At 35.5% G+C, this 56,619-nt stretch overlaps 8 protein-coding genes and 2 long non-coding RNA genes across 17 annotated transcripts; 5 read left to right on the top strand and 5 right to left on the bottom strand.

Annotated features, from left to right (window-relative positions):
• Positions 1-5,878: 5,878 nt before the first annotated feature.
• On the bottom strand, positions 5,879-8,970 carry LOC130500260 (meiosis-specific protein ASY2-like). Its single transcript, XM_056995037.1, has 3 exons — positions 8,166-8,970; positions 7,962-8,096; positions 5,879-7,890 (listed from the first exon to the last, which is right to left on the bottom strand). The coding sequence occupies exons 1-3, from the start codon at positions 8,968-8,970 to the stop codon at positions 5,879-5,881; spliced, it is 2,952 nt and encodes a 983-aa protein (XP_056851017.1).
• A 4,147-nt stretch (positions 8,971-13,117) lies between these two features.
• Positions 13,118-17,610, top strand: LOC108826644 (agamous-like MADS-box protein AGL66). 4 transcript variants are annotated; one of them, XM_018600027.2, is made up of 11 exons: positions 13,118-13,199; positions 13,291-13,487; positions 16,045-16,098; positions 16,195-16,227; positions 16,386-16,404; positions 16,556-16,623; positions 16,750-16,777; positions 16,851-16,912; positions 17,024-17,123; positions 17,210-17,346; positions 17,424-17,610. In XM_018600027.2, the coding sequence occupies exons 2-11, from the start codon at positions 13,303-13,305 to the stop codon at positions 17,476-17,478; spliced, it is 741 nt and encodes a 246-aa protein (XP_018455529.1). In that variant the 5' UTR covers positions 13,118-13,199; positions 13,291-13,302; the 3' UTR covers positions 17,479-17,610. The 4 variants fall into 4 exon arrangements, with proteins under 4 accessions (XP_018455529.1, XP_056850415.1, XP_056850414.1 ...); XM_056994435.1 differs by lacking the exon at positions 16,195-16,227; XM_056994434.1 differs by lacking the exons at positions 13,118-13,199; positions 13,291-13,487 and adding an exon at positions 15,545-15,905.
• A 264-nt stretch (positions 17,611-17,874) lies between these two features.
• Positions 17,875-20,735, bottom strand: LOC108826751 (uncharacterized). The gene is made up of 12 exons (XM_018600114.2): positions 20,640-20,735; positions 20,218-20,319; positions 20,031-20,125; positions 19,836-19,953; positions 19,669-19,706; positions 19,484-19,594; positions 19,261-19,401; positions 19,004-19,124; positions 18,730-18,810; positions 18,586-18,644; positions 18,340-18,427; positions 17,875-18,178 (listed from the first exon to the last, which is right to left on the bottom strand). The coding sequence occupies exons 1-11, from the start codon at positions 20,733-20,735 to the stop codon at positions 18,343-18,345; spliced, it is 1,047 nt and encodes a 348-aa protein (XP_018455616.2). The 3' UTR covers positions 17,875-18,178; positions 18,340-18,342.
• Positions 20,736-21,546: 811 nt separating this feature from the next.
• On the bottom strand, positions 21,547-23,789 carry LOC108826364 (agamous-like MADS-box protein AGL66). Its single transcript, XM_018599752.2, has 10 exons — positions 23,547-23,789; positions 23,399-23,452; positions 23,260-23,292; positions 23,132-23,150; positions 22,856-22,917; positions 22,694-22,721; positions 22,517-22,578; positions 22,324-22,423; positions 21,920-22,246; positions 21,547-21,825 (listed from the first exon to the last, which is right to left on the bottom strand). The coding sequence occupies exons 1-10, from the start codon at positions 23,729-23,731 to the stop codon at positions 21,706-21,708; spliced, it is 990 nt and encodes a 329-aa protein (XP_018455254.1). The 5' UTR covers positions 23,732-23,789; the 3' UTR covers positions 21,547-21,705.
• A 723-nt stretch (positions 23,790-24,512) lies between these two features.
• Positions 24,513-28,934, bottom strand: LOC108823444 (sulfate transporter 2.2). The gene is made up of 12 exons (XM_018596646.2): positions 28,586-28,934; positions 28,444-28,492; positions 28,152-28,359; positions 27,835-28,009; positions 27,684-27,749; positions 27,336-27,566; positions 26,756-26,882; positions 26,305-26,591; positions 25,295-25,488; positions 25,080-25,177; positions 24,862-24,938; positions 24,513-24,739 (listed from the first exon to the last, which is right to left on the bottom strand). Exons 1-12 carry the CDS (start codon positions 28,880-28,882, stop codon positions 24,587-24,589), a joined length of 1,962 nt encoding a protein of 653 aa, XP_018452148.1. The 5' UTR covers positions 28,883-28,934; the 3' UTR covers positions 24,513-24,586.
• Positions 28,935-34,633: 5,699 nt separating this feature from the next.
• LOC108823828 (sulfate transporter 1.2) lies at positions 34,634-40,605 on the top strand. Of its 4 annotated transcripts, XM_056993377.1 has the most exons (13): positions 34,634-35,302; positions 35,396-35,472; positions 36,951-37,287; positions 37,376-37,424; positions 37,511-37,893; positions 37,974-38,039; positions 38,386-38,499; positions 38,590-38,706; positions 38,904-39,317; positions 39,423-39,613; positions 39,702-39,787; positions 40,034-40,110; positions 40,215-40,605. In XM_056993377.1, exons 3-13 carry the CDS (start codon positions 36,961-36,963, stop codon positions 40,356-40,358), a joined length of 1,968 nt encoding a protein of 655 aa, XP_056849357.1. In that variant the 5' UTR covers positions 34,634-35,302; positions 35,396-35,472; positions 36,951-36,960; the 3' UTR covers positions 40,359-40,605. The 4 variants fall into 4 exon arrangements, with proteins under 4 accessions (XP_056849357.1, XP_056849356.1, XP_018452612.2 ...); XM_056993376.1 differs by having other exon boundaries at positions 34,634-35,472; XM_018597110.2 differs by lacking the exons at positions 34,634-35,302; positions 35,396-35,472 and adding an exon at positions 36,446-36,860.
• Positions 40,606-42,469: 1,864 nt separating this feature from the next.
• Positions 42,470-43,424, top strand: LOC130499405 (uncharacterized). The gene is made up of 2 exons (XR_008938260.1): positions 42,470-42,694; positions 42,844-43,424. It is a non-coding gene; the product is annotated as an uncharacterized LOC130499405 (long non-coding RNA).
• A 722-nt stretch (positions 43,425-44,146) lies between these two features.
• LOC130499453 (uncharacterized) lies at positions 44,147-47,638 on the top strand. The gene is given in 11 exon segments (XM_056993534.1): positions 44,147-44,393; positions 44,486-44,739; positions 44,741-44,815; positions 45,177-45,315; positions 45,395-45,516; positions 45,611-45,814; positions 45,878-45,937; positions 46,046-46,184; positions 46,759-46,877; positions 46,963-47,160; positions 47,250-47,638. Coding segments are annotated over 11 exon segments (1,683 nt in total). The 5' UTR covers positions 44,147-44,215; the 3' UTR covers positions 47,445-47,638.
• Positions 47,639-50,674: 3,036 nt separating this feature from the next.
• Positions 50,675-52,054, bottom strand: LOC130499526 (uncharacterized). Of its 2 annotated transcripts, XR_008938383.1 has the most exons (5): positions 51,677-52,049; positions 51,535-51,559; positions 51,352-51,448; positions 51,164-51,247; positions 50,675-51,073 (listed from the first exon to the last, which is right to left on the bottom strand). It is a non-coding gene; the product is annotated as an uncharacterized LOC130499526 (long non-coding RNA). The 2 variants fall into 2 exon arrangements; XR_008938382.1 differs by having other exon boundaries at positions 51,164-51,448; positions 51,677-52,054.
• Positions 52,055-53,755: 1,701 nt separating this feature from the next.
• Positions 53,756-54,838, top strand: LOC108823859 (FCS-Like Zinc finger 6). The gene is made up of 2 exons (XM_018597151.2): positions 53,756-54,157; positions 54,482-54,838. The coding sequence occupies exons 1-2, from the start codon at positions 53,838-53,840 to the stop codon at positions 54,624-54,626; spliced, it is 465 nt and encodes a 154-aa protein (XP_018452653.1). The 5' UTR covers positions 53,756-53,837; the 3' UTR covers positions 54,627-54,838.
• The last annotated feature ends 1,781 nt before the right edge of the window (positions 54,839-56,619 follow it).

The following is a 56,619-nucleotide window of genomic DNA, read 5'->3' as shown; positions in this document are numbered from 1 at the left end:
TTCCTCGTTAATTCCTCGTAAAAGGAAGTTTACGAGGAATTAACGAGGAAATGGGTTTCGTCGTTTATCGTCCGTCGTAACACACATTTCGTCGCCATTTCCTCGTAAAGTAGCGAGACAACCATCTTCCTCGTAAAAACGAAGTAAAGATTTCGTCGTAAGTTCCTCGCCGCATTTCCTCGTAAAATCCTCGCGGGCTTTCCTCGTAGAAACCACGCGATGCATTCGTCGTTACTTACACGTAATTCTTCCTTGAAAAGAAATCCTCGTAAATTTGATGTAACTTCCTTGAATATATTCCTCGTAAACTCCACGTAGATTCCTTGAAGCTTTTCTCGTAATACCTCGTAAAATATCCTCGTAAATTCCTCGGTTAGCTTTCGACGTAAATAACTCGTATAATGCGAATTTTTGAATTAATAAATAATATGATAAATTTAATAATTATTAATTTAATTTAGTAAAAATATTTATATATATGGGTTTATAAATAAATTTTAAATAAAATCAAATGCAACAAAATATTTTATATATAAATAAGTTTGGATTTTATAATACATAAATCGAAAAAAAAACTAAGCCCGTCATCGCCTCGTAGAATTCCTTGCTTCCTCCTCATAACATCCTCCTCTCTATGTGTGCCCGATGACTCGCCTGGAATGGGATTTTGTTGTTTTCATTTCCTCAACAAAGTTTCTCATTCCGGATTTGTGGCCGCTATTAACGTCGATGAAAGGCCTCGAGTCACTCACACGGAACCGCCGGCACCTGAAGAAGAACCTGGAGGGTCTAACTGACTACCAGGCTCACCGAACATGTCTCTGTAGTGAGCAGTAAGCATGTTCTTGCGAACCTGCAAAAATATTTTTTGAGTTTATGATCATCATAATAAAAAATCTATCATCAATAATTTAAAAATCTATCTAACGAACATAAATTCCATAAACCTATCTAAATTCCCTAAACTAACCACCTAATATACTAAACTAATTATGGGGCGAGAGGAAATTACCATTTCGAAGGAGAGAGGAATGGGAGAGGAGTTGGAGAGGAAATGGGAGGAATTGGAGAGAAGTTGGGACGAAGGAGAGTGTGAGGTTTGGTTGTATATATAACTTACGAAGGCGTCGCAATTTCCTTGTAGCTTTACGAGAATTAATGAGGCCCGTCTTTTATTTCCTCGTAAAATCCTCGTAAACTTACGAGAAAATTGCGAGGCCCGTCCAAATCCAACGACGAATAAGCGAGGCCCGTCTTTCTGGTCCTCGTAAATGCCTCGTAAATTACGTTTTTAACGAGGTAATTTCTAAACCTCTAAATCAGAAACCCCAAACCCCAAACCCTAAACCCATATCTTTCTTATAATTCTACTTCATAATACAAACATATCTTCCTTTTAACCTCAATATCTTCTTAACATTTCAAAACTCAAAATTTAAAACCACAATTCTTTAACTTCTAATATCAATCTCTTCTTTCTAATATAACTTTATACAAAATCAAATTATTTATTTAAATTTCTATTTTGCAACAAAAAATATAATCTTTTGAAGATTGAAAAATAATCTTCTTAACATTTCAAAACTCAAATTTTAAAACCAAAATTCTTTAACTTCTAATATCAATCTCTTCTTTCTAATATAAACTTATACAAAATCAAATTATTTATTTGCAACAAAAATATTAATCTTTTAATATTTGAAAATATAATCTTTTCAAAATTATAAATTATTAATGGGTTTGGAGTTTGGGATTTAGACAAATAGAAGAAAGATGGGGTTTGGGTTTATGGTTTAGGGGTTTAGACAAAATATCTCGTTAAAACCTCGTAAACCCACGAGGAAATTACGAGGAAATAAAAGACGGGCCTCGGTAATTCCACGTAAGCTTACGAGGCATTTACGACGATTTCGTCTTACGTGGAATTAACGAGGCTCACATTTTTTTTTCGTCGTTATTTCCTCGTTAACTACGAGGAATTAACGAGGTATGCTTTCTAAACGCCTAAAATCTAAAACCCCAAACCACAAACACCATCTTTCTTATCTTCTACTCTTCATTCCAAATTTCAAAACTCAAATTTAAAACCACAATTCTTTAACTTCTAATATCAATCTCTTCTTTCTAATATAAACTTATACAAAATCAAATTATTTATTTTGCAAAAAAAATATAATCTTTGAAGATTTGAAAATATAATCTTTTGAGAATTATAAAATTATTAATGGGGTTTGGAGTTTAGGATTTAGACAAAATAGAAGAAAGATGGGGTTTGGGGTTTAGGGTTTAGGGTTTAGACAAAATATCTCGTTAAAACCTCGTAAACCTACGAGGAAATTACGAGGAAATAAAAGACGGGTCTCGGTAAATTCCACGTAAGCTTACGAGGCCTTTACGACGATTTCGTCTTACGTGGAATTAACGAGGCTCACATTTTTTTTCGTCGTTATTTCCTCGTTAACTACGAGGAATCAACAAGGTATGATTTCTAAACGCCTAAAATCTAAAACCCAAACCACAAACACCATCTTTCTTATCTTCTACTCTTCATTCCAAATTTCAAAACTCAAAATTTAAAACCACAATTCTTTAACTTCTAATATCAATCTCTTCTTCTAATATAAACTTATACAAAATCAAATTATTTATTTTGCAACAAAAATATAATCTTTTGAAGATTTGAAAATATAATCTTTTGAAAATGATAAAATATAATCTTTTGAAAATTATAAAATTATTAATGGGTTTGGAGTTTGGGCTTTAGACAAAATAGAAGAAAGATGGGGTTTGGGGTTTAGGGTTTAGGGGTTTAGACAAAATATCTCGTTAAAACCTCGTAAACCAACGAGGAAATTACGAAGAAATAAACGACGGGCCTCGGTAATTCCACGTAAGCTTACGAGGTCTTTACGACGATTTCATCTTACGTGAATTAACGAGGCTCGCATTTGCTTTTTTTTTATTTTCGTCGTTATTTCCTCGTTAACTACGAGGATTAACGAGGTATGCTTTCTAAACGCCTAAAATCTAAAACCCCAAACCACAAACACCATCTTTCTTATCTTCTACTCTTCATTCCAAATTTCAAAACTCAAAATTTAAAACCACAATTCTTTAACTTCTAATATCAATCTCTTCTTTCTAATATAAACTTATACAAAATCAAATTATTTATTTTGCAACAAAAATACAATCTTTTGAAGATTTGAAAATATAATATTTTGAAAATTATAAAATTATTAATGGGTGTTGGAGTTTGGGATTTAGACAAAATAGAAGAAAGATGGGATTTGGGGTTTAGGGGTTAGGGGTTTAGACAAAATATCTCGTTAAAACCTCGTAAACCCACGAAGAAATTACGAGGAAATAAACGATGTTGGTGTGTTTTAAAATCTAAAACCCCAAACCACAAATACCATATTTCTTATCTTCTACTCTTCATTCCAAACCTCAAACCTCAATATTGGTGTGTTTAAAATGATGTTGAAACTTCCATATTTATATTGAACTTTTGCGAGGAATTTGCGAGGAACAGGTAGGTAGCAAAAACAAATGTGCTTTAGTATTCCTCGTTAAAATCACGTAAAACATTTCCTCGTAAAGAAGACGCGAATTTACGTTGTGTTTACGAGAAAACTCTATTTCCTCATTTCCTCGTAAAGATGATGCAAGCTTTACGTGATTTTAACGAGGAAAGAGAATTTCCTCGTTAAAAACCACGTAACTTTACGTTGTTTTAACGAGGAAATGTTTTCTTCGTTACTTTACGAGGAAATAACGACGTTTTGTTCTTTTCTTTGTAATTTCCTCGTAAAGTCGACGTAATTTTACGAGGATTTTATTTCCTCGTTAATTTTCCTCGCCAAAGTGTTGTTTTCTTGTAGTGGAATAAGGTTCTCTTAAAGTGCATCCAGGGCGATGAAGTACGCCGAGTAATGGCTGAAACTCACGACGGAGCAGGAGGAAACCACTCGGGAGGCCGAGCACTCGCCCTTAAGGTTCGAAGCTTGGATTCTTTTGGCCGTCTATGAACACTGACTGCGAGGCATACGCTCGTCGGTGCGACAAATGCCAGCGTCACGCTCCGAGCATCCACAGTCCCACTGAGCTGTTGCGGACATCTGCTGCCCCTTATCCGTTCATGAGGTGGGGGATGGACATCATCGGGCCAATGCCGACCTCCGCGCCAACGTCGTTTCATCCTGGTCCTCACTGATTACTTCACCAAATGGATTGAAGCCGAAGCGTTCTCTCAGGTGACGGACAAGGAAGTCCGCACCTTCGTCTGGAAGAACATCATTTGCCGTCACGGTTTGCCGTACGAGATCATAACGGACAATGGCTCTCAGTTCATGTCCGGAAACTTCAAAGAGTTCTGCAACAAGTGGAATATCCGTCTAAGCCCTTCGACTCCTCGTTACCCGCAAGGAAACGGACAGGCGGAATCTTCCAACAAGATTATCATCGATGGTATCAAGAAGCGACTCGACCTAAAGAAAGGCCATTGGGCCGACGAGCTGGACGGCGTCCTCTGGTCGCACCGAACGACTCCTCGCGGTGCGACCAAATCCACCCCTTTCTCTCTTGCTTACGGGATGGAAGCAATGGCCCCCGCCGAAGTTAACGTGACAAGTCTTCGGCGCGCCAAGATGCCGCAGTTCGTCGAGCTTAATCAAGATATGCTCCTCGATGCCCTCGATGAACTCGAGGAAAAACGAGATCAAGCGCTTCTTCGGATCCAAAATTACCAGAACCAGATCGAGAGCTACTATAATAAGAAGGTAAAAGCGCGCCCTCTCGAGCTCGGCGATCTCGTCCTCCGAAAAGTCTTCGACAACACAAAGGAGCTCAACGCTGGCAAGCTAGGGACCAATTGGGAAGGACCTTACAAGATCACCCGAGTCGTTCGACCAGGCGTCTACCGACTCGAGACTTCCCGCGGAGAGGCAGTTCCACGAGCCTGGAACTCTATGCATCTTCGCCTCTTCTACCAATAGATTCGTCTCATCTTTTTCTCCGAGCGAATGACCAACAGGTCACTGTTCGCAAAAAAAAAAAAAAAAAAAAAAAAAAAAAAAAAAAAAAAAAAAAAAAAAACCGAGTAGATGCACCTAACCGTCACTTCTACTCGTCCGAGTGAATGCGCTACTGCAGCCACTTTCACTCGGTCAAACGAACTACGAAAGGCTTGATCCTCATCCGAGGTACGTAGGCATCCCTTCACAGGGTCCAGCCCCAACCAAAACAAAGTCCAAACTTTTTCGCGAAAGAATGACGAACAGTCACTTTCTAGTAAACGATGCCAACCCCTTTTTCAAGCGGCGTACGAGCACTCGCCCAAAATCAATCGATTGGGTCTTGATCAGACGTCAGTCGAAGGGAATAACAGCCTTGCGTCACCTGTGCGTCACGCATTGACCGGCTACCCGATGGAAATTCTAGACCAAGTCTAACCGAAGAACGACGGTTTGGCCGACCAACAGTTCTCTCGGTTACTGCAATGCGTCTCGGAACCTTTTCCTCGGTAATTCAATAGAACGATTAGAGATTCTCTTTGTAATCGCTTGATCAACCACTTGTAAAAGTTTAGTTGAATAAAGAAGATTCGAACGAGCAACCGCCTCTAATTTCCTGTTCTATCTGAAAAATTGGGAACTCGCTGGCAAACGCGAGTAGCCGCTCGAATGAATCCTTTCTCGGTTAAAAACAAAAACGATTTACATATTTCTAAGTGGAAACGACTTACTGAAATATATAATAAAAATTCATAAAAGGTCTGAAGAAAAAGCAAGGCAGTAGTTCATACAACAAAAGGCCTTAGCCGAGAAAAGGAAATAGTTTTAAAGGCACAAGCGCCAAAAGTCAGATACAACAAACATCAAATACTAATCCAAGGCAGGAAGATCCTCCTCGGGATGTTCTTCGCTCGCGCCAGAGTCCGCCCCCTCGAGATGTCCTTCACTCGCGCCAGAATCCGCATCCTCGAATGACGGCGAGTCGGAGATATTGACCGGCGTGTTGGAGATCGGTTCGTCGGGAGCTGACTTGTTCGTCTCCTCAGCCACGGAAGGGTCCTTAAGGGCAACTTCTTGACCCGGGAGAACAGCATCAGGGCGAGCTGGCGACTGAACGGTGTCGAGAAGGCTCTTCGACGGCTCTTCGGATCGATCCCCTGGTGCTCTGAGGGAGTGCGAAGCGTCTTGGCGGCCTCGGAGTCGAGCAAGTCCATGTTCGACCCAAATTTGTCGATTTTATCCATCATCTCCTGGATAACGAACCTCGACTCGAGCACGAGAGGAGATAAAGAAAGGTCCTTCTCGAGAAGATCATCTACGATCAAACGCTTCACCTCCGCATCATAATGCCTCTCTTGCCCGGCGTAGATATCAATATCTCCCTGAGAGATGTTTTTACCTGCCGCTTTCATCCCTTCAAGGCAACGTCTCATCCCCCGAGCCTGGCCGAGCATGCATCTCGCATCCTCAAAGTTATCACGACGGGACTCCCGATCCTGGATCCTCTGGAAGCGAGCGGCGGCTTTCCCATGCATCGCCGCCATTACTCGGATCCGTTCGTGAGTAACCTCATAGCGGCGCGACTCTCGGAGACGATCCATCTCCTTGGAATGCTCTAAGGCAGCAGCCGCCTTCTCTTCCTCGAGGGTCTTCTTCTCGTTTGCCAGCTTGGTTTTCTCTTTCTCGAGCGCTTTAACCAACTCCCGGGCTCGCTTCAGCTCCTTGTTCATAGCCGCCTCTTTCTGGGAGAGTTCATCCCTCATGGCCGCTTCTGCAATAACCGCTTCGTCCTTCTTCTTCAGCATGACCTCTAAGGCGACAGTCGCCTCCTTGGTGTTGCGCCGTTGCCTATCAATCACACCATAGGTCCTCTTCAGCTCTTTGTCGTATATGCGGACGACCTCGTTCCAGTCACCTTGGCTCTGCAACACATCAAAGAAAGAGTTGGGATAGGACGACCAAATGAGAAGAAAGACGAGAAACGAATGCGATGCAGAAACTATACTTACCTTAACCGAGGAACCGGCAGCAGCGGTGTACTCGTCTTGGAAAACTAAGTCCTTGACGAGTGGGAGATGCTCCCTACTTCCCCGGACTTGGCGGACGAAACGAGCGCAATCTCTCTCGTTACAAACGAGAGGAGTGTCCCGCTTGAAAATGAAGTCCACTTTATCCGGGCAAAACCCCTGCAGGTTCTTCGGCACAGCCTTACCCTCCTGAGCCTTCGGAGAGGACCTGTTCGATCCCCGGGCATCTTCACGAACCGCCGCCTTGGGGAGGGAAACGGCAGTAGTCGGAGCCTCCACGGTCTCCTTCTCCGTATTGGGCGCTATCTCGTGCCCCGAGGATTCGCCGGCACTCTTCTTATTATTCTTTTTCGACTTCTTCTTCACCTTAGAAGAAGTCCCCTGAAGACCACCATCGAGAGACGGATCCGGGAGAACGTCATCTCGAGAATTGTTGCTAGGCTCCAAGGCCTGGAGCTCACCTCTCTCCACAGAGGAAGGCCGAACCTCAACGGGATCCTTGCGCGCCCGCTTCTTCTCCGATCCGGCGCCCCCACCGGTGGAAGTCTCCTCGGCTTGCTTCTCCTCGGAAGAAACGCCTTCCCTCTCCTTCCTCTTGCTCCCCGACTTTCTCACGAGCTGAGCCCCGTCCGACTCAGTCGCTCTCGGCTCCCCGGGATCAGAGGAGTTTGCGTTAGAGCTTTGGTCCGGTTCCACGAACCCGAGTTGCTTCCCAACCACCAAACTTAGATCCGGCAATTCCCTCATAGCTCTGGCTCGGTTAATTTCAATCTGCTCGGCTTTGGTGAACAAGTTGATTCTCTTCGACTTTTTGGTGATGAGAGGAACGGTGTCCGAACGCCAAACCTCTGCAAAGACAAAAGAAAGCGACTTAGGATCCTTGAGGAAACCGAGCAAAAGAAGAGAAAGAGAAACTTACGCCGCTTGATCCGATCAATCGACCTACGAATCCTCCTGTACGAGAAGTTCTCCCAAAAATCCTGTTTCTGGGACGCGATAATCCGAGCACTCTCCAAGAAATCTTCCTCGTACTCCGCGGTATTCGAGTGAGGAACTGTCAAAACAAGAGAAAAAGAGATGGTCAGGAGTCTGAAACAGTAAAAGATTAAAGAACATTCAATACCAAATTCATTGTTCCAAAGAACACGGTAACCGGTCTTCAGCGGCTCCTCGAAAGCCGAGCGATCGGACTTAACATAGAAGTACGATCGCTGCCAGTCGTTCGTCTTGGTCGGATAGCCCGTTACCACATTATAGTTCGGGCGTATCTTCAGTGATAACAGGCCTCGATTAATCTTCACCGAGACCAGCTCCTCAAATGCTCGGACGCTGAGAGCAGCGCCAGCTTCCGCCCCAATCACCATTAGCGCAACTGCTAGACGCCAAGCGCCATTCAAGAATTGGCTCAAAGCGACTCCTCGGCGCATCGTGTAGGCGGTGACGAGTCGAGGAATCGGAAACCATAGTTTCGTGTCCTTTTCGAAGTACGACTCGTATACGCACTGATACCCCTTCGGGGGGGACCACGGCCTTTGGGTCTTTGACGGGATTATGAATGTAACCCCGGTCGCCTTGCCTCTCTTCAGCAGCTTCGTCACCGACTCGAATGTGGATCGCGTCGGTAAAACGTTCCTCCAGTCTTGCCCCTCAACTACAGGGGGACGAGCTCGCGACGGATCGAGTCGGCGCTGCTCCTCGAAAATATTTCCCGGGTAGAAGCAGTAGGGAGTCATCCCGTCGTCAGGAGAGCCATCGCCTCCGTCATCGTCTGCGCGAGATTGAACCATCGCTACCGAGACGAGCATACGCTGCTCTCGGGTCATGTTCTCGGTATCCATCATCGCCTCGCGATGAGCCTCCTCTACGCTATCGCCGGATCCGCGAACCCTCTCCAGATCACTATCGGGACCAGTGGTGCTCGAAATCATCTTTCCCTTTTGTTCTCGAGAAAGTTGTTTGCTCGTCGACATATCGAGTAGAGGAACTAAAACAGAGAGCAAAAGCTAGAGAGATAAGGAGTAGAGAGAGAAAGTACCTGATAAACTGAGAGAAGAATGAGAGAGATCTCGAGAGAGACCTCTTATTTATAGAGAGAGTGAAGGCGCCTCCCACGAGGTGCCATCATTAGCCCTAAGCGGGCCTAATTGGGCCTGTCGGCGGGCTCGCGCGTCACACTCAGACGCGACCTTTCGGATTCCCGACAAAAAACCCTAGCGACGTTTCAGCTTCTCGATCGAAAACCGGTGATGGTTCGCTGTCACATCAAAAACCGGCACAGTCGATTCATCGGTTTAGAGGAGTTCATCTGAGGCATCGAGCGTACGATAGGTCGGTTGTTCGTTCGGGAACATCCGGAACTCTTTCCGCCGGCGGTTCCTCGGTTAAATCAAAGGAACCGACTATCAAACCTCCTATTCTTCGAGCCCTAACTCACTAATTCGCTGCAACCAGCTGCTCGACAACGAACTAGGGGGGGACTTACTGTTGGGGATGGATTGGCACCATCCACAAGGCCCAGCGAATAGGAGGCCCATTACTACCATTCAAAGGATGACCGGCTCGGAGACGGCTTCTGACGAGCCGCGACTCGGCTCGAGACCTCTATAGCTGAACGACGAGAAGCCGATGGAAACGATCAGGCGGCTCGGGCCGAGCAGTCTTCTCGACTGGGCCTTTAAGCCAAAAGGCCCATAACGAAGGGGACGGATTAGGTCAAAGCCAACCGACCTAGGAGACTATATAAGGAGTTGAGGACAGGAAAGAAGGGCATCACCACATAGACAGACAGACTTGCGGCAAGATTAGGGTTTCCTTTATTCTCTTTGTATCTCGCCGCTCTCTTGTACTTCCGGCTAGGATCTCACCGAGCATCGATTAGCCGGCTTTCTTACTCTTGTACCCTCGTTATTCCGACTCTAATAAAACGTCTCTGTTCATCCCACTCTTGAGTTCTTCTACTTTTTGTTGACCAAACTCACCTTAAACAATATCCCTATTAAACAAAATAGTGGAGTTGTAGAAGTGGAATACAAGAGCCTTATTTGTGGACTTTCCATTATCTGTGGCTCATGTGGTTATAAACTAATAATATACGTCATGCACTCAAAGATCATAGTCTCTAATCTCCAGATCCGTCCCTGGTATAAAGCAAGTAAAACACTTGCTTTAAGCCACAAAAGATATTGAACATTTTAGGGCCACAACATAACAAGTTAGTTAGCCTAAGATTATTTTTCTTGAAAAAACTTTGATTTAACATACACTCTTGTTTGATCCCTCCTTTGTCCAAAATATTTTCTATTCTAACTATATTCAATGATTTTATATTTTTGTATCATTAGTACTACTATTTATCATTAGTACTATATAAAAGGCCTCGTAATTTAATTGCGCTTTAGGCCACTCTAAACTTTGGGACGGCACTGCTAATCTCTATACTTACTCGTGTTTCTGACATCGTGTAGCAAACTTTGTCTCGAGGATCTCTCTCTACCCTTTCACAGTCGGCAAGTAACAACAACCGAGAAAACTCCCAAAAAAAAAATCTGCACGTGTCCTAAACTGAGACCAGGCGGTCGTGATGCGCACGACTAAAACATAGTATCATTTCATTAACCAAAGAATAACATAACAAGATTGGATAGTAGTCCCACTGAAACACACGTAGCCTTTCCTTTCCTTTGAAGCTCCTTCATCACAGGCGGGTTTGTAATGAGCTTTTAGTTTCACTCGCTAATCGCTATATTGTTTCTTCGCGGCTGATATTGTTTCTTCATGACCTACACTTGGGTGGTTTTTTTAATTTATTTTTCGATAACCAGGCTTGGGTCTTTTATCTAATATGGTCTATAACGCATATACAATGCCACATGTGACAGGCTATGAAAGAGATACCTTGGTGTACCTAGTATTATTATTATTATTTCTCTATGCAAATACTTATCCCCACCCACGTACCCACGTAAGTGAGCTTTTGAGCAAGAGAGCAAATGCCATGAAGACCCATCGATGTTAAAAATACAAGTATAATAAAGTATTTTCTTGGTATTGGTTAAAATTTTAACACTTGCTTTTATAGTAAGACCAAGTTAACTTTTACGACTATTATATAAAACGAGTGTAAATGATATGTACCTAGGCCCTGTTCGTTTCGTGAACTGGATGAGAATTCCAGACGCAGCATCTGTACGCAGTAATTGGATGCAGCAATCAGATATCGTTCGTTCGCGATTCTGTAAATTTTGGATCATGCGTCTGGAAACTGTATTTAGATGCAGTTTTGTTCGTTTTGTATTCTATATTTTTGAATATAGATGAGTTTTATGTCAAATGACCAAAAACTCCTTATCTTTTCTTTTGGTCTAAACATATATATAACTATATCTAAAAGTGAAACTAACTTGTAGAAAAAATATATTTAACTACAAATAAAATTGAGATAAATAAAAATGAACATTAAATTCAATTTTTCATTTAAAAAAAAAATAAAAAACAACTAAATTTTCATATATTAACCTGTAAAAAGTTTTGTTTAACTGCAAATAAAATAAACATAAATAAAAATAAATATCAAATTCAATTTTTCATGATTTATAACATTATAAAGTAACAATAATAAACACTAAAGTCTATTTTCATGTTTTACAACAATGATAACATCAAACTCAAATGACTTTTACACAAAATATTTAACTAAGTCTCGGAAAATTTGATTCTCGGATTTTGGCAAGAAAAACTCGATTTTCGGGTTTTGGCCAGAAAACTCGGTTTTTGGGTTTTGGCGAAAAACTTGGTTTTTGGGTTTTGGCCGGAAAACCGGATTTTTCGGTTTTGGCGGGAAAACTCGATTTTCTGGTTTTGGCGGGAAAACTTAATTTTTTGGTTTTGGCGGGAAAACTCGGTTTTCGGGTTTTGGCCAGAAACTCAGTTTTCGGGTTTTGGCGGGAAAATTCGGTTTTCGGATTTTGGCCGGGAACTCGATTTTCCGGTTTTGGCCGAAAAACTTGGTTTTCCGATTTTTGTGGGAAAATTCGATTTTCGGGTTTTGGCCGGAAAACTCGGTTTTTGGGTTTTGGTGGGGAAACTCGGTTTTCGGGTTTTGGCTGAAAACTCAGTTTTCGAGTTTTGGCCGAAAACTCGATTTTCGGATTTTGGCCGAGAAACTCAGATTTTCCGGTTTTGGCCGAAAAACTCGATTTTCTAATTTTGGTGGGAAAATTCGGTTTTCGGGTTTTGGAGGGAAAACTTAGTTTTTTAGTTATGGCGAGAAAAATCGTTTTTCGGGTTTTGGCGGGAAAACTCGATTTCCCGGTTTTGGCGGGAAAACTCGATTTTCCGGTTTTGGCGGGAAAACTCAATTTTTTTTGTTTTAGCGGGAAAATGCAATTTTTTGGTTTTGGCGGGAAAACTCGGTTTTCGGGTTTTGGCCGAAAAACTCGATTTTCCGATTTTGACGAAAAAAACTCGATTTTCCGATTTTGGTGGAAAAAATCGATTTTCTGATTTTGGCGGAAAAACTCGATTTTCTGGTTTTGGCCGAAAAACTCGGTTTTCCGGTTTTGGTCGAAAAACTTGATTTTCCGATTTTGGTGGGAAAACTCGTTTTCCGGTTTTGGCCAAAAAATTCAGTTTTCCAATTTTGGTGGAAAAACTCGGTTTTCGGTTTTGGTGGGAAAACTCGATTTTTTTGGTTTTTCGGTTTTGGGGGAAAATTTGGTTATCTGAGAGAGAGAGAGAGATTTGCTTTGACGGGGAGAAAAAAAATTAGGTTTAGAAATCAGGTAAAACTTTATAATTCATAGGATAAATTAAGGGTATTATTGACTTTTAACACTTTTGGATGAGTTTACTGTTTCTGGAAACGTTTGAAAACTGCATCCAGAAATCCTGAAAAATCTGGATGAGTTATGAATATACATCTGGATGCTGCGTCCAACTTAACCTCCTATTTCGTATCAAACGAACATCGGTCCGCGTCTGCATCTGGATGCCGCGTCCAGATCACGAAACGAACAGGGCCCTAGTCATATACTAGTATATTACACCGATTCGTCCAAATTATGAGCTAACAACACTCCTCTCACCTATTAGTAGCTCTCCTTCTATATCTCCCAACAAACACAAACATAAAACTCTACTTCTCGTCGGTTCATTATCTGTATATACACTTTATACACCCTTTATTTTCTACTCATATCTCAGTCAGTCTCTAGCTCGTACCAATTATTACAAGTTCTGATTATTTGCAGTGATCATTGGATATGGGTCGGGCCAAATTGGAGATAAAGGCTATACAGAACAGTACGAACAGGCAAATTACGTACTCGAAACGTAAAAAGGGTTTAATAAAAAAGGCCTATGAGTTGTCAACACTTTGTGATATTGATCTTGCCTTACTCATGTTCTCCCCATCTAATCGCCTTTGTCTCTTTTCCAGTCAGACCAGGTATATACTTCTCATTTCTTCTTCTAGAACATTCCATGCCTTTCAAGAATGTTTTCGCAGCAGTTTTTCAGCTTGGAAGTAGCTGTAACTACGTATGTAGTTAGTTGATGATTAGTTGTAATTTTCGAATCTGTTGGAGGTGAACTGCACCTTGACACGTTTTTTGGTAAGCCGTACGTTTTTACATGGTACTAAGCTTGGGCCAACAGTTATTTTTGTCAAAGAGCTTTGTCAGTTAGGTATAAATATTTTCGGTTTGTAACAGATAATACTTTGTCTACCGCGCATGTATTAATCAACCAAACTTGCAAAATACTAAATAAAGCTTGAAGAGGTTTATTGTTTTTTTTTGTATAAGAATAGAAATAGTATTAGTTCTGAAACGAAAATAATTTAATGAGATGGGGATTTTTTGGTTAAAAATATAAAGTTCTACTTCTAACCATACATGTGGTTGTGTAAACTATATTATCGTTGTTCATTTTCCCTTATATGAAAGTTTCAACTACGTACTTAGTTTTTCTCTTCCGTGAATACACATGTGTATGTGTAAACACCTTTTCTAAGAATGATCCGGTTGAAAATAGATTATAAGTCAATTCATATTTGTTGATTGGGCAATTCTCCTAGACTATTTTCAAATTTTTGTTACAAAAAAAAAAACTTAGCAAAAAAATGACCAAACTATTTCATTTTATAGTTAAAACATTTTTATACTGTAGATATATAAATACAAATATATAAATAAAATTTTATAGTTTCTGATTATATGTTTTTAATTCGAGTTTTAAAAAAAAAATTGTTTTGTGAAATTTTGTTTTTTGATTTTTTTTTCCAAATTGTCTTTGAAATTCGAGAATGTATTTTGAAACTCTTTTAAAATTTTTCATTTCAAAATTTTAATAATTATTTTTTATTTTATAAAACTTTAAACTTCAATTCCAAATCCTCACCACTTAACTTTAGGTTTAGATTAGTTAACACAAGATATACAAATGTATATTTACCTCTTTAATGGAACAGTTTTGGTCATTTTAATCTTTTGAGTCTATATTTATGAAAAAAAATATTTTTGTGCTATCATAGAGTATATCTCCACACTTAAATATCTACTATTTATGAACACAAACACACACACTTGAGTCTATATTTATGGGAAAAAAATATTTTTAGTGCTATCATAGAGTATATCTCCACACTTAAATATCTACTATTTATGAACACAAACACACACACAATATTGTGTGTTCTCTCTAGTAGACTAGTATTACATCAATACCAATAATTAAGAGCACTTTCATTGCTTAAAAACTTAGAAGAACTGTCAAACAAAAAAGAATATTAATATTTAAATACAAATCAATTATACATTTAAAATCTAATTTTAATATAAAATTACACAAGTGTCTACGAATTTCTTGTAAAATTCTATATGATAATATCTTTTTTATTAAAAAAAATATTTTGATTTTTATTCAGAATAACTCCATGTGAAATATTTGTAAAGACGTTATCTGATACGAAGGAGGTACGCGTGACACTCTAGATAATAAACACATCATGTTTCCTGACATCCATGGACATAATGCATGCAATGACTCATGGAGGGTCCTACCAATCAAACTATTAGCGTTTTTAACAGTATACTAGATTTTGATCCGCGCTTTTGAAGCGCGGAATATTTTACGATAAAAAATTTCACTAATAACTTAACAAATATTTTGGTAATTTTTAAAGAGTGTGTATTTAAAATATTTTTGCATTCATATCAGTGTTTTTAAATTCAACCCGATTGTGACAATACCGGTTAATCCGGAGATCTGACAATTTAATTTATGTTTTTAAAATATTCATATTAAAAAATCACTAAAACCTGAGACTAACCGATTGAACTGATGGATGACCGATATGTAATCTAATTGGATTTAAATTGTAATAGTTTCATAATTTGTAATCTTATAATCCAAATTTTAAAGTTCATTATTTGGCAATTTATGAAATTATGACGTTTCTATAAAATTTTAAAGAGAAAATGATAGATATAAAATAACTAAGATTACTTATTATATTGTTTGGAAACATTGATAGTAGTATAAAAATATATTGTTTGGAAACATTGATAGTAGTATAAAGAAATAAATATATTGTTTGGAAACATGGATAGTAGTATAAAGAAAGAAACATTAGTGATTTAATGTATGTTTAACTATAAAGTATAAAAGTGTATTTAAATTAAAAACTTACAAAATAAATGTTAGGTCCAACAGAACATTTCTGTTTTAATAAGATAGATTCGTTTAGTTTAAAAATAAATACTATATTAACTGTCTATGATAAGCACAAAACCTATGTGATATATGTTACCGTGCTGTGTCTCTGTTCTACAGGCGTCCCACCGTTAACCCTGAAATTAGTCAGGTTCTGTCTTCAAAAGTTCAAAAATTAATACGAAGCATCTATAAAAGCATCTATAAAAATAATGCAAAAATAATACAGTCGTGATACACCCATGCATGGTGTTGTATCTCTATTATCTTGATTTTGAATTAAATTTCAGGATTGAAGACGTTCTTGAGAAGTACATCAATCTCCCTGATCAAGAAAGAGATAAGTATGTATCATATATCACATATATATACTTCGTATTAATCTATTTGGTTTATATTCATATATGTAATAATTTCGAGGTATACTTATACATTTTCAGTGCTATAGTTTTCCCTGATCAAAGCAAACGCCAGTGAGTACTATCATACTTCCAAGTTTTTTTTCCATCAATATCGTACTTTCAAGTTAATATAATATACGTATACTTAACTTCACATAAAATCTATTACTAATGAAACTTTCCTCTTTGTTTTTTTTTGTGGTAAATTAACTATCCTCTCTGTTTTGCAGAGGTATCAAAAACAAAGAGGTGAGACTAATCAATAAACAATATCAGTTTATTGAGTCATTTTTCTAAGTAGAACGATCAAATTTCGATCACAATACTTATTTAGTATTTACATATGTTCGTATATGTTAATTTTTTTAACGACAAGTTCGTATATGTTAATTAATGACAGTATTTGTTAAGGACTCTTGAACAAATCAAAACCGAGAACGACATGGCCTTCCAAATCAACGAACCTCGGTTTCTTTCTCTTTGTCCTTTATACTAAAGTTCTTCATCTTATTATTATATATCATATAGTGTTATATATAGCAATACTATTGTGATGTTGCACACTGACTTTTAATTTTATGAATCTGTAAAAAGCCATGAAGCTATCCACTCCGATGTCGAGGTTATTAACTTCCCAATTTTCACGGTTTACTAAAACATATAAATCACTATAATATTATTTGCAAAAATTACAGGAACTCGAGAAAGAGGTTTGTAGATTAAAACAACAGCTTCATATTTCTGCGGAAGAACTGAGGTATTTTCCTTTAATATATTACATTAAAAGATTATTAGTTTTATAAAACATGCACACAAAATAAAACTATTGATGTTGTTTAAAGACTGTGATTCATGTGGTGATGCCTAGGAAATTCGAACCCGATCCAGTGAGGTTTACATCAATGGAGGAAATGGAAGCATGTGAAACTCATCTACTCAGTACTCTTACTCGTGTGGTTCAGAGAAGGGTAACACGTACTACACCTCTGCTAATTTGACTACACTGAACGAGGTAAAATATAATAATCATTTTAAGTATAATTGATAATCGCAGGAACATTTGTTGAGCAGATCCTGTGGAGCACCAAGTACCCAACAGAGTATGGAAAATATTGAAGGCTGGGAGCCTGAGGCTGAGTCCAAACAAGCCCGTATAATAGCGAACTCAGCCTATGCATCAAATCAGTTAAGGTATTACTAGTTCAGCCCAACTATCTTAAATTATGTATACATATATAATTTAGAATATATTTCTTTTTGGTCCCCAGTTATGATCTGCTGTTGCAAGGAAGTAATTCAAATCCAACCCAAACTCCAAAATGATGTTTGGGTGAATCGCAAAAATGCAATGTTGTTGACAAAAACAAAACGGTTCGTATTTCCTATGTCAGTGTCTAAACTCCTATGGTTTTTATCTTTCAGATTCTGAACTATTGTATAATAAAGTTTTGAAAATGTCTTTCGTTAGAACTTAAAACCATAATCGCTACGTTTTTTTCCTTCTCCAACTAGTAAATAACACAACAAAGAAATTACACACTAAGAGACTAAACCATAATGAGAATAGGAATGTTAATTTAGTGACTACAATTATTAACTACAGAGTATGAAGCTCAATTTACCCTTGCTCTAGATCCATGAATAAGTGACCACAGAGTGAAATGAAACAATAATAATACGGTCTGCTATGGCCTATGAGTCTATGATACCATACAACATTAGCTCAGAGATGTGATCATAAAGCGATGGAGGAAGAAGCTTTAAGAATAACAACAAATCAAGGTTTAACGATTGTAAGATGAGGGTACAATACCATGATGTAAACTGACATCAACCTTTAAAACAAGTCCACTTGACGCTGACACAAGATAAAACTAAAGACCATAGAGAAAACGAAAAGGAGGCCATGACAACACACCATTAAACATTAGAAAGAAACTTTCACTTATTCAAAGTTTTGAGGATAGATCAATGACCTATAGATTCCTTTCACTTGTTGAAGGTGTGAGGATAGACCAACGACCTGTACATTAAAAGGAATAAAGCATGAATCAATAAAATGTAAGTAGTAATTATTTCCAAAATTCATAAGAATGTGCATACTAAATCAACTAAAATTCATAAATTAATCAATAGACAACTAAGTCTCATAAACTAACCAGTAAGATGAAAAAAAAGAATTACCATTTATTGATTGAGAAAATTTCTCAAGTGAGGGTCAATACATAGACCTTGTCTTTCATATTCTGGATCGTACAGTCCATATTCTCTCCTGAAATAAGATGTACTCGTTATATTTCCATATCTTTTCTGGGTAAACATATAATTACTTAATTACTTCAGAATGAAAGACTCACACGTCTATACAAAAGAAAATTTATATATGTGAAAAACTTATTGAAAAAGGTGTATATAGTTAATGCAAGAAACCTTTCTTCAGTAGGATTGATTGCAGTTGAACCAACACTTTCATCTGCTGGTATAGTCGTCTGCATTATTTAGCCAAATTGTTATCTTTCTCTTTCATTAATTTCTATACTTTAAAAAAATTATGAGTTTGTCAAGAACTTGTACCCTGCGTCGAGTAGAAGATGATGGTTCTCCAAATCGAAACCGACTTTCATAAGTTCTTCGCCGAGATCCCAAAACTTCATTCTGTAAAATTCAAATTATCAGAAAAAATAATTTGATGATGGTGTAGTTGATTTAGCCTTAAAATCTCTTTGGGACTAGTTATTAATGTGTAGTTATCATTCAGTAACATCGTAAGCAAAAAGTTATAGAAGATTTTTTTTTTGTCATCCTAGAAGATTTAATATTTTACTTCATTCAATGAAAGAAATGGTACTTGTGGAGGTATGCTTAAGTTTGCGCTTGGAGTTGGACGTCTACGCAGCTGAGTGTATAAGCTGGTAACCCGAAAACTTGATGAAGACTGATGCACCCTTCTTTGCATAATGACATGATGCCTATATAAATGAGGTCCAAAAAAATTTTGGAGTTTCGAAACACATAAGTTAGGAATATGAAAACTAATTATTCTCATGTGTCATAAAAATAATAGTTCTCGACTAATTAGTATATGACAAAGAGAAATGATCTTACCTAGCTGAATTGTTAACCGCCCTTAGATTGGGAGGTTCATTACACCGAATGGCTAAAACTGATGGGGGCAGTTGCTGTCCATTTATGGTAAAAGCCGAAGTGATTGGGACATACGTCTGACAAGGCATATAATTATGCAACCTACATTCCATGAAAACAGTGTTTTATGAGTATGTAAATCAATATAATAAAGATACCAAATATTACATTTGAGTGTTAGTACCCATTTGGAATGAAATTGCTCGGGCCTATGGGACTTGAATGCTCAGTATTCACCGCCACAATTTGATTCAAATCATAATAGTTATGATATTGGTTGTTTAACAGAGGTTCTCTAAACCATTCAGATGGAAGACAATTAGTAAATTTATATTTTAAATTAACATGGAGTTATATTTCATAACGTACCTAGTTGAAAGGGTATGAGCACAAAAACAATGTTGTTGCTGCGGCAGATGAACCAATGACTTTAGTTCATTAGAATACTAACTTTAAGCGATTTATAAGTCTAGTGATGGCTAAATTAAAACAATTGTTCGTAACAGATATAATAAAATACAATTAATGTGACCTACTCTGTTTAGAGGAGTTTCTGTTATGTTTGTGGTGATAACTGGAAGGTTATCATCTGAAAAACGATGGAAGTGTTGAGGAAACAGTGAACCAAATGCATCAGAACTTGCTTGTTGTATCCTGCATAAATTAATATTTTAATTATTATAATACATAATAAGAAATTAAAATGTTCTATAATCAATTGAAGAACTTACTCTTGAAGATGATTTGGAAACTCATGAGAATAAGACAAAGTTGGATGTGCAATTCCATTTCCTTGTCCGATTCGCTGACCCATCCCTATTCGGCTCTGAAACATTTTCAACCCACAAAAAGAACTTAAAATATAGTCGGATCTTGGACAGAACTTAGTATGGGTTGACGGAAGAAACATGGTCGTACCCTTGAACGAACATTTAATAGATTTCCTCGTAACCAAGACTCATGCGAAATGTCTAGTTCTTGTTGTTGTCGATGAAGGGTCTGGTGCTGGTGACTTTGTGGCTGCCAACATAATATACCCCAACAAAAAGAAATTAGCTAACTATCATTATCTACTTCAGTTTAGATATATTGGTCTATGTCAAAGTTTAGTAATATATAAGTAATAACCAATTCAAGTGGATTTTGTGGTGTTTAGATTTGTGACTAGATTTGACTGTTGAAAGAACACTAAGGGCTAGTTTCATCTATATACATAGACATGGATCAATCCAGTTTAATACAATACAACATACTTCACTTGATTATATCCAAAAAATTTATCGTAAATTACAATGAATGATATAAGAAATCCAACCATGAGAGGCAAAGAAGATGTATACCCTTAATGGAAGACATAGTTCCGGTGACTCAAAAATATACTCCGGACTCCATAAAAACGAGGTTTCATCATCGATTATATCGCCTCGAAAAGACATGGTTAACAATTGTCCTAATTAAGAGAGCGATTCCCTTTATATATTAAATTAAAGTAGAAAAAGTTTAAAGTCATAGTGTTGATGTGGCATATACAATTTAAATAAATATTTATATATCTCATAGAAAATAAAATAATTTATAAATATAATGTATTACAATTATACCACTAATATATTTAGTTTCAGAATTGAACAGACATGACTAAATAATTTTAAAACTATAAACAAAAAATGTTGACTAAATCCCTAAATAAATAAATATTCATTTACATCATATTTTATATTTTATTATTTGCTATTCGTTATTCTTATTATATATCTACATACCACATAATTTTTTTTGTAAATATTCGTTAAAATTAATTTTGTTATGGTGAATATGGCTCGTAACACTATCATTTTGGTCAATTCGTAGCATGTAATGCCAGTGAATAATAGTTTCATAGACCAAACAAATATGTGAAAATGGAAGTATAATTATCATTTGCAGACTTAAATAAGGAGTACAATAAGACAGAAATTAATAACTACTTGTGGACTTAACCATATTTTATTAATATTCCTAAAGTGAAATATATTTTTTCTTTATCTTCCAAAGGGAAGTGAAAAAATTTCTTATAGTGTGAGAGATATATGCAAGGAAAAGAAAAATATGGAGATAATGATGGGATTTGTTTCCAAAATGAACCCGACCCCATCCCACTAACAAGCTCCAAGTGTTTTTTTCTTTAGCCTGGATAGAGTCTCGCACGCTCAGTCGCTCAGTACATCCAGCAAGACCAGCACAGTATATCACTAGGTTATATCCCAATTAACAAATGATTAAACTGTTATTTCATGAAATAGTTATATACAAATGAGAGAGAACGAGTTTTCAGTCCTGGCCTCCTGGGCAAAGCAAAGTATAATCTTATTATATAATAATAAAAACGTATGAAATGTAAATAATATATTGGAATTCTCTTGGAGATTATTGGCTACTGAGCTGCGGCATTCTGATATCATAGTCGGAGACTTCGTGGTCTGCTTGTGCCTCCCTCGTTATAACCGGCATTTCACTTTCCTTTATATTAGGATCCACCACTCCATGCTGGTATATTTGTTCACGATAAATACAATAATTTTGATTCGAGTCAAAATAAGAAGAAAAAATCATTTTTAAAAAAAAAAGGAACATTAAGAACCTGATGCTGCATAGGGGGAAACAAGGCCGACGGATTGAGTCCCGTAGTAGAAGTATAAGCTTGGGCCCATTCTTGGAACATGTCACCATTATGATTTGTCACGTTACATTCACTCATGTTGTTGTTTTGGTTCGAGCTTGAGCTACTTCCTTGCAACAACGTTTCATAAATAGCTGAATTGGTCGACGCGTCGAACAATTGGGTTTGAATAGGCCCATTTTCAGCCAGCCAGCCTCCAGCGACGTCATTAACAAAAGGTCCACCCATGTTTTGGTGTTGCATAGCTGATGTTTCGTATGAAGATAATTGGTCACTCAATATATGTTCCTGCATAACAGAGAAATGATTGAATGTTGTAGAGTACATCGTTATGAGAAATAATAAGAGGAGTTTAAGCTATTAACCCGTCGCTGAGTCACATGTGTTAATGTCTCAATGAGCTGCTTCTCACAGGTTTCATACTCTTCCATTGTTGTAAACCTGGTTGGATCTGGTTCGTACTTCCTAATGTATTTGCATGCAACACAAGTCGTCACTATAACTTTTAGATACACTTATCAAGCTTTTGTCTTTAGTTATAAAAGTTAGAATACGGACCTTAGTTCTTCCTCCGCCATATGCAGTTGTTGTTGTAGTCTATAAACTTCTTGCTCAAGCTCCTTAAAATATTGGATTGGAAAATACAAAATTTTGATCAATCGTCGATGGTTAGTTGAATGAAAATTACATAGTAAATTTAGTTTCATTACGCAAGGAAAAGATTAAAGGAATCACCTGGACGTCAGAGTTGATAGCTGATGGGCTTTTCAAATTATCCGATAGGAAAAAGTAGGAAAAAAAAAACAAATCAACTTCCAAATTCTTGGAAAATAACGTATTAAATTAAAAAATATGTACTATATTATATCAAAAGAAAAAAGAGGAAGAAGTTGATACTTGGTGAGTTGAAGAGCAATGTCATTCTCAGTCTTGAGTTGCTGCAACGTCCGCAGTAGATACTGCCACATGACATATTTATAAGATTAGTAATGCAAAATATATCATTGCATTCATTATAAAAGTAATAAAGTTTCCTACATTGGACTGGAGCTACATACATTTTAAGTTTCAGCTCCGTAATTATAAAATGAAATAATTAAACTCATAAGAAACTATATATTCTTCACTCTCTCAATTAAAACTTTTCACACATATTTTGATTGGTTCAGTTACCTCTTTGCTCTGGAAATCTCTGCAAATAAAAACGAGGAAAACATGAAAGTTCCATTTAGATTATAATTATCAGCATTTTATTAAATGAAAAAGAATACGAGGAACAATAGGAGTAAGTTACTACGCACGGGCGTCGGCTCTGATCTGTAAATGTTAGAGCACTGAAATAAAATCAAAGGAAAGATAATAAACAAAAAAATTAAATAGGACACTAATTAAACAGACCAAAATATATAGGAAACAGTCAAAGAAAATTGATCAGCTTACCTCTCTCGTTCTTGGTCAGGAAGATTGATAAATCTTGTGAAAACGTCTTCAACTCTAACCAACGTTTAGCGAATATAACACCGATCAAATGAATGTTCTCGTATAATATTTGTTGATAGAAGTGACCAAACTAAATTTACACAAATACCTTGTTTTGCCGGAAAAGAGGCTAAGACGATCAGAAGGAGAAAACATGAGGAGAGCAATATCAATGTCGCAAAGAATAGACAATTCATAAGCTTTCTTTATCAAACCATTTCGTCGTTTAGAGAACGTAACTTGGCGATTCGTGTTGTTCTCTATTCGCTTTATCTCTAGTTTCACCCGACCCATGTCTCTCTAATCCGATCAACGCAGCAACAAAAATTCAAACGATTCTTTTATGTGTGTGTGAGAATGCGAAAATATGATCAATGGAAGCAAAAACTCCTATATGTATTGAAAATGTATGGACGAGAGAAAAGAGAGAAGCATGAAACAAGGAGAGGTTAGGTATAAGAAAGAGGTATTTTTAGAAATGTATGGGAGATATTGAAGGGCTTTGTTCTTTGAACGATTTAAGAACACTTTTATATTTGACCATCGAAAAGTATAAATCGAAATATGTATTAATAACCAAAGGTGCATTGGTTACTAGTTTAGTCCAATGAATTAGTTCTATTGTGACCCTAAATCAAGTTTCAATGGGAGTGATGTTTTTTGTCATAAGGTATTAGCAACGGCTGGTTTCAGACCTAGACGAGATTACGGTCTCTTCCTGACTCTTTCCGTTTTTTTAAATGTATTAATAAACCATGCACAAAATTAGTCATCGCTTCTTCACCACGAAATACAGTATAACCATTCTCTTATGTTTCCTACATTGTTGGCTTGCTGATAAGTGATCATCCTCCAATCCCGTTATCCTTTTGTGAATCGTGGGTATACGGTATTCGTATGTGAGTACCAGTAAATGACAACATGTAAACCGGTTTTGAAACCAAAGAAGATTATTCATTTTCGGACAATATATCATTATTCTGTCAATAATTAGAGAAACACAATAGTAAATTCAACTATAAGCTTCTCGTCGTAAAGGTGCATACGGAGGCTCGGCGATATATCTATATGCAAAGGTCTAAAATTTGGTTTTTATTCAACGGCCATGACCTTTAAACGTTATCTTATCAATACATTTGTGCCCATATATCAACACATATCGTGCGACGTAGTTCCTGCTCTTACGTAAACATCTACGGCTTCTCCTACTGTCATAAATATATTTTCTTTTTTCACTTTCTCCTCCAGTTTCGCTCGCTTCAGTTTGTGAAGTACCCTCCATCTCGGACTAGAGATCACTAACTGCATCCCAAAAAACATATACATATATAAATACAAATACAAATAAGACCCGTATATATAGTGAAAACTAGCATTTGCGCATATATGCTATGAATTCTATATGGATAATTATCAAAATGTACCCGGGTGTCATTAGAAGCCAGCTCTTTATGTAATTCTTCAAGTGCGACTACTCCTGATGTATCTATGCCCATCACGCCTTCACCAATTATTTTAAGAAACATGTAAATAAATCAGAAGATTGGATATTTTGTTAAGTACATTTAATTTTCACTAATCTACAATATAAAAAATTATCTCTAGTATTGGTTATCGGTATCATGGAAATGTAGATACTTACAAGACATGTCGAGAATTACTACTTGAAGAACTTTTGCCCTTTTAACTTCTTGTTCATCATCTTCCTCTTCTTCTACTTTGTGAACTGAATTCAATATTCTGTATGTTAAAAAAGAAAACAAACATATATCATCAAACTATAGGGTTTCAAAAGAGTAATAAATGAGAGTTTAATAAAAATGAGAAAAGAAGTTGATAAGTGAAATAGAAATTAACCGGTCTCTAATAAAATTAGCATTTGCAAAGCATAGCAACGGAGAGCTGATTCGAAGAGTCAATAATCCTTGGGTCTTAGTAGCCATTGGGTACTGATTTATGTCACCGAAGATATCTGTTTTTGACAATCTGCCTAAAGCCTCGACTGTTGGTCGTATCGAACTCAAAATTATTCTCATAAAAGATATCCCCACCTACATATATCAAAATAAACATATAGAGCTTGTGCTTGTACTGATCAAGTAGATATATTAGAATTGGACCACAAGAACAACTGATTTAGTGGAGTAGTAAAAGTGTAGGGTTAGGCATAAGCATGCATAAAAATGCTTATCCTTACAATAGATTGATGATTTTGAAAGGACTCAATCATGAGAATTGATGTCAATTGTCAAAGGTATTTTGTCCTGTTCATATACAACTTGACTTAATTTGGAATCATATGTACTAAATATTACCACTTGAACGCAACGTTTCATAACATTATTGCTGTTTTGTCGGCCTAGTGGCTTCGTCTCTTGCCAATTTAATTGGTTATATATGTTTTATATATTACTATATGAGATGTTGACGGGTTTAGTCCTATAGCTTAACTCACATGATCAGCATTGATCAAAAAAAAAAAACTCACATGATCAGCTTATAATAGTTGACTTGACCACAATCAATCAATCTGAATAATAACAACATTTTAGTTTGTAGATGCGTGTAGTTTAAATAGCTTAAACTTTAAACTTTAAATTCTTATCCCTGCCTTACTCTATAAATAGTAGACCATATACTCTAGTTATTAAATTTAAATTTAAATATAAAGTATTTTTAGTTAAATGCTATTTTAGAATTTGTTATGTGTTACTTTTAAAGGGTGTTTTGGTATATTTTAAGATATTTCTTTTCTTTTTTTGTGCACCTTTTTAAGATATTTCTTTTTTATTATTATTTTACCATATAAGATTTTAGTGGATATAAAGTTCAAGTAAAAATCAATAGTAGTTAAGGAGAAGACGCACAGCGAGGAGAAGACCGATCTCTACGGAGGCAAACAAGACACCAAAGAAGGCGGCTATGAGGACGAGAAAATCAAGCTTATCAAGCTTCCAAATGTGCAAAGCGCCAGAGATATCGATAAGGCCAGGAAGCGCCGAGAGAATGATGGAGGCCAGAATTGCGGTGGGTGTAAAATAGAGAAACCTTGTTAAAACTTCAAGTGAAACCATCACTGTTATTGCCATTACAATGTTTGACACCACCGTCTCGCAGCCAGCACTAAAATTCACAGCCGTTCTTGAAAATGATCCTATTAGAAATTTCACATCAGAAGTGAAAAATAAAGTTATGAACCCATATGCTCAATTTGGGCTAAAAGTTCTTGATTCTACACTTATTAAGTTTATTACGGTTAATTCCGGTTTGTGCATTAATTAATAAACCGTGATTAATGACATTATAAGAATATTTTACCGGTAGCGACATAGCAAGAAGTTAAAGAGCCAGCGATGTTGCTAAGCCCCATTGCCGTCATCTCTTTGTTACCATCTAGACGATATCCTTTGATCGTCGCAAAAGATCTCCCCACTGCAATTGCTTCCTGTATCATTATATTATATTTAATCAATTAGTTTTCAAGATTAAGCAAGTTTTTTTGGTAACAACATGATTAAACAGGTTATTAGTTTGAAAATTTGAACTTTATATATATATATATATATATATAGAGAGAGAGAGAGAGAGAGAGAGGCGAAGCTAGGAGTTATTATTACTGGGTGCATAATTCATAATGGAGAAAATATATAGCATAGTTGGTATCTAAACCCTGGATGTTTAGGGGTGCACTTTTAGCCTTTAACCATTTTAGCTAGCTGAAACTTACTATTTTTACATTCAAAACTTATTAATATTTATAAAATCAGGGGTGCACGTGCACCCACAACCGCCTTACTGGCTTCGCCCCTGGAGAGAGAGAGAGAGAGAGAGAGAGAGAGAGAGAGAGAGAGAGAGAGAGAGAGAGAGAGAGAGAGAGAGAGAGAGAGAGAGTACTGACCGTGAGAGCGATAATTGCACAAATGATGCCAATTTTGGCAACTTGGCCCAGATGTGGACTGCTAAATTGCAGTTGGTTAACCGAGGGTCGGTTAAACCCTGGTTTAATGTGTTTAACAATCTTAACCCCTCGTGTTTCAGCATTGGTTAAATACACAATTAGGGTTGCTAATGTCACTGATATTAGTGGTGCCATCGCTGGAATCCAGAACAATTTTTTGTTTCTTTTCCCCTGAATTAATATATAAAATCAATAAATTTAATTTAACTATAGTTATTGTCATGTGGATACATTAACTTAACTTATATGAATGGAATATTAATGTAGATCTGTTTTTTGTTCACTTACGATTAATCTCGCTAGGAGGATGAAGATAAGGAATGAGCTACCAATCACAAAGTTCAGAGGTTGCCACTGCAAAAGTAATTAATAATTGAAATAGATTCTTCCCATTCTATATTCGTGACTTTAAATTTAGCCCAGGTAAACCGGTACGTACCGGATGATGAAGTGAGTGGAAAACCGAAGATAAAACCGAAACCACATCGGTTTTGTTGGTGAAGTGAGACAAACCAAATAAACCTTTTAGTTGTTGTAAACCAATGACAATGGCAGCACCAGCCATGAACCCAACAAGGGCAGCATGTGACAGAAAATCCACTAAAAACCCTAACCTGGTATACATTTATAATAACATTTATTTTGTTTAGATGAATACACTTTGAAGTCGTCGTCGGTTCACATGCAATCATAATAATATTAACTTAGCACAATATAAGTATATGAATTATTAACGAATCTTTGTATAATACTTGCCTGAAGAGTCCAAAGATGGCTTGAAACGCGCCAGCGAAAAACGTGACCGTGAAGACAATTTTCCGGTAAGCAATTGGGTCGGTGACAGGATCTTGAAGGTCACGAACCATTGAAGAAAGCAGAAGCGAAACTACAGCCACAGGACCAATGGCTAACTCTCTCGAACTTCCCATCATGGAATATATTAGAGGTGGTACCACACTTGTATCTGATTATATTTAAAATGAATTTAATTAAATTAACTGCAAAACTAAGGAACTATGCAAAGTTTATGTTGGGAGTTTGGACTTACATAGACCGTACTCTGGATCAAGTCCAGCCAAATTAGCATATCCTATACTCTGCAAATAAATGGAAAATGTATGGAATTAAGAAATCATCATTGAGTATATATTAACTAACATATATCGATTATAATTTGTGAGTTAAATTACCTGAGGAATGCAAAGACTAGCGAGAGTAAGACCAGCCATCAAATCTTTCTTAAACATGTTGAGTTTGTATTGTCTTCCCCATATAAGTATAGGGAAAACCGATTTAAGACAAGAGTAAACTGGCTTGGATGATTTCTTCTTCGTTTTGTTCTGCTTCTTGGACAACACGTTTGTTCTTATATACCCAACAAGCTCTTGCCACATAGTTGGTGGCTCCGGCATATTTATCAGCCACTGGGACAACGGCTCTTCTGCGGGGCCGGCTTCCGCCTGGTGGCTCTGCATCTCTATGCTCATTTTGGTTATCTTTGTGGGTTTCTGAAGTGTGTGATATAGAACTAACTTTGTTTTCCATATAGACATATATATAAAGTTTTTTGTTCAAATATATACCATATTAAACTCTTTATAATAAAGTATTTCCAACGTATGTCCTATTTTTGAAATATGCTGCACCTGCATTCATTAATAACTGTAACTTTATAGTAAACTAAAATAAAACACCTATTTTATAATATACTTAATAATAAAATACCACAAAAGTTATAAAAAATTAGAGTATCAATCAAGTTCTTATTATTTTATAGTGAAACTATAGTGCTGGGGTGATTTCCAAGCAACTAATCGATCGCAACACAAAGAATAATTTGTCGACACCACGGCGGAGCAAGTAGATGAAATGTTTGATTTCAGAAAACTAGAAAGGGATGTGTCCTAGTAGCTCGACCCCCAAGAATAATGCTTCTGAAAACTAAGTTTGTGAGTTACTTCTAGGAAGGTTTGATATGTAAACCACATCTAGCAATCCAAAGGACAATGAATCTAATACATTCGAATGAACTAACGTCAACAGCACAAACGGTAAATGACTTCCGACCAAAACGAGTTATATGTTGGGTAGAGTGCACTATGACAGTCTGGGCACTTCACTATCGTTGATTCACATGGACAAATAATTTTTCAATTTCTCATATTATATATGTATCATGCATATTGAGCGTGAAACTTTTTATTGGGGTTATACGAAAATAAAAGAATCCTCATCTTTACATCACTAAACACCACTTTTCCTTCAATCAAAGTTGGCCCCATTAGTTACATGTCATTTTATGACTTGAGCAAAAAAAAAATTAACAAAGAAAAACAAATTCACCTATGTTTCTTTTTTTTGGATCAAATTCACCTATGTTTCATGAAGAGAAAGATCAAGACAGCAACCGAGGAAAGAATCATTGTGCACTGCACATTGAGTGAAGAGACGTGCGTGGTTCACCCCAACTCGGTATTCTATGATCCAATATCAGTATATCACTGACATTCCCCATGTCAAATAAAACCAACCTCACATGTTTCCAAAATCATTCCAAATAATTATCGCGCGTTAACCTTTTTTGTGAACAGTTTTTTATTTAGCGTATATGTGAGTAAAAACCAATGCTTTTATCTCTATGCACTGACAAAAACTCAGCATTCGTTGGTATGTATTTTCGGTTTAGGAAAATTACTTTTTCTATATAAGTATGTATTATTATAGGAAAAAGAAAATTAAGTTTTGAGACTACTATAAATTCGGATGTAATGGTTTGTAAGATTATTCATTCAATAATAAAAAACCTTAAAAGAATATTTGCCTTTATTCATTTTGTTCTTTTGCTTTCTTCTAAGTTAATTCGCATTTGTTGACAACAATGTTTTATAACATACCAACAAGAGGGAATGTTACAAAATACATGGTAAATTTGTCGGAATATATCACGGTCGTACATAGTATAAAGAATATTATTAGTCATGTGAACGATAAGTACGATCTTGTGGTGACCATTTTTGTCATCATAGTCACAAGATTTTGTATATTTTTAAAAATTATATGCAAAATTTATTCAATAAAATAGGTATTACATCAAGTGTGACGATTTGTTCAAAGAATATATGAATCTTATAAGTGGATTACTTGTAGAAAAACAAGAAATTAAAATGTATGACTAATTTATGCCATTAGGTCTAAATTAGTATTATCAGTATTATTAACAGAAGTTGATAGACTACCGGCTGATTCACGTTTGCTTATATCAAAACCCCGTAGTTTCAGATATGTGAGAGGTAAAAAGTGTGTGGCTGAGACCACTAGACTAATGACAAATAATTCAGCAGTATTATTACTCCTATCGAACGAAAATACATCAAGGACACCACATGAAACATTATAACTATTTTCTTATGAATATACGCAACGTTTGAAGTTTGAGCATAATACAAATAAAGCATTCTGTTGTAGCATACGGAAACTTTGGATGGTCAGATAATTGCATGTATATATATTCACACTAATTATCTGAATATACTTGCTGGAAACCTATCAGTATATACTTTATAAAATTTCCCGAACTTAACAAACAAATTAATATAAATCATTAATTGACATATAAATTGAAGATATATGTTCTTATGTGATAGTTATGTACGAATTCTGATCCGAAACGAATATTTTAAGTGGAGATGTCTGAGTTGTCAAATAAAACAAAAATGGTTTGATGGAGAAAGAAGGCACTATATATCATAATTGATTTTGAAGGAAAAGGAAAAGAACCAGAATATGCAAATGAAATTTTGATTTAATTCTTTCGGGGCTCTTTTTCTATAGCTTTATATGGAAGAATATGGAACTCAGCGGAGGAGATGAAGTCTTTGGGCAGTTTCGGTCCACGTTCTCTTTTACTTTCGAACTTTTTGTTACTATAATCAAACCCAATAGAATATGTTTTGGAATTTTTGGTTACTGTAATTTAAAAAACAATGGAATATATTCACCAGACGATCATGATCGAAGCATGGCTAGTCCACTATATGAGCCACTCATGACTCATTTACTCACTTTTCCACTCTTTTCATCCATAGGAATCCTCCACGCTAGCTACTGTAAGGTCATAGTCATAGACTCGTACGTTAGGTTCTCTGGTCCAACGAATCTGAACAATGCCAACTCCTGTTGTGTGAAACTTTGCTGATCAATAAAGTAGTTTATGATATATATATATCCGACAAAAAAAATATATATTTTTAAAACATGATAAATTAAAATGGCTATTATTTTCATATGGCGCTAGTATATACATTTTTTGCAGCGGGTGCACTGTGCCATTCATAAAGAACTAGAAATAATTTTCAAAATGTTTAATATTATATTAGACTATACGCAATTGTTATATATATATTTTTAATGGTAGAGAATGAGGTCTGCCATATCCAGAGAGGGGGCTCCAACAGAGGCAAAGCCTGACCATCCAACAGCTGAATGATTTTTATCCATATCAATAATATTAGTAACACGACAGAAAAAAAGACCAAGAAGAAATTTATAATATCCCCAGTGGTCCTCTCCAACGAAAGTAATAAATTCAACAAAAAAGCCTAAAAATGAACAGATGTAGTGGTTAAAATAATACTTCATTCTCATCATAGAAAACGTCCAGAAAACTTGCTATGAAGCTACCGAGCACGAGCAACAATAGTTGAACCAGATTTTTCATAACATAACATACATTGTTTTTTTTTTGACAAAACATAACATGCATTGTTGCAGACAATGAGACAAAATTACAAAGTTTGCTGAATTCTAAGCATTTGACATAATATTTTTGTTTGGAAATTTTGTTATCCGCGCGTGCGCGCGCGCACATATATATATGAATATTCAAATTTTTCATGGATTGAAATTTCAACATTGACTGAAAAACTTATTAAACCGTGGGGTTAAATAAACTATTTTAACATATGTAAAGTTCAATAATTCAATTAATCTTAAATGTTAATATCAAAAGTGCTGCCCGTATGTCTAAAAGGTTATATATTGATTAAAAAGTGATGGGTAAGAGCTAAGAAATTCGTAAGTCAACCTATAACAACTAAGATTCAACATAATAATTCAGTCTATACGAAAAAAAACTGATGACTAGTTTATATAAGCTTTTTCTTTGATCTCTTTCTGTTAAACAGATTACTCGAACTATTAAGAAATATTACTGAACCGAACCAATCTATCAACCAAGATAACGATCATGTCACCTTTATTTAAAATGCATAAGTACATGTTGCCGCGTCCTGCACTTACGGGAGACCACTAACTGTGCCTTAAGAACTTTCTTTGTAAAATATTGTTAATGAATATAGAATATTAATTAGAATTTAGTTAGTAAATATTTCATCAGTTTCAAAACGTAAAACTAATAAAGAATTTGGTATTTGTAAATGTTAGATAATTTTAATTTTATCAGAAATATTTAATTAAAAACATTTTATAGTTTTTTATGATTAGTTGAATAATTTCTAATTATACGTTAATAAGACTTTTGAAAAATAGAATTCAAATCATTATACTTTAGCCAAAATAGCATATATATATATTTTTTTTAACGAATACCAACATGTATTTTTCTTCTTTTTCAACAATAACGCGTGGTTTAAATATTTGATTGGGTTAGATGCAATCATATAGGGGTGGGCGTTCGGATACCCGTTCGGGTTCGGGTCGGGTATTTCGGATTTTCGGGTATTTCGGTATAGGGATATAGAACCCGTTCGGGTATTTCTGTACTTCGGGTCGGGTTCGGGTATTTTTAGTTCGGGTTCGGTTATTTTAGATCGGGTTCGGATATTTAGATTTTTAAAGAAATAAAAATAAATTCTTCATTTTTTAAGTTTTTTATATTTAAAAATATAGATTTCACTTAACTGATTCTTTTTTTTTTTATAGATTGAATGATTAATAGATTTGGAGATAATATTTCAAAAATAAAAATATTAGTTTGGCTATTGTTTTTAACTTTGGATGTAATTTTTGTTAATACACGAAACAAAAAGTTTGACATGCATTTTAAATGAATATCAAATTATTTTCTCCATAATTATATATATACTATATGATTTTAAAGTATGTGTAACATCAATATAAATATTTTAAATAAAATGAGAGATGTAAACTAGAAATATAAGGGTAAGTATACATATGTTCGGTTATCTTCGGATATCCATTCGGGTTCGGGTATTACCCGTTCGGGTTCGGATATCCAATCTCTTCTAACTTAATATCCGTTCGGATATTTTGCTACTTCGGTTCGGATTTCGGTTTGGGTTTTTCGGGTCGGGTTCGGGTGCCACTTCGGATATCGGGTAAAGTGCCCACCCCTACAATCATAAACACTAAACATATTTCTTGGCCTACTTGTAAACGATTTCAGTTGGTGCGTTTTTCGTTTGATGACCATTTTATAACGCTATTAAATGCTTCCAATCAAAAATTCATTTTGTGTCAATATCACTTGCAACACATATTTGTCTTAGTCGTTTTATCAAACTATATAAACTACCCAAAAATGTGTTGTGAAAACACAATCTTAACTTATTATACATATCATTAAAATTCGTGTATGAAAGAAACATTCGTCCGAACTCTGGACAGCTGACTTATTATATGTTAACATCTTTTGGGCGGCACCTGAAAATTTAAATATTTCTTTTTTTTTTTTGAAAAGGCTTTCAAAAAATTTAAATATTTCCCTACTTTTTTTATAAAGAAATATTTCCCTACTTACCTGTAGTTTATCACGGAACTGGAAAATTGTATTATTCGATTATAAATTTATATATATGTGACTCCTGAGTCCTTTCAAACGTTCAGTTTCTTATAATATACGATGGCAACAAACTACCAATTATTTTTTCCTGGTCGGCAAAATCACAAATTATATATTTACAGACATCACTAAATTAAATGATATAGGTCTTTGTTACCAAAAAAAATGATATAGGTCTTACACCATGATGCATAGCAATTTTCTGACTTTTTTACGATCGTCGTTTTCTGGATTGGGCCATCATGTATCTTTGCATGTCCACAAGTTTAAGCTTGAAAAATTATAATAGAGCGGCAAAACTGTGCGTATGGTGTGTCATATGTGCGTATGGTGTGGACGGGTAACGAGTACAAATCAAAACAGATAGGAGTAGAATAAAACATCTCCAAAACAAAAACGTTCTAAGAATTTATAGTAGGAGAAAAGAAATTTCAAACTAATTAAATACTAGTATGAATAGTGTGTGGCTGGCCATGAATCAACATGGAGACCCAATAGCCGGTAGCCAGCACAGCACTAGCGAGCGTAAGAAGACACAGTCAATGGCTAACTGCACCTAAGAAGAACGAAGCCACATAACAGTCTAGGTTCATGCTTACAGGGCAGGGGCCCACTATTTTCTTAAAAGTCAACTCCATCCCCCAAATAAATCGCTCCTTTCTTTTGACCTTTTCGCTTTTCTCAATTCGGAGACAAGTGGCATTTTTTGTGAAAACAAGTTCGATCTAACCGCTTCGATGTGTTTCTAGTTTCCATGACTTCTGTCATTATCACTTCATATAACCTTTTTATTCTTCCCTGAAAACAATGAATATCATAATCACGAGTTTTTATCTCTTTTAATTTAAAGATTATTTCAGTTAAAAACACCAAAAGACGAATTTATTAACAAAACGTTTCTCTTCTACTGCGAATTCTTTGTATTTTAAGTGCTTTTTTCCCCAGTTTACATATTTCTCTGTTTATTTATTAATATTTTGAGAGAAATTCAGCGAACCTGGACACGATTTGGGTTTGCTAATTTTAATGTTTTTAACTTAGAAAATAATAGTGAACGATCTGGCGTTTCAAATCTGATAAAGGGGAGGTTGTAACTGTGTCTCTCGTGAACTTTCTTCTACTTCTTAAATATTTGTTTATTTCTTTTTATGTTATTAAAAAGTTCACTTTTCGTATAAAGAAAGAAAGAAAACCACGTGAGAGATCTCTAGAGGAAAAGGCTACAAAAACGAGATCGAATTTCTACTTCTTTTCCAGGTAAGTGGTGGTTTTCACCTTCCAACTATCAATGGTTATGCATCTTTTTGTTACTTTACCCACTTTTTGTTTCATCATTTTATATTTATTTCCCCGTTTATAGAATACACGTGCGTATATGCTTAATCATATACACTTTTATTGTTAAAACTTAATCATAGTTCTGATCAGTTCATTTTTCGATAGTTTTACCGTGTGATACCAGAATCACCATCACGCATTATATAATTGATCGAATAAGCGTGCATAGCACCATTATATCCATTAGAACGTTCCTTTGATAATATATCAATTAACTCAAATTTCAATCATGCATACACCGTTCTTGTTTAGTTGTATTAATCACAAAGTCATAACATTTGGTTTTCATTTTGGCAGTTTGACTCTAGTAACAATTTTTTTTTAGCTTAACGTTTTAATATGTGCATATAAATTGGAAACCCCAATTGCTATGAAATATGTTTGGTTGAAAACTTATAAGAGCAGCCAAAGTATTAGAATTAATCCAGCCACTCCATATCACCTTGCACAAAAGACAGGCTTTCCTTGGAATTATAATTAGCAAGTTAATTCGAAATTGACAGAACAGCTACATAGTTTGAGTTTGGACAAGATGTAAAGTCCAGAATAGAACTTTTGAACCACTAAAAATAGAGCATATGTGTATATGAGTTAGGTTTGTTTTGTATCTAGTTAGGTACTTAGGTCGTCTTTCTAAATTTGTGTTCAGTTCGGTTTGCATTCTGGGATTTTTAGGTCTTGTTTCTAATATTTCTGTTCAAGCAACCAATATCTAAGAAAATCTGGATGTCAAATGTTAATTAAGTATATTATTTTCGAATATTTTTCGAATATTGCAATACATCTTAATTCTTAATCGTCTACTCAAAGCTTTAATTAAATTAAATACTAGGAAACTGAAAGAAGATAAATAACGTTAAATTCTCGTCCTTGATTGATATATATTGGTATTATAATAAATATCTATATTTATCTCAAAACATCTGCACATCGCCACGTGGCAGTGCCAGTGCTAGTCAACGACCTCTCTTATGGCAGACAGTTAACTAGATTATTGAATTGAGATTGTTTGCAGTTATGCGCATATGTAATTTGCTACAAAACCATTGACTTAGTTTGTTTTAACATAAATGTCGACAGACACAAAGAATCAATTTGCAATCTATTTAGACTTTTCATATTTGATCATGCATTTGGTCTCTTACCTATCCACATTCATCAATCTATACGATGACACGCTCTTCTCATAATTAATTAAAATCAATCTCCTAAAATTTTCACTATAAATAAGCTGCATCAATGTTGCTACAAAATCACACTTTGAGTCACCTACAAACCATATATCCAGCTATCTATTCTATCTCCTGGTTCGATTATATATCCTCAAACTGATTTTAAACCAAACCTCAAACATTGTGACTGAATTAACCTAACTAGTCTCTTGTCCTGTTTTGTAGATACATAGCTATGGCCTCGAGAGCTCATCCTGTGGACGGTGATGCAAGTCCGGGTACGGACGGTGGAGATTTTCCGATCAAATCATCGCCTCCACGGCATAAAGTTGGGATCCCACCGAAGCAGAACATGTTTCATGAGTTCATGTACACGTTCAAAGAAACTTTCTTCCACGATGATCCTCTCAGACATTTTAAGGATCAGCCTAAGTCCAAGCAGTTCATGCTCGGTCTCCAATCTGTCTTTCCGGTTTTCGATTGGGGACGTAGCTACAATCTCAAGAAGTTTCGTGGTGATCTCATTGCCGGTCTAACCATTGCCAGTCTCTGTATTCCTCAGGTAAAAAAACCTATTCACACTAGTTGACTTGTGTCACAAGTCATCTATCCTTGCTTTGTTTATAAAGTATATTCTATGATGATTCCAGGATATCGGATACGCTAAGCTCGCGAATCTGGACCCCAAATACGGTTTATGTAAGTTTGAATTTTACTTAACTTTGAGTAATAACACATGGGATGGGACAACTCATAAATCTATATGGTTGAAAATGGTTTTACAGATTCGAGTTTTGTTCCTCCATTGGTGTATGCATGTATGGGGAGTTCTAGGGATATAGCAATCGGACCCGTCGCTGTGGTTTCTCTGCTGCTAGGTACTCTCCTTCGAGCTGAGATCGATCCAAACACAAACCCTGATGAATACCTCCGCCTTGCCTTCACCGCCACGTTTTTCGCCGGTGTCACCGAAGCAGCTCTTGGCTTCTTCAGGTTAGGGTTCTTGATTGATTTTCTTTCCCACGCGGCCGTGGTTGGATTCATGGGTGGTGCAGCCATCACAATCGCTCTTCAGCAGCTTAAAGGGTTCCTAGGGATCAGAAAATTCACCAAGAAAACCGATATCGTTGCTGTTTTAGATTCTGTCTTCAGTGCAGCTCATCACGGTGTAAGAACTCTTGTTTTGTGTTATTGATTCCTCCATTGTGTAATATATTTCACTAATACATGTCAATTTGGTTTATGCAGTGGAATTGGCAGACTATACTCATTGCTGCATCTTTCTTGACCTTCCTTCTCACCTCTAAACTCATTGTAAGAAATTATATACTCCATCCGTTTCTAAATAGACATACTTAAAAAAAGTTTTTGATGTTTCAAAAGAGATGTTTTCATATTTTAATATAATTTTTAGTTTTTTCAAAAATTGTGTAACCAATAATATTTTAGAATTTTCTAATATATTTTGTAATTGGTTAAATAGTTTTAAATTTATATTTTAATCATATTTTTTAGATGAAAACAAGTTTTTTAATAGTTGTGCACTAATCTAAAACTTCAAATATTTTGGAACAGAGGGAATATATTGTAATATCATAATAGTTTGTTCTTATTGTTTTGATCTGTGAATCGGATATCTCTTGGTTTGTTGATGGAACAGGGGAAAAGGAGCAATAAACTGTTCTGGGTTCCAGCGATTGCACCACTGATATCAGTTATCATTTCTACCTTCTTTGTCTACATAACCAGAGCCGACAAGCAAGGAGTCCAAATTGTAAGAACTCCTTTGTCTATTCTAAGTAGTTACTTGCCTAGCAAGCTTTCCGACTTTGTGTTAACTTGTTTCCTTCTCTAATGAATAAAGGTGAAACACCTTGACAAAGGGATCAACCCTTCCTCTTTTGATCAAATTTACTTCTCCGGAGATAACTTGGCAAAGGGGATTCGTATTGGTATAGTCGCTGGAATGGTCGCCTTAACAGTAAGTTACAAATCAACAACTAAGATTTCAATTTAAAACCAATTAGTTAGAAGTCAAGACTTGAATATTTTAAATGTTTTAAGGAATAATTAGACGGTCATTAGGTTTTATGTAATGGAGTAGTGTCTATACGCCGCCTAAATTGTTTTAATTAACAAGATCATTTTCTAACACTGAATATATTAATGTTTTCACAGGAAGCTGTAGCAATTGGAAGAACGTTTGCTGCAATGAAAGACTACCAAATCGACGGCAACAAAGAGATGGTAGCACTAGGTGTTATGAACGTTGTTGGGTCCATGTCTTCTTGCTACGTAGCGACTGGGTCATTCTCAAGATCAGCTGTAAACTTCATGGCTGGATGTCACACCGCGGTTTCCAACATCATAATGTCAATCGTTGTTCTCTTGACACTGCTCTTCCTCACTCCTCTCTTCAAGTACACACCAAACGCAATCCTAGCAGCTATCATCATCAACGCGGTGGTTCCTTTGATTGATATCCAAGCTGCGATTTTGATCTTCAAGGTCGATAAGCTCGACTTCATCGCTTGTATGGGAGCTTTCTTCGGCGTCATCTTTGTCTCCGTTGAGATCGGACTTCTCATTGCCGTATGTCTCACGCTATCTAAACCCTAAATCTATGCCATCATGAATGACTCTAATTCCAGCTCTGTCTTAGTTTGCTGATTTTGTTTTGTGTGTGTTTGTGGACAGGTCTCTATATCGTTTGCTAAGATTCTCTTGCAAGTCACAAGACCTAGAACCGCGGTTCTTGGAAACATTCCAAGAACTTCAGTATACCGAAACATCCAACAGTATCCTGAAGCCACCATGGTTCCAGGGGTTCTTACCATCCGTGTTGACTCGGCAATTTACTTCTCCAACTCAAATTACGTCAGAGAAAGGTCAACCCTAAACAAAAAATTTAACCCTAGCCAAGAACTTTTACTTGGATGACAAGAAGACTAATCCGGAAACCCTTGGATTTTACAGGATCCAAAGATGGTTACTAGAGGAAGAAGAGAAGGTGAAAGCTGCAAGCCTACCTAGGATCCAGTTTCTAATCATCGAAATGTCTCGTAAGTTAACTTTACTCATAATCAATAGCTATGAAGTCAGAACCGGTTCTGGAGAGAGCCGGATGATATATTCAATTTTGCCTCCAAATTTTGAAAGAACTATTATACATAAGTCGTATAGCATTCAAATTATCAAAAAACTATTAAAACTAACCCTAAAGCCCCTAAATCTCAGATCATATATGTAGTTTTCTCTAGTTCTTATTCCTTATAAGCAAAGATTAATGAAAACAATATTTTTTTCAGCTGTTACGGACATCGATACAAGTGGTATTCACGCTCTAGAAGACTTATACAAATCTCTCCAGAAAAGAGATATTCAGGTAAAACATATACGTACAAAAACAAATAGATTTAATTAAGGATTAGTTGAAGAAGATTAATTACCTTTGTGGAGAGTTGTAAATTTTGATTCTGTTTATAACAGTTGGTTCTTGCGAACCCTGGACCGTTGGTGATTGGCAAGCTACACTTGTCACACTTTGTTGACATGTTAGGACACGACAACATCTTTCTGACGGTGGCTGACGCCGTGGATGCTTGCTGTCCAAAACTCTCAGACGAGGTCTGAGATTCCAAGAAAGAAGAAGATGAAGATAATGACGAAGAAAGAAGATGTTCTATTTTACCAAAAAAAGAAGATGTTCTATAAGTGTTTGTACAGTAGTGTTAAAGAAAGTGAGTTTTGCTTTCAGTTGTTGCATCTTTGGTCCCCTTTCGTTTATTGCACAAGAGAGGTCAAGTGTAAAGTTGACCTCTGGGTCCCACCTTAGCGTCTTGCTTTTCTACTTTTGTAATAAAGTGTAGATTTTACCTAATTGGCATTTCACATCTGAATACTTATATCAAATTAAAAAAAAATTCTAAATGAAATTAAAAATGAAATTAACGACAGTGATAAATATAAGTCCAACCTGGAGATCTATATTTCTGGATAAAATAATTAAAACAAATGAAACCTCAATAATGTGACAAGTTGAAATTTAAAAGCACACTGAAAATAAGTATTAATGAAACTGATCCTATCCATATGTTAGACTGGACAAAACTGATATTATACCATATCCTAAGCACTAAGCAATCATATTTTAATTTCATTATTTTGTTTAATAAGTCAATTTGGAGAGGTTGGCGAAAAAATTTGTTCTGATCAAGACATGGTTATGAACCTAAACCAGAAACAAAGCCAGATTCATTTAAGAGAGTTTAAAAGCCAGATTCGCGCTGTGCTTACGATACGCTACGTTTTACAAGTCTTTCTTTATTTACTTACAAGTGGGTCTTGATAGCTTCTCTCTGTTATAGCTTATATTGGATCAAAGCCCAAACATATAAATCCACGAAACCCACCTTTCTATTATTTTTTTTCACAAAACGCTGTGTTTTAGGCTTATATCTCTATTATATTTGATAGCTAGCAACATTCTTCCTAGAGCAAGAAAATAAAATAAAAATAAAAATTCTCAAAACTGTTAAGTAGAATTTGTAACTATTAGCATTTGATGAAATAATCACTTGTGTGAAATAACTTTTTCAAAAAAAAAAAAAATTAACGACCCAAAAGTGTATTTTAAGTTTGCCTACTCGCACGTGGGCGCTTGAAAACAAATTGGTAGGTTATCTCACACGGAAAATATACATTTAAATCCTTTAACTATTGAAGAGAAAACACACACCTTTCTCTCTCTTCGCACTGTGATTAATAAAAATAATAAAATAAAAATCACACATCAAAATCAATTTATATATCATATAAATAAAATATAAAATATTTTATTTATAAATTGTTAGTATAAAACTTTTATAATATAAGTCCAATTAGTTATAAATATTAGATTCTTATATGATACACTGTGATATAATAGACGATTAAAATCACATAATATAATTATTTAAAGTAATAAATAAAAATTTTGTTTTAAATGTTATACTAACAATTATGTAATACATATTAATTTACACACACACATATATATATATATATATATATATATATATATATATTATCATTAAAACAAAGAAAAAAATTGAAGTGAAAGCAAATATTTATACGGCCACCAGTCAAACTATAGAAATAAACAACAATGGCGTAAGATTTTTTTTAAACAAATTTATTTTAATTTTAAATATGTTTATATATTTTATTTATTTATAAATTATTTTATTTTTATTAATAATGATAAGATTTTGGAATTGGAAAAAATTATGACCCATCTCTATATTATTTTAATTAGGAATTTAAAATTTATATCAAAATATTTTTTAAAACTTTTAATTTTTATTATAACTACAAATTTAATTTTCAATCTAAATTTATGTTTAAATATTACAAATATATCATTTATAAATAAAAAACTAAAAACATAAAATAAATACCCGCCCGGTTGGGCGGGTCAAAATCTAGTATCTCTATTATATTTGATAGCTAGCAACATTCTTCCTAGAGCAAGAAAATAAAATAAAAATAAAAATTCTCAAAACTGTTAAGTAGAATTTGTAACTATTAGCATTTGATGAAATAATCACTTGTGTGAAATAACTTTTTCAAAAAAAAAAAAAAATTAACGACCCAAAAGTGTATTTTAAGTTTGCCTACTCGCACGTGGGCGCTTGAAAACAAATTGGTAGGTTATCTCACACGGAAAAATATACATTTAAATCCTTTAACTATTGAAGAGAAAACACACACCTTTCTCTCTCTTCGCACTGTTCATCTTCTCCTCCTTCTCTCTTGAAGTTTCCTGCGTTTTTATGGAGGACCGGCGCGGGGTGGCTTCTTCAGCACTAGCGTCGGTCCTATACTCTTGTTTTATTTCATGCTTGCTTCTCTGTTACTCGGTGTGTGACTTTGCTTCCGTTTTTGAAGGAGATACGCATCTACCAAGTCGACTTATACTTTCAGATCTGGTGTGGATTCTCTCATAAAAGTACCGGATCTGTTGATTTACGGTGTAGCCTAGCTATAATAGCTTTTTATCCTTGAATCTCATTCTAGATCTGATTGGTTCTGTTGATTTTGCGTTTCTCCTTGGCTACTGTATGGTTTTCTATTGCAGATGTTGTCTTTCCGGTTGGGGTTTGCTATGGATTCTGCCTAATCATTATTTTGCCATTCATGGCCTGCGATCGTTTTTCGGATTTGGTGGACTTCGCTCTTAGTTGCTTGTTGCAGATCTCGTGGAGATCATGTCTTTTGTGGCTTCATACCTAGGCTTTCAATGGTCTGTTTGACTCAGCCGCTTCCGGGAGTGATTAGTGGAATCAAAAGGATTCTCACTTGCCGGTTTATGAAGTTCTTGTTACTTGGTTCTGGAGGTGTATCCTCGTTGTGCTAGGAGGAAGTGGGTTTTCGGTGGTCTGGCCGAGAGCAGTCCCGTTAACCAGTTTCATGGATTCTCTAGAAGTCAGACATGTCTGTAAGTGTTGTTTATCATCAATTGTTTGGAAGTTAGTTGCTTAGTTTAATGTTGTTGTTGTAAGCGCCCTGGTCTGTATTCTTTTGGGCTAATGCATCCCATTTGTGGGATCTAGTTTCCGGGGTTTGTCTGTTGTCCGGTCTAGTTAACCATGGATAGTAACTTCATCTATTGGTCTTGTATCTTTCTTTGGTAATAATAAACTTTCAGGGAAAAAAAAATCCTTTAACTATTTGAAATCAGTAAATTTAATACTAAACTATTATTTACACGATTTAATTTTTCAACTAATAGTTGATTTGGTAAATTAACGACTAAAAAGTTAATACTAAACTATTACTTGCACGATTTAGTTTTCCAACTAATAGTTGATTTGACAATTTTATGACTAAAAAGTCAACTGTTAAGTTATAAACGATTTTCGTTAATTTTATATCAATTATCTTAGTCACTGAACCTGAAAATTTTGAAATCTCCAAATTCAAATTCTAACTTTGAGCGAAAACGATTTTCGATGACGAAGACAATTGTCTGATGACAAGGGTGTAAATTCGGTCCAATCACGGAAACAAATATCATCAGAAATCGTCTATACTCAAAATTAGAGTGAATTTAGAGATTTCGAGGTTTTCATGTTTAGTGACGATGATATAGAATTAATAAGATTCGTTTACGACTTAAGTTGATTTTTTAGTCACTAATTTAACTATTAATCGGTGAATAAAACCGTTTAGTACAAGTAATAGTTCGGATCAAATAGCCTAGGATTAAAATACCCAGCCCGTCTTCTCATATTTTAGGAAAAGGCAGCCCAGCCCGTCTTCAAGTTGCACAGTTAGAATTTGGAAACAATACACACTGGGCTTTATTGGAGAAAAGCCCAACCAAACCAAATAAATCCACGAAACCCACATATCTACAAAACGCTGCGTTTTGTCCTTTTTCTTTTTGTAATCTCTCACTCTCATAGTATCTGTTGCCGCCTCCGTCGTTATCCGTAACTCCGCCGTCAATGGAGCTTCTCTTCTCCTTCCGCTCCGTCGGAGCTCACCTCCTCCGTCACGCCGCTCCGATCATAACCAGAGGCAACAGAACAACCAAACCCACCTCTAAAAATCTAACCTTTCTCTTATTCTCCTCCTCCTCCTCTGCTAAAACCCCTCTTCTTAAACCCCCAGCTGCGTCGTCAGGTTTAAAGCCACTGAAACGGTTTCTCAAAGTTCGATTTTCAAAACCCTAATTTTGCTAAACGGGTTTCTCTCTTTTTCCCCATTTGTTTCAGAGAAGGGCTCTTTCGTTTACAAAAGAGACGAGCGTGTGTTGGGTCTTCAGAGCCGCAGCAAGGTAGCTGAAGACGACGCGTTCGATAATCATCAGTTCCAGAGCTCGAGTACAATCGCGGCGATAGTGACGCCGATCGGTGGTCCACCTGGAGCTGTCGGAATCGTGCGGTTGTCGGGAGATAAGGCTGTGGAAGTCGCTGGACGAGTCTTTCATCCTGCTAATAAGAGGAGGGAGGAGGAGGAAGGAGAGTATTGATCTGTGGCAGCCGAGGAGTCATTTCGTGGAGTATGGACTTGTTGTTGATTCAAAAGGCAATGTTGTTGACGAGGTACTACACATCGAAAGTTTTCAAATTTTTTAATTCCATTGACGCTAATAATAGAAAGCTTCAGACTTTGTATGGCATTTCTACTAGTGGATAAGTGTGTGTGTGTGTGTGTGTTAGATAGATGGATTATAGAATATGTCGTTAGTCGGTAACTATGCCCTTATGATTTTTGATTAGGTGGATCACTATACTGATTTTTTTGAACGCTTTAACCGATATTTTAAAATATGCTCTTTATAGGGTGATTATTGATTAGGCAGACTAGACTGATTTTTAAACACCTAAACGGTTTTTTCTTAAATGTTATAACACTGGGAGTATGTGTGTTTAATGATTGGAGTGTGACTGCTGCTTAATTAAGGTTTTAGCAGTGCCTATGTTGGCTCCTCGGTCATACACAAGGGAAGATGTGATTGAGCTCCAGTGTCACGGTAGCGAGGTTTGTCTGCGCCGTGTTTTGAGGGCCTGTGTTGACGCTGGAGCAAGGTTAGCTGAACCAGGTCAGGAAACTATATTTCTTCTTATGTTGAGTTTTTTTTTTTTGGCTATAGATTCTGAATCCTTTTTATTTTTGAACAGGAGAGTTTACACTACGTGCGTTTCTAAATGGACGTTTGGACCTTACGCAAGCTGAGAACGTTGAGAAACTTATCTCAGCTAAGTCTTCTGCTGCTGCAGATGCTGCTTTGGAAGGGATTCAGGCATATAACATTCTCTGCTCTCCTTTGTGATCTGATCAAATAATATTATTTAATCAATTGTTATATATAAACTAACTACAAGTGTTGTTATTAGGGAGGGTTTTCGTCTTTGGTCAAATCATTAAGATCGCAATGCGTTGAGCTCCTCACTGAAATCGAAGCTCGTTTGGATTTCGAGGACGAGATGCCACCACTGGATGTAGACTTTGTTATCAGCAGAATAAACAAAATGTCTCAAGACGTAGAGAGTGCGTTAGATACAGCAAACTATGACAAGCTTCTTCAAACCGGGTTGCAGGTTAAACACACAGAAACACAAGCTTCTTCTTGTTCATGCTTGAAGCTTTTTAAGTGCTTACAGGTAGCTATTATTGGGCGTCCTAACGTTGGGAAATCAAGTCTTTTAAATGCTTGGAGCAAAGTATGGAAACATAATGATCGTTTTTATTTATCTTTTTAACAGAGTTTTATTATTCAAATGGAATTGCATTAGATTTTCAACTGGTGGTGATTTAAATTTAGCGTGCAGAGTGAGAGAGCCATTGTTACAGAAGTTGCTGGAACCACTCGTGACGTGGTGGAAGCTAGTGTTACACTCCGTGGCGTGCCTGTCACTCTTCTTGATACTGCTGGTATCAGAGAAACCAATGACATTGTTGAAAAGATAGGTACTCTCTCTCTCTCTCTTTTTCAAAAAAAAATGTATGTTTCAGAATTTTCACACATTAAGAAAACATCTCCTTTACATATTTCAAGCAGATTAAAAAAATGTAAAATATACCAATAATGTATGATTAACTAAGTAAAAACTATTTAAATAAAAACCTATTGGTTATTTAAAAGGGTAAAATAGATTTAATATGAAAAGTTTACATTGGAAATATATAATGATACTTTTTTGAAACAGAAAAAATATAACTAAATTGACACTCTCTCTCAAACAGAGGGAGTGGTTTTTTTTTATCATAATGCATTATCTTTTCTAATTAAATATTTTCCACAATTTTAAGTCAACCAAATTCAATAAACACTATTTTTTTTTTCTGAAATTTACAATTTACCTATGTTACTCAGTAAAACACATTTTGAAAATGTAAAAATGTATTTCTTTGAAACAATTTTTTTTTCTTTCTAAAGTATGAACCATTTTGAAACGAGGGAGTAAGTTATTATAAGTATTATTCAAGGATTAATTGCTAAAGCTCAGATCTTGAGATAGATAGTGTGATGAAAAAACTGCAGGAGTTGAGAGGTCAGAGACAGCTGCTAAACTTGCTGATGTAATAATCATGGCGGTGAATGCTGTTGAAGGCTGGACTGAAGAAGACACTGAGCTTCTACGTAAGATACAATCTGACAAGGTAGTTATTTGATATTCACTTCTTCTTATTAGTTATTACTTATTACTACTGTTCTTATGTTGTGATCTTTGGTGAAATGAAACAGCCTATGATTCTGGTGATGAACAAAATCGACTGTGCTACTCCTGAACAACTAGAAGATAAGAAGGAAGAAGCTTTCCATAGATCTGTATTTACATCTGCTGTTACTGGTCAAGGAATTGAAGAGCTTGAAGAAGCAATATTGGAGATTCTTGGTCTTGATCGTGTCCCTAGTGGAGGACATCAATGGACAGTGAATCAGGTCTTTCTCATTTCTAATATGTTATTGTTTTGTTTTTATCCGTTTAACTTTTGAAATGTTGCATTTACCCCTTTCTTTTTGTGTATCAGAGACAATGCGAGCAACTGGTGCGGACGAAAGAGGCGTTAGAGAGGCTGAGAGAAGCAATCAAAGATGAGATTCCGATTGATTTCTGGACTATTGAGCTTAGAGAAGCTGCTTTGGCGCTTGCTCAGATCAGTGGCCAAGATGTCTCTGAAGAGGTCTTATCTTCCATCTTCGCCAAGTTTTGTATTGGTAAATAATAAAATCATTTCTACTTCAACCTATGTTACGTTACTCAGTGTCTACAGCTCTGCATCTTCATAGAAAACAAATATATAAAATTTGTTTTATTGGGTTTTTAAAATATTTTATATCACTGACATACAATTATTGAAGTCAACTTCAGATTTTTATTTTAAATGAAAAGAAGTAAATGCGTGTGGGATTTAATGTAGTAACTAAATGTCCCCACTCCTGATTGATTTTGTTGCTTGTGAATGATTATCATTATTCATTGTTAATTGATAAACAACGTCAAAAAATAATAATGAAAGCGAATAATGAAAAGTAACCAACCCGACCAAACAAAAAATAATGAAAGGTGTGGGCCAGATGTTGAAGCCCACTAGTGAAAGAGAATATGGCCCACTTTCAATTACTGGGATCGATATTTGGAATTGGGGGACCACTTGTATTTGGTTACTGTGTAATAATAACCCTTTTCGTTGTCCGAACGAATCAGCAACCAAAGAAATAAATAAAATAAAAATTAACGTCTCTTCACTTTTTTGACTCACTTGTATCCACTTGTCCTCTCAATCATATTCATACCAAAACCTCTATATTACCACCAAATGTCCACGTCAGCTCCAGCTTCCCCTTCACTTTCATTTACCATCATCATTTAACAAAATAATATTAATTTGAATGTCGCATAAATTTTAAAAATCAAAAAGTCATACTCATATGCTTGGTATCACATCTCCAAATAAATCCGTGATTTTCCATTTTGAGTTGTTCAATTGATGTCAAAGTACTTCAAATAAATGTTAACGTTTTTGTGTGTTGCATTTGCGTTCAAATGAAATATATCTGAACTGTTTAGACTTATTGAAGCAAAACATATAGTATTAGTTTAATTTTAAATTCAATGTCGTCTGTAGTGTCACATAAATAAACTTGTAATGGTTTTTGTTTTGTCAAGAGATTTTATAATTCGAATCTTCTTAATTTCAGTAATACTCCTTAATTAGCTAGCAAAGATACATGGGGTTTTCATATATTCTGAATACTAATTTAAGTTTCATGGTATATTTTGGCTTCTGTGATATATAAACATTTCCGACGATTACGTGTCTTTTATTGTGATAGTATAACAATTTTGTAAATACGAGCTATATAGAGTTCTTGTATGTTCTTATTGTACAAAAATTTATTGTTTGTGGAAACTTTGAAGTCGAGGCCATACTCTTTTGTTTGGTACTTGAGTTTGAGATTGATCTTTTCAGTTGTGCTTCAGTTATTTGCGCTTCAGTTGTGTTTATTAAACTATATCTTCGGGTAGAATGGATATATTGATATTTTCTATATGTATTTGTGCTTCAGTTGTGTTTCTATATCTTTTACCTTTTTGATTGATTTTCTTTTACTAAAGAAATTTAAACTATTGTGTGTCACCTTCCCGCATGGACCATGTTAATTCACTTTGTGTCATTGCAATTTTATCGGATGTCCCTAAGGGAACACAATTATATTATCATCTTAGATTTAAAAGGTTAAGAACAAGATTAAAAAAGTTACGAATATTTTACAAAATGAAACAGGCCGGCCTGGCTACTATATATTCTCGGTGACTTATACATACATTTTGAAGTAAACCTCATCCCAAACCTTTTCACCGTGACCTAAGCATAAATAAAATAAACTCATGCTGATCTCATTTTCTAAATTATCATTTTAATCTTCGAGGCTTACAATTTCGAGATATTAGCAAAAAAAACTTGGAGACCGACCATTTTGGTACAATGTGCCGCTCTGTTTTATCTCTAGTTTTCTGTAAAAAGAGGTGACAATGCACCAGTCAGAACGAGTTTCTGGTGTGATTTTCGATCACAAAGTATTTTTTAAAAGGAGAGTAGGGGCTTTGAGTTTTGAGGAGTATCTATCTTCCCCATGCAAAATATGCTCAACATGTTTTGTTTGGGCATTAAATCGTCTACAAATAAATGTATGGTAAACGCTGAAGTTTGGTGAGAAATATGAGGCATATGAACATTGTGAAGTGGAGAAACGAGAGGAGGCTCTATAAATCTGCAAAGGCCAAACTAAATTAAACATTGTCATTTGTCAAGAAGGTGGTCCATTTTTAATAGCCGAGACGTGAGGAACCAAATAACAACATTTCCCTTTCAGTTTTCATTTACTTCCAGAATTATTTTCTACTACGATGTGTTTGTTATTGCTTCGAATTTGAAATGAGTTTTTTTTTTGTAATTATTATTGACTAGGGGCGTAGCCCCGCGCAAGCGCGGAGTCATTGACATTATTGTTTTTCTATATAAAAAGTCTCAAATGAATACGTTGATATGTTTCTAAACCATTAATTTGTGTTGCTTGTCACAACCATTACGTTGATATGTTTCTTAAACGGGACAACTTATGAAAAGAACTCTAGTCCATTGCAATTTATACGACTCTCCTTACGTAATTAGTCCATATGCAGATCACGTAGAGACTAATGGACCATAATTCGGTTTTAGATGATTGTGATTGAGTGATTCTTTAAGCAAACTATTCTAATCTTATATAGTTTCTACTTCTTCTCCAACCACGTGTTTTGCTAAGTTTTAATACCCAAACAGACTAAAAAAAGTTCGATAGCTTTCTACCAGCATTTCATGGGTGACACATTCCCTTCCATAAACATTTTTTATCTTTCCCGTTATCGTCCATTAAAATATAAATAATAAATACTTAATTACGTTACAAAAACATACATTTACGCATATATGTATCCCATGTGAATTATAACATACCTTATAATTATATATCTGCAAATCACCAGTAACCTGGAAAACAAAAATCAAACTGGAGTATATAAATGATCCAGAAAAGCTATAAGAATCTGTTTGAATCTCCAACCTAAACTAAACCAAAAGAGTCAAGTTTTCTAATGTATTGAACTGAAAGAGACAATTATACCATAGCATAAACTTTCAACTATCTTTAGATTGTGGAAAAGAATGATAATACCAAACATGAGAAAGAAAGGATGGTTCCACGATTTCTAAGCTAGCTTCGAATAGTCTCTAGCTCTCCTCAAGAGGAGTCGAAGAAGTAGGAGAATAACATCTCGACAACTCTGTTGCAAGAGGAAGACAATTTCTTCTTAACCTCAAACAAAGATCTTTAAGAGGAAAATATGATAAAAGAATCACAAAAGTCATGTTACTGGGACTTGTAGGAAAGTAAAACTAAAGTAACTCCCACGTTAATAAAGATATATTCTTTTACTCTTTTATCATTCTCTGGTTTTATACAAAGAAAAAGAATCAAGCTTTCACCAACTTTGGAAGGTCATCAACAGATTCCTCAAGTGACTCAACCAATCTATAACCTAATTGTAGAGTTTCAAGAACAAAAGATTCTTAATTTGAAAAAAGAAAGTTAAAAATCTCTTGTGCCTCAAGCGGTCAAAGAGATTTGAGTGAGAGAAGCACTAAAGATTAAACTCTAAGTCATATATATAAAAAGAAGACAAAGATCAAAAGGTTTCTTCTAACTTTTTTTTAACGCCTCAGCTTCTGCAACTTTCTCTGTCACTCTCGCTCTTGTTCTTCTGCGATCAGCTTTGCTTCCATTTCATCTTCCTCCCTTGGCGATTCTCGCACTGCATTGAGCAAGTCCAACACATACCGTTGAGCAATATATATAAGAAGAAACAAATGAAAGAAACTCATGATCAAAATATTGTTGTTACCTTCGACTCTCTTCCTTCATGATATCGTCAAATCCCGCTTCCATGTCTCGGTCATCATAGTAACGTCCAGCATAAAGATCAGTACTGAGATTAAAACAATACAAAACTCATGAGTGGCAGGAGAAACACTAATGAAGCAGTACTTGAACATTTGTCAAATCATGCTCAATGCTTTAGCATCCTCTGACATTTTTGCAGGCTTCTTCTTCTTCTTCAGTGTCCTCCGATCATCTACATCACATTGCGGAGGTCTCCTGGGCGCTGCCGCGCCGGTTTACTCATCATCTGTGAAAGTTAGTTCATAGATTAGTGTCTTTGCTAGTTATTTTGTTATTGGCTAAAAAGGAGATGAGAGAAAAAAAATATGATACCTAGTGTTGTGTTTTGAGGTAGGCGCTGATTGTTTTGGGATCATTCGGGATGCAATTTATCAAATGGTTACACGCAGATCAGCAACTCGATAGATCTCTTTGGGCTTTGTAGGAAGGAAATTTCAGAGAAAATGAATCATACCTGTTCGTGGAGGATGAGCAGCTCCATCTCCAATTGAAGATAGAAAATAAGCTGATAGCGCCTGTGAAGATCCATCCTGCTATCAACCCTCTCCCAATTTATAGAGGTTGAAGTAAATTTTCCGTTTCATTGTATCCGAAGGGAGATGGAGAGTTTAAGATTGTAATTGTATTTAATGAAAAAAATATTTATTGTAAACTTTAAGAGGTATACGTTGAACACAGTTAAAAGAATTGATAGATATGAAAAGATGGGAGGTAAAGAGTTGATAGAGACTCATCTTTTTACAGGCTTAGGAAAAGAAGCAGGGATTGTGAGGGTCGAAGAAGAAGAACTCTGAAAACCTAATCATAAAACTTGTTTAATGAATACAAAACGGCAAACTTTCCTCGTCTAAACCACAAAACGTCAGAGCTTTAGTCGATTGCCACATAAAAACGTCGGATCTTTTTTAAAAATGGCCATATGACTAAATATTGGCCGAATGGTCTTATACACGACTTGGGCTTTTTATGGAACATAAACCAAAATCATATCTCTTAAGACCCAAACCAATATCGAAAATGAAAGTGGGACCCACATACTTTAAAAAACTGCTGATGTGGACACCTTAGATGGAGAGAAAAGTGTGGCATTATATATATGATTCTTTTGGCTATATTTCGAGTGAAGAAAATGACTGGATGGAATGGACAATTAATGCTTGAGGACAACTATCTTTGATGTGGAAAATTAATTATTGTTAATTCAGTGGGCTCGTTATTTAGCTCAATGGGCCCTTTTCGAATGATATGTGCAATTTTACCCGTTTCACCGTATAGAAAATGTTAAAGTATAAATACTTTTTTGTTTTGTTTGGCAATATGAATTGCAGAGTTAAAAAAAAAATGTTATTTAGACACAAATATAACATTTATTTTGGACTTATAGAATTAAATTGTTACTATAGAATTGAGCCATATTTGCTATTATGAACCATTTTAATAGTTAAATTATTTATTGAGCCATTGTAATTATTGATTGTTTATTATAATTATTGGTTGTTTATTATAATTATTGATATTTATAGTTTATATATAATACATAGATAAAAATATATCTCTCTCAAACAAGATTTATTGTCTATTAATACGATAGATACGTCATTATTAATTTTAAAAATATTTTTCTACATTATGGTTACAATATCAAATAAACTATAAAAGATTAAATTATTACTATAGAATTGAGTCATATTAATTAATTTGCTACTATCATCTATTTTGATAACTAGATCATTTATTAGACCATTGTAATTATTGATATTTATAGTCTATATATAATACATAGGTAAAAATATATTTTTCTCAAATAAGATTTGTTATCCATTAATACGATAGATATGCTAATATTAGTTTAAAATTAAAATTTTCTATATTATGGTTACAATATCAAACAAACAATACAATATATATATATACTAAGGTATTAGTATTTTTCATGTTACAAATACATTAAATATAATAATAATCATATGATAGTAAAAAACGTGTAGCATAGTTTATAAAATCCAATACTTTTCAAATTAGTATAAGTTGATGATATTTTTACAAGTTAAAGCAAAAACTCGATCAATCGGGCGGGTCAAGATCTAGTAACTCTTATATTTTGTACTTTTGTATAGAATCTTTACCGCATTACACAAAATAGTACTCCCTCCGTTTCATATTATATGTCGTTCTAAGTCTTTGCACACAGATTAAGAAAACATTTAATTTTACATATTTCCAAAATAAAAATACTATTACCAATACACATCAACCAATATAAAAATAGAATAGAGAATATTTTCAATAAATTTTGCATTGAAAACCGAAAACGACACTTATTTTAAAACAAAAATTTTGCTCTAGAACGATATATAATTTGAAACGGAGGGAGTATTTGTCACATGCAAAATGTTCTCGTCTTAAAATAATATTAATTACAGAATTCTGACGTGGCATTATCTTGAAGCGAACATAATCAGATCAGAAACAATCAACGGCTCAGATTAAATCCTCAGCTTATGGTTCTTCTTTATCTACTCCATCTCTTCTCCTTTCCTCACTCCCTCCTCTCTTTCTCTCTTCCCTCGCTCTCTGTTCAGAGCCCGAACCAGAACCTAACACACACTGACACGATGTTGCTTGGAAAGAGACAACGACCACCGATCAACAGAACAACGAGTTTATCCGAGATAAAGTTTGATCTGAACCTTCCCAGCGAATCAGAGGTACCATCAACTCAGCAGAGTCCAAGCCAAAATACTGTGGTCGGACCGTCCGGTTCAAGTGGTCAAAACGTGTCAGCAGCCGTCGATCCACGGTTCTTAGCTATGGTCCCACCGAGAGGTAACCTGAGGAGACACTCAGGCGAGTTTTCCGACGCTGGACATTTCTTGAGATCTTGCTCCTTATGTGAACGCTTACTTGTTCCTGGCCGTGACATCTATATGTACAGGTATGAATATGAACCAAAACATTAAAAAAATCAATAGACTCTTGAATCTTTTTTTTTTGTAACTTACATATAATTGTATTTAGGCTCTTGAATCTTGATCATAGAGATATTCGTGAAAGTGAAAGTAAATTTTATTTTTACTGTTTTAACCGTTTTAAGAGTACTGTCTGATTTTTGGAATCAAACCCTAACAAAAAGTGCAATGATTAGCTCCAGAAGATATTAGGCTTCCCTAATTTGGCTGATTTATGTTTATCTAATTTGGTGTTTTATAATTTGAATATTATATAATTAGTGATAATTATTTTGTTATTAAAATGGCAGGGGAGATACGGCCTTTTGTAGCTCAGAGTGCAGAGAACAGCAAATGACACATGACGAGGGGAAAGAGAAAGTTAGGCCGGCGAAAGAATCTGCGGTGCCAGCCAGAGCCAAACCCGGCCGAGGGAGAGCTGCAGCCGCCGTGTAATCCTCCTCCCCACCCCGTATTCACATACATTGTATAGTTATATACTATGTATTATGTGTGGCTTGTTCTGTGTTTGTATATGATTATATGATGTAATACATATTCAAAGCATTGAGCGTCAATTAACCTGTTGTTAATCACTCTCGTGTGTTGTGGTGCATGGAATTGTATGTCTTTTTTACGAGGGTTTAAATTTTACAAGTTTTGATCTATTTGAAACTATAATTCAAATGCATGTAAGACTTGTGTTATTTTTAAGTACTTAATGAGAAATTTTAAGATCAAAAGTATCCAATGAATTTATGTGGGTGAGGTTGCAGTTTAAGAGATTGAATCTAGATATTTAGAATCAGCGTTAAAAACAAAATATCAACAGTAGTCATTTTGTATCAGAAGGGGGATATCATCGGAGATTACGAAGAAACCTTTTAAAATAATAGAAACTCAGTTTGATTGGTTAACTGATCACATATGTATCTACTCTTTCAAAGCTAGAACAAGTGTGCGTATATGTTTAGATGATATTCGTGTTCACGCACACCAATTAACCTAATGTGCACACTACCACAATCGAATGGTATGTCGATGTAGCACTTTAGGATCGAATCCACAGAGACCAACTCTTACACTTTATTTCTATAGGATCAATATTAAGCTAAAACAATATGGGGGTTTTGAGTTTTGTAACAAGCAGCAAATAAAATAAAGTAAATGTGAATTCAGATTAAAGAGAAGCCAGCCTAGGGTTACTTCATCGGGTGTCAATACTTGTGAGCCAAACAATTATTCAAGTGCTAAATAGAACAGTCTAGAACTCGGATCACTCAAGTAGAACAGTCCACTATCGTGATACTGCTCCCTATGCTGATCGATCTCACCGTCTAACTGTCGTTGAGGTGAGAAGCGACAACAAGCAATAGAGATCAAGTCCGATAGGTTCACAGAACACCCTAATATCTACTTTCGCTGATTAGGGATGCAATGCTCATTCAAAACAGATCTAGCAACCTAAGCACTTTTGATGATCAGATTAAACCTATGATCTAACATTAAGCGGCCAGTTTAATGCAAGCAGTAAGAATGGTTATGAATGAAGACAATCGAGTGATTCACTTATCTATGTTTAGCTCACGAAATCAACACCCTAGAACCCTAGACAAGCAAGCCGACTACTCAGCCATGAACAGAGAAAACACAGAGTTCATAGAAGAATAATACTGCATAAATATAACAGAAACAAAGAGAGGGTTCAGGATAATCTTCTCTATGGAGAGAGAGATGGAGCCTTCTCCCTTTACAATAAGCAAAATCCAATAATCTAAAAGTCTCCAATGGTTTCTTGTGTCTAGAATAGCGTAGAATGATAAAGAGAAAACAGAAAATATGATATATCAAAGGCCACAGGCGGCCAGAGAGAAAAAGAGGATAATTAGGGCAAATCCCGAGATGTTGTATTTTCCTTATTCGTCGGGAACAACCGCGGGATCACTCCGTCTGCTTGTTCCGCTTGATCGGGAGCAGTCATCAGACTGTTCTGCGTGAAAATCACCAAACTGCACTGTTTTCTGCTTCTTTTGTTCCAGCAGGTCCATCTCCCATCCAGTGCAACTCCAGACCTGTAATGACTCGAAAAGGACTAGAAAGACTCGATAAAGACTTGAAACCAATTAGAAACATATATACAATGATGTATAAAACACCATATATCAATTCCCCCAGACTTAGATCCTTGTTTGTCCTCGAAACAGGCCAAGTATCAAGAACAGGGAGAAAGGTTTTGAAAGTGTGGGAACTCTCCTATTCTCAGCAACCATCCTTAACCACGAATCTCTGAACCATACAAGCAGTAACTAGGACAACACACCTTACCAGAACCCCACTGACTGCTGTTCAAAAATCGGCTCCATACTCTACATCTCAAACCTGAAAAGCAACCTATCGAGACAGAACTCCCTACATTATTTAAGGAGCAGCGTGAGCTTCTCATCACAGG

This window comes from Raphanus sativus, chromosome 9 (assembly GCF_000801105.2).
Source record: "Raphanus sativus cultivar WK10039 chromosome 9, ASM80110v3, whole genome shotgun sequence".
NCBI lineage: Eukaryota > Viridiplantae > Streptophyta > Magnoliopsida > Brassicales > Brassicaceae > Raphanus > Raphanus sativus.
This window is presented reverse-complemented; position numbering and strand designations above follow the sequence as displayed.

Excerpts from the sequence above, each read along its gene's own strand:
- LOC130500260 (XM_056995037.1), bottom strand. The coding sequence starts at position 8,970 with ATGATTTCGAGCACCACTGGTCCCGATAGTGATCTGGAGAGGGTTCGC. Across the intron at positions 8,097-8,165 it reads TCTTTGGAACAATGAATTTG|TTCCTCACTCGAATACCGCG; the intron begins GTATTGAATGTT and ends TTGTTTTGACAG. Across the intron at positions 7,891-7,961 it reads GATTGATCGGATCAAGCGGC|AGGTTTGGCGTTCGGACACC; the intron begins GTAAGTTTCTCT and ends TTGTCTTTGCAG.
- LOC108826644 (XM_018600027.2), top strand. The coding sequence starts at position 13,303 with ATGGGTCGGGCCAAATTGGAGATAAAGGCTATACAGAACAGTACGAAC. Across the intron at positions 13,488-16,044 it reads CTCTTTTCCAGTCAGACCAG|GATTGAAGACGTTCTTGAGA; the intron begins GTATATACTTCT and ends ATTAAATTTCAG. Across the intron at positions 16,099-16,194 it reads CCTGATCAAGAAAGAGATAA|TGCTATAGTTTTCCCTGATC; the intron begins GTATGTATCATA and ends ATACATTTTCAG.
- LOC108826751 (XM_018600114.2), bottom strand. The coding sequence starts at position 20,735 with ATGTCTTTTCGAGGCGATATAATCGATGATGAAACCTCGTTTTTATGG. Across the intron at positions 20,320-20,639 it reads AACTATGTCTTCCATTAAGG|CCACAAAGTCACCAGCACCA; the intron begins GTATACATCTTC and ends TTATGTTGGCAG. Across the intron at positions 19,402-19,483 it reads AGCAATTTCATTCCAAATGG|GTTGCATAATTATATGCCTT; the intron begins GTACTAACACTC and ends CATGGAATGTAG.
- LOC108826364 (XM_018599752.2), bottom strand. The coding sequence starts at position 23,731 with ATGGGTCGGGTGAAACTAGAGATAAAGCGAATAGAGAACAACACGAAT. Across the intron at positions 22,579-22,693 it reads CTATCAACTCTGACGTCCAG|GAGCTTGAGCAAGAAGTTTA; the intron begins GTGATTCCTTTA and ends CAATATTTTAAG. Across the intron at positions 22,247-22,323 it reads CACATGTGACTCAGCGACGG|GAACATATATTGAGTGACCA; the intron begins GTTAATAGCTTA and ends TCTGTTATGCAG.
- LOC108823444 (XM_018596646.2), bottom strand. The coding sequence starts at position 28,882 with ATGAGCATAGAGATGCAGAGCCACCAGGCGGAAGCCGGCCCCGCAGAA. Across the intron at positions 27,567-27,683 it reads TCCTCCTAGCGAGATTAATC|GGGAAAAGAAACAAAAAATT; the intron begins GTAAGTGAACAA and ends ATATTAATTCAG. Across the intron at positions 26,592-26,755 it reads TTCTTGCTATGTCGCTACCG|GATCATTTTCAAGAACGGCT; the intron begins GTAAAATATTCT and ends AATTTCTAATAG.
- LOC108823828 (XM_056993377.1), top strand. The coding sequence starts at position 36,961 with ATGGCCTCGAGAGCTCATCCTGTGGACGGTGATGCAAGTCCGGGTACG. Across the intron at positions 37,425-37,510 it reads GGACCCCAAATACGGTTTAT|ATTCGAGTTTTGTTCCTCCA; the intron begins GTAAGTTTGAAT and ends ATGGTTTTACAG. Across the intron at positions 38,707-38,903 it reads CTGGAATGGTCGCCTTAACA|GAAGCTGTAGCAATTGGAAG; the intron begins GTAAGTTACAAA and ends ATGTTTTCACAG.
- LOC108823859 (XM_018597151.2), top strand. The coding sequence starts at position 53,838 with ATGTTGCTTGGAAAGAGACAACGACCACCGATCAACAGAACAACGAGT. Across the intron at positions 54,158-54,481 it reads CGTGACATCTATATGTACAG|GGGAGATACGGCCTTTTGTA; the intron begins GTATGAATATGA and ends TTAAAATGGCAG.